Below are 70,730 nucleotides of genomic sequence, written 5' to 3'. Positions count from 1 at the left end.
ATACAATTAAAATGTTTATTAGTAGGAGAACGATGAATACATTATGGATCATGCAATCAATGGAATACTGTGCAATTCTTAGAATTAATGATAAAAATATACAGTAGCAATTCGGAAACTGCCAACACATGGTAAGGACTCTGGGGAGCAGCTGCCCTAGAAGCGACCGCTCAGCTAAAGAAGCCTCGGGGCCACAGGAGTAGAGCAGGGTGGGAGCCCACGTCCCTGGGAGACTCTCAGGGTGATCCTGCCATGCCTCCCAGCCCTCTGGGCCTTCTGTCTTCCTCCAGACTTTCACTTAGGCCTATAGTCCCTGTACAACCCCTCAGCTGGCCCAATCCTGTCCATCTCCCTCTTCTCCTCCCCTCCCTGCCCTGCCCTCTCTCTCTTCCACAACACACTCCCGCGTCCACTCACACACACTCATACCCTCTCTCGCGCATGTCCACACTCACGTGTACCCGCCCACATTCACACACTTAACACTCCCAGAAACTCACACCCCCCCCACATATAGGAACACTCAGCCACCATATATTCATATGCACTCACACACTAACATGCACACACCCTTTCACACCCGCACTCCCACTCAAGACATCCTTACACCACCGCTACACACTTACATACACATCACTCCCACCCACACATCCGCACACTCACCCACATATTTGCACATGCTCACGCTGACACCTGGTCTCATATTCTTCTGCACTTGCACTCACAGGCCCACTCCTGCAGCCCCCCACCCCCTTTCTCTCTGAGATCAGCAGCTGCTGCTCTGAGCAGTCCCCTCCTCTCCTACCTGGGCTGCCCCTGAGGACGGGCTCCCTCTAGGTATTTGAGGCAGAAGATGCATCCAAACTCATGCTGGGTGCCGGGGGGCCGAGGATGGCTCTGCAGATTCCCAGCTCCCTCTCCTTGAGATTCTATCATCTGGCCACACCGTCCTCCCTTCTGCCTCATGGCTGCCATCTGCCACCCCACTGGACGCCCCCCCAAATCACAGAAGACTGGAGCTCACTTGGGGGGACCTGGATGCTCACAGGAGTGGCCCATCCAAATGCTGAACTTCATGCCCTCCCACCTCCAGTGACCTTCTCTTCCCCAGCCCCTCAGCCCCCTGGCCCCACTGCACACCAGTGACCTGTCATCCTCAGAAACTATTACCCTGCAATCCCCCTGTGGCTCTCCAGGTTTCCTGTCCCACTCTGAGAACACAGCTTCCCCCCGGCTGTCTTTTCTCAAGCCCCCTCCTTCTCCCTTACTCACAGCTGATGATCTCAACTTATTCTTCATGGAGTAATAGAGGTCTCCAGGGGCAAAGCTCACATTCCGCACCACCAAACCTACCACCTTCCCACGTGGCGGACACCTCCTCTCTCCTGCCACACAGCAGGTGTCCTTCTCCCCACCACAGCCACCTCGCCTTTTGGGCTCTGGGTCTCCTTGGGCTTTCTCAGGAGCCTTGCTTATTTGATTTTCCCTCCCTTCCACATTACTGATGTCTTCTTTTTTAGCTGATCTCCCTACAGCATCGTCCACATGCTCACAGGAGTGGCCCTGTGAGCCCGTGGGCCACATCTGGCCTGCAAAAAGGGCACAAGGGCTCAGCAGGTAATTGATGCTCTAGGACCAGTCTGGGTCACCGTATGGATGGAATTGAGGATCAGCTCCTGAGTTCTACGTCCACTCCCCATCAACATCTTGGCTTGATACAAGCCCCTGGAACTTGGCCATGACCTTGGGGAAAAGGGAGGGAAACCCAGTGGAATGGGGTCTCAAAGTAGAAATGAAGCTGTGAGGAAAATAAGCTCATTTCATGCATGCCTGGGTTTATGGATTGAGAGTCATACCAATTGTACACATGCTTCCCTCTCTGCCCCCACTCCAAGTGCATACCCTCACACACATTTTACCAGGGTCAAATGATCTGTGGGCCACATCTGGCCTGCTAACCCCCTGAGTGCAGACCACCTCCATCTTTGTCCCGGACCACTGCGGTGGCCCAGCACATCTGTCTGGCCTCTCCCAGCCCCCGGTCATTGTCCACAGCTTCTCCAGAGCTTGATTGAGCACCTACCTTGTGCCAGATGCTGGGGGTAAAAAGTGAGTAAGATAGACTTGTCTCTGCTTCCATCCAGCTTCTGATAGGGTGAGAGAGAAAGTAAACCGACAGAATGTGATAAATGCAATGAAGAGGGACACCTGGGTGGTTCGGTCAGTTAAGCAGCTGCCTTCGGCTCAGGTCATGATCCCAGGGTCCTGGGATAAAGCCTCACATCAGGCTCCCTGCTCAGCGGAGAGCCTGCTTCTCCCTCTCCCTCTGCCTGCCATTCTCCCTCCTTGTGCTCTCTCTCCCTGACAAATGGATAAATAAAATCTTTTTTTTAAATGCTATGAAGAAAACGGGGTGCAGGAACACACATCTGCATAGTGTGGTCAGGAAGGGTATTTCTGAGTACGTGACATTTAAGCTGAAACTTTAACATGGCAAGACCTTGCAGGCCCTAATGTGGAGCTTTGGGCTGGATGACATAATCTTTGAAGGATTTTAAGCAGAGGAATGATGTAATTTGGTTTACGTTTTGAGAAACTCTCTGCAGCCGCTGTGTGGCCATCGGATAAGGTGGGGTGAGATCAGGAGGAGGTGGGAAGCCTGGACCAGCCAGGCCATGTGCACAGCCCTCTTTCGGGGGAATGACACCAGCTGACAGCATCCACCCGCATGGGAGTGGGGTGGGATTTGTCTCCTGGCGAAAATTGAGGTGCTGTTTCCCAAAGGAGGGGAATGAAGGCTGGGCAGGAAAAAACAGCTGTCCACGTCAGGGACCAGAATGGAAGGTATCAAAAGGAATATTATGGAGGTGAAGAGCATAAGGAAGGAAAGGGCTGTCTCCACCTGGGATGTGTGGAGGCTCAATGAAAGAAGAGCTAACATAAGTAGCAAATATGGAGGGCTGTGCACTCCGGGAGGAGAGATCTCTCTTCCCTGCTGCTGATTCAGGCGGAGATGGAAGAAGAGTTAGTGACGTTCTATGGTGGTTTCTCAAGGGTGTTCAAGCTTAAAAAGCTGTGATCCACATTTTCTGGTCTGAGAGACAGGCCAATTTCAGCAGCTATCAGAAATATCTCCCTCTTGGACACCTTCACCCGCTGTCTTCCTCACCTACCGGGTAGTCATTTGTTCAAGTGGAGAGCCATCTGGGGGTGCCTACTAAGAGGTGGGCACTGCTCTGAGCACCAGAGATCCAAAAGTGAACTAGATCTTATCCCTCCTCTTGAGGACAAAAGGTTTACCGAAGGAGACAGAGAAGTAAGCAAGTTAGTACAGATTAACCCAGCCCGGTGGTACAGGGGTGAAGGGTGGCGTCTGCCAGGGAAGGCTTTCTGGAAGAGGTCATGTGGAAACTGTGAGGTTTGAATGGAGAGCAGGTGAGTAGGAGTGACCCTGGTAAAATGTGTGTGAGTGTATGCACTTGGAGTGGGGACAGAGAGGGAAGCATGTGTACAATTGGTATGACTCTCAATCCATAAACCCAGGCATGCATGAAATGAGCTTATTTTCCTCACAGCTTCATTTCTACTTTGAGACCCCATTCCACTGGGTTTCCCTCCCTTTTCCCCAAGGTCATGGCCAAGTTCCAGGGGCTTGTATCAAGCCAAGATGTTGATGGGGAGTGGACGTAGAACTCAGGAGCTGATCCTCAATTCCATCCATACGGTGACCCAGACTGGTCCTAGAGCATCAGTTACCTGCTGAGCCCTTGTGCCCTTTTTGCTTTCTGCCCTGTGGAGAAGAGAGATCCTAGGTAAGGGAGGAGAGGAGAGACCCCAGGTAAGGGAGGGAAGTGCCAGGGGTCAAGGAGACTCAGTTAATATTTAAAAGCTAAGAGCCTCCCACTTTCATAAAATTGGCTTACTCTGGGGGCGCCTGGGTGGCTCAGTTGGTTAAGCGACTGCCTTCGGCTCAGGTCATGATCCTGGAGTCCCTGGATCGAGTCCCGCATCGGGCTCCCTGCTTGGCAGGGAGTCTGCTTCGTCCTCTGACCCTATCCCCTCTCATGTGCTCTCTCTCTCTCATTCTCTCTGTCTCAAATAAATAAATAAAATCTTAAAAAAAAAATTGGCTTACTCTGGCTAGGGCATAACAAAGTGCAGGGTCAGGGTGATGGGGTGTAGGAACTGTAGGGGAGCAAGAGAGGGCAAGAGTTGGAGTGGACCCCACCCATCCTCGCTCTTTTATCCATGAAGGAGGGGGTGGCCTGAGCCTGACAGGGTCACTGTTCTCTCCATCAGCAATGGGTGGGCTCTTAAAGGCCATCTGGGGTCTCACAATTTCACTCTTCCCAGATCCTGCAGTGAGAGGTCTTGTAGGTAGTTTGGGGCTACCACCTACCTCTTGTGTTACTGTAGAAACCAAGGGTAACAAACAAGTGCCAGTCACTTTGCTGGGGCCATGGAGCTGACAGAGCCCACTTCTCAGCCCCTACCCAGGGCACAACGCTGGTTTCCCTTGCAAACAAATGGGGAATGATAAACAGCCCTTGGACACTCATTGTCCTGATTTAATCTGATTTAACTGCTTAGCATTAGCTGGGCAATTTTGCAATTTATCAGGAAAACCACAGCTCTGGGGAGAGGCTTAAAAGGTGAACCAGGGCTTAAGTGTTTTCTATTTTATGTGAAGGAGGAAGGGAAAATAGCAAGGACTATTTACAAAGAAATATTCAAAAGCTATCATCAAGGTACAGTATACATCCTCTCCAAACCATCTCCTTATACTTTTGTTGTTGTTGTTGTAATTGGCCTGATAAATCACCCAGACTGGAATGAAGCTGCCTTGGGACTTTTGCACCCACTGTTCCATCTACCTAAAAAAACCTTTCTTCCTTTTCTCCACCTGGAGACCATCTGCTCCCCCTTCAAGATGCTCCTCGGGAGGTGCCTCCTTCCAGAAGTCTCCCTTGACCCTCTCAGGGTAGATCAGGGCTCTGACATCCTCTGGGTTTAGCCTGGTCGCTCTGCTGTGACATCTGCATCCGTTTCTGTCCCGCCCCCTGGTGGCGAGTTTGGTGAGGTCGAGGGTGTACTGTTCGATTAACCTGCTCCCTGGGCTGGGCTCCCCTGGGCCAGCTCTCTAGATGGCTGCCTCGCTTTGTCAGATCTCTTTTCCAACTGTCCAGACCCTTCTTGCATTAAACAATGATAATGACATTTCCAGGATGCATATGCTGAAACCCTGATCCGTCAGCGCGACTGCCTTTGCAGATGGGACCTTTGGGGAGGTCAGGAGGGTTAAATGAGGTCGGAAGGGTGGGCTTGTCCAGTAGGACTGGGGTCCTCATAAGGAGAGGAAGAGATGCCAGAGCACTCTTGCTGTACATGCGTGCAGAGGAAAGGCCAGGCCGGGCCGTGATGACAGGAAGAGAGTCACCAACACACCACCCTGCCAGCACCCTAACCTTGGACTTCCAGCCTCCAGAACGTTTCTGTGGTTTAAACCACCCAGTCTGTGGTATCCTGTTATGGCGGCCCCGGCAAACTGGGACACGAGTGTAGGGGAGCCCCCCGCCCCCCCGCCATGGCCAGAGCAGCAGGTTTAGCAGCGCTGCCATCCTTCATCTATATTTGAAGAATTTTTTTCCTTTCCATTTTTTTCTTTCCAAAATTGTGGTGGGGTGCCTGGGTGGCTCAGATTGTTAAGCGTCTGCCTTCTGCTCAGGTCATGATCTCAGGGTGCTGGGATCGAGTCCCACTATGGACTCCACGCTCAGCAGGGAGTCTGCCTCTCCCTCTCCCTCTGCTTCTCCCCCTGCTTGTGCTCTCTGTCTCTCTGTCTCTCTGTCAAATAAATAAATAAAAGCTTAAAATAAATAAATAAATAAATAAATAAATAAATAAATAAATAAATAGTGGCAAAATACACATAACATAAAATTTATCATCTTAACCATTTAAAAATATTTTATTTATTTGAAAGAGAGAGCAAGAGTGAGCTGGGGGAGGTGCAGGGGGAGAAGGGAGAGAGAGAATCTCAAGTAGACTGCACGCTGAGCACAGAACCCGACGAGGGGCTTGATCCCACAACCCTGAGATCATGACCTGAGTTGAAATCAAGAGTTGGCCGCTTAACTGACTGAGCCCCCCAGGCGCCCCCCATCTTAACCATTTGTAAGCATACAGCTCAGTGACATTAAGCACATCTTTATTGTTCAGCCATCACTATCATCCTTCTCCAGAACATTTTTCATCTTCCCAGACAGAAACTCTGTGCCAGTTAAATACTAACTCCACACCCCGCTTTCCCCAGTCCATGGTAGCCTCTCTTCAGCCTTCTGTCTCTATGAATTTGACTACTCTAGAGACTGCATGTAAATGGAATCATACAGTATTTGTCTCTTTGTGACTGGCTTGTCTCACTCAGCATCATGTCTTGAAGTTTTCTTTTTATTGCATTTCCCACTTGTTTAATTTTAATGTGCCTGACACAGGGTTGTATGTGTGGGTTAGACTGAGCCAGTCAGATCAGTGGCCTGAGGTGGGGACCAGAGTTAGGGGCCAGGTAGCATCCTCCTAGTATTGCAGGGTCTGGGGAAGAAACCTGTCCTGGTCCTAGCCCCAGTCCTTCCCCAACAAAGCTGCAGCCCAACCCAGACTTTGATGTAACCTCAGCCCGGCCCCAGTGTCACCCTAACTTGTCCTCCTCAAGCTTCCCTGGACCCACAAGGCCATTTACAGGAGCCGGGATTCCAGGTCATCTGGTGACATCTCCAGGATCTGCTAGGAGTGGGGTGGGGGCAGTGGATTCATCCAGCCCCTGGACCTTGACTGCCTGTCCAGCAGTTTCTTTCTGCTCGAGTCTTTGCTCACTCTCTCAAGACCACGAGAGGGCGACCGTGCTCCATCTTCTGCAAAGAAACAGCCGCTCCCAAGGAGGAGCCAGGAAAACCCTCTTCTCTGGACCCCAGGACTTCCAGGTTCACGGCCTGGAAGGTGAGAATAAGGAAGAGCTCGTTGTTCCAAGGGGATGGGGCCCTACTCCATTGCCCTGAGCCCTAGCAGGAGCCTTCTTATCCAGAGCTTGGGAAGCCTGACCTGTGGGAGGAAACCTGCCTAGGAGCCAACTAGCCAGCAGAGTCCTGGGATCCTCTTGGAGGAAGAGAGGCTGGTTGTAGCAGAAGGAAAAGTCTCCTGGGGACCTCTGTCTGGGCCCTGGTCTGTTCTTCCAGCAGGCTGCCCTGCGTCCTCTGTGCTGGGGCAGCTCCCTTCTGTAGAGCATGCTTGGGCCAGTCGCTGCTGGACGTCTGCTGTCCACCCTCCAAGGCCCAGCTCTTGTGTGACTTGCTCAGGGAAACCTCGACCCGTACCCAGGCCTCTGTTAAGAACACCATCAGCTGAAACCCCCCTCCCCATCCTTTCTCCCGAAAGGGTGGAAAGACAGGAAAACTGGCCCAGGAAGGAAGGTCCTGTCTGGACAGCTCTAGAACTACCTGGAACTACCTCTCAGAGGGGGCAGAGGCTGAAGGGAGACTAGAATTCCTCAGAATAACGGAGAGTGTTCTGGTTTTTTTAAGGTGCGGGGTGGTAGCAGAAAGGGAGAAGAACACTAGCTAGCAAGGAGACTAGATGGGGAAGGCCAGAGACATCTCACTGGGAAATTTCTTTCACTTCTGTCCTGTGCTGGCAATGGGCATCTTCTATCTCCGCCCCTACCCCCCTCCCCGCTCCATCCGTCCTTGGTGGGGCAGATCTCCCTGGGGGACGTGGAGGTAGGCATGGCCAGTGCTGAAGCTGTGAGCAAGGCCAGGCTGTAGGCAGCTCCCTGCTCAGTTGAGCTGGGGGAAGGCCTGGCCCTTCCCACGCCCCTCCTGGAATGTAGGGCTGCTCCTGGGAGTTGAGCAAAAGTGTGACTTTCCCTCTGGAGTCTGAGGTCAATCAGCCTCCCAGGCCTGGTCCAGCATTCTTGATGGGGAGCCAAAACAAGCAAGGGGCGAGGGGCCGGGGCAGACTCAGAGGCCTGGCAAGCCCCCGCCATTTGATTGCCCCTTGCTTTCATTCCTTGTGGGGAGGAGGTGTGTTAATGCCAGAAATTCCACCCTGGGGGGAGGGGATGTAAATACCAAGGCTCTCCTATTTGGTAGACCGTGCTGGTCACCTGTAGATGCTGCTAACAGTGTCACAGGGCCAACTCCTGAGACAGTACAGAGCCTGAAGGAAGGCCCAGGGGACCGTGGAAGACAGGCCCAGCTGGGATGGGGGGGTGGGTAGTGGGACAAGGGAGGGAAGTGATATAGCACAGCCTATAATACTGGTAAAAAGAATAACCACCGTTACTGAGCACCTCCTGAATGCCAGCCACTGCCTGACTCAGTTGGTTCATCTTGACACAAAAGGGGGCTGAGGCCTCAAAGATCCAGAAACTGAGGCTTAAAGAGGGTCAGTAACTTGTCTTAAGATCCCACAGCAGAGGCAGGCCTGGCCCCCAGGCTCATCCGTCTTCTCTGCTATGCTCTCATCACCCCCTCACCTCTGCCACCCACCTCCCCACTAGGCACCAACATGCTGGGCACAGCTGCTCCAAGCTGCGAAGCCAGGATGCAGACTCCCCTGGGCGAAGGTCCCCAGGAGACATTTTCGTTCTGCTACAATCGGCCTCCCCTCCTCCCCCTGCAGGCTTGAGGGGATGGTCCTACAGGCCCTACCTAGAAGCAGGGTAGTGAGGCATAGAGAAGGGGGCTTCCCATTGTACAACTCCAGAGGCCATATCCATGCAAGCTTCAGGATGAACAGCACCCCCGGGGGCCACTTGGGGAGGCCAAGTGCCCCTGCTTGTTGGGGAAGAGTGTGGATGCGAACTCAGGTCAGTTCTGCGGACTCCTAAGCAGGCCCTTTGGACTCCTGGGAGGATGGCTCAAGCCTTTCCTGGGCAGCTGGGGGGAGGCAGGTGAGGGCAGTCTGAGGAGCTCTACTCAGGGAGAAAGGTTACACCTGGGCAGGCCAAGCCAGGAGGGGAGGGGGCTGAGGAAAGCTGACTGGCTGCCCCAGGCACTTTGTGTTGATGCAGCTGCCCCTGGGCTTCTGGAAGCTTCCCCTGGGTGCATTTAACAACCAAGGCGGGGGCTCTGTTCCCACTGTGGATGCCTGGAATATTCGTGTTTTCCACATCCCTGTGTGGGAGCCAAAACCAGCTTCCAGGAGCCAGGAGAATTGAGCCTGAAGGGAGAGGGGAAGATTCTCTGGCCCTGGAACTGGCCTTTGTGTAAGTAAGGGACCCAGCTAGGCAGATTTCTCTTTGTCCTTCTATGTGCACAGCCTGGTTCCCTCCCCTCCTTGCCCCACATTTCTTCTCTTTTCTCCTCCCCCTCCTCTTGCTCATTCCCCCCAACCCCCTTCTGATAATTTACCCACAGACAAACTGTGATGCTGTGGAAAGAGTCAGACCTGGTTCAAATTCCGGCTCCACAGCTCACAGCTGTGTGATTTGGGGCAGGTCATTGCCCTCTCTGAGCCTCTCTTCCCTTGTCTGTAAAATGGGACTATAATATCTATCTGACAGACTCTTGGTGGGGTCAGTGAAATCACAAGTACGTATGTTCCGGGACCATTTGCCCTTGAAAACCACTGGGTCTAGATCCTGGGAAGTACTTTGGTCTTTGAGAGGCCATATGGAATGGCATAAAGTTACTTAATCTGAGTCTTGGTTTTCCCTCATATAAAATGGAAGTAATGATGGGACCTACTTCAAAGAGCTACAGTGGGGAGTCAGAGATGTCATGGGTGTCCTTAGCACATGGTAAGTGTTCAGTAGGTGATTTGTTATTATCTTTGCGGAGGATTGTTGTCCTGCAGGAACCCGGGGAATGAGGGAAAGAGAAGTCTCCATATAGAACTCCTCTGAGGCTAGCTGCGCTTCCAGCAGTGGGGTGGTGAGGGTCGGGGCACAGGCTTTGTACATTGAAGCCCTAGAATAGAAATATGATGTACCAGGAAGCATGACCCAGGCATTAGTGAAAGCCTGAACAGCCCGGAGAAAGAAAGATGTTTAAATTATATCACCAAATGATCTATAGTCTTTATGCCTTGAATCCAATCTGTCCTAGCAGCCTCAAGACCACACTGGTCTGAACGTGTCTGTTTATGAGTCTGCCTTCCCCTCTAGATTGGTTGGTCCTTGAGGGCAAGGGCCATGTCATCCTTGGTTTCGTGTCAAGTGTGGGTATGTGACAGAAATTGATTTAGAGATTGGGCTTTTGATCCAAGGGGTCAAAAGACAGATGCCCTGGGACTTTTCCTGAAAGGTTTCTAAAGGGTCACTAAGCTGGTATGATATGAGTGAGGAGCCACTGGGGACCATCTTGGTTACCACAAAGGGAGAGCCTGCCTGAGAGTGATGTCAACCCAGAGGAAAGCAGAACTGAGACAGAGGCAGACGCCTGATGACATCGTGTGAGCACCTGGATCCAGCCATTCCTGAAGCAAGGGTTGACCAGTTTAGTTGTGTGAGTTGTTTCGTAAGTTGTTTTTCTTGAGTTGGGTTTCAGTCTCTTAAAACCCAAGGAGTCTAGATTAGTATGGTCTTTCCCCACCTTTATTTAAAAAAGAAAAAGTCTTGATTATCAGAAGATAGCTATGAAAATGTCCCCTGGCCTAGTAGAGATAAGTGATATCTTTCAGAGGCACATTTTGCCTTAGCTCTGAAACAGGTACATCTAGGGTCCAATCCTTCTTCTACCTTGAAGGGACCCTGGCTCCCTTACCTGTAAAATAAGACCAACATTATTGTGAAGAATCATCAAGAGAAGTAGGAAAATCATGGTTTCTTTAGCTTCATAAATGCAACTTCATTTCTCTTACCCCATTGCTCCCCAAACTCAGTGTCACCAAACCAGGCTATTTCAGCAAGCCAGGAAAAACAGGCCTGAGCAGCTCCACCTTCTCCCTTCGCCTGCTACTCCTGATACCATGCAAGGCTCCACCCCCAGAAATCTGGGTCCTAAAGCCTGGTCTGGAGGAAGCCCAACCAAACTGGTCAGCCTGGCCTGGTCTCCACTGGAAGCTTGCAGGCCTTTATCTCCACCGTGACTAAATTTGGATCTCAAACTCAGACAATCAGCCTGGGAATTCCTGACGAATTCCAGCAAGCGTTAGCTGTTTTCATTGGTTTTTACAGAGACGGGAGATATTTTTTCCAAGTAACAAGTTTAAAAGCAGTAATTTGTCATTAGAGAAAATTTAGAAAACGGGGAAAAGTCCAATAATACCATTATCCTGACACAGCCCCCATGGAGATTTTTGCTTCTTTCCTGTTGGTTATTCCAACACAGTCTTGTTTGGAGGCTGTTGTTTATTCGTTTGCTTGCTTGCTTGTTTTTACATCCACGAGATCAGAGTGTCTGTGCAGTTTTATATCTTAATTTTCCCACCATGTTTTGACATAAACATGTTCCCGGGTTACAAACTCTTTGCTGAGTGCCAGACGCGGTGCCTAGCACGTCACCAGCATGATCTCGATAATGCTCACACCCATCCTAAAATCAAGAAACCTTACGATTCTTGCTTTGCAGATGAGCAAACTGAGGCACAAAGAGGTTAAGTGTCTCTCCCAGTCATGGTGAGGACCGGGCTGTCCTAGGTATACTAGGACATACATCTAGGTATACATCTGTTATACAGATGTATAACTAGGTATACATCTGTATCACAGTTCGTTCAACCTTTCTTAGAGAGCTAGAGATGCCCATTGCTCCTGCCTGCCCAGCACTAGTTCCCTGGAGACTGCGATTTCCTACTCTCAGTTCTAGGAGAGCAGCTATTGGGTGGAGTTGAGCGCCTATGCTGGGTCTGGCCAATCAGAGGCCCGTATCTCCCTGGTCTCTGCGATTGGCTCAGGAAGGGACACGTGATCCAGGTGGGCCCACACAGGGAGGCTGTTGGCTGCGCCTGCGTTGTGCTGTGGCCAATCTGCCTGGGAATGGGTCGCTGCAAAGGAGGACAGAGCGAGAAGCGGGGGAGACCAAGTCCTGTTGCCGCATTTCAGATTCTGAATCCAGTTGCACCTGAAGTGGGTTCTTGGGTTCATGATACTGGACTTTGCAGTTAGCTGAGCTTTTAAATTCCCTTAAACCAGTTTGAGTTTGGTTTCTGTCACTTGCAACCGAGAGTTCTGTCAAGTTCACCATTGCTGTTGGACGTTAGGGTGGCTTATACAATTTTTCTTTACCATTATAAATAATGCTGCAATGCACATCTTTACATATAGAGCTTATCCTTGATTAGAACTATTTCCTTGTGATATTTTTACAAAAGTTACTTGGCAAAAGGATCAAACATTATCAGGATTCTATGGACATTTTGCAAATCGTTCCCTCAAGGTCGGCAATGTTTTGTATCCCTTACCTTCACTCCCCAACAGTATGTGCAACTGCGATTTTTAAAATTGAGTTCTGAAGAAGCTTTCTTTTTTAACAAGCCAAAGTTGTATTTGTTTTTTAAACAGAAAAATTATGTTAATATAAAACAGATAAAAATAGACAAAAACCAAAACACACAACACACAAAAGCACAACACACAGGACCAGTGCAAACCCTTTCCAACCCACTCCCCCCAAGTTTTAAAACCTTTATTACAGATCCCCAAAGATTAGATTGTATTGGAGAAGTCACAGTATTGAATCAGAAAAATAAGAAAAGAGACATTTTTAAAAAGGTCTGTATACAGGTAGTGGGGGGATGGGATGAGAGAGTACACCTCATCACTCCTACATCAAAAACATAATGCAGAAGGGTTTCAGTGATGAGCACATATTTCTAGAATACTACTATGTATGCTAGTCCCCTGCCCACTTTTTGAAGTTGCTTTTAAAAAGGATAAAAAGTGCACAGACACTTTCATAAGGCACAGACAGATTGGTGTACAAGTCATTTCATTAGGGGCTTGGGGAAGACAATTAAATACCAAGAAATGCCACATGTTCCTGAGCAGGCATCCCTCTGCCAGAACTGGGGCAGGGATGGGATTGGGCAGGGAGAGGTTACTGCCTCTCGTTCTCCAAGACTTTGCACAAGCCCATTCTCAACTGGAACTGATGGGGCTCTCTGGGCACCCAGGTATTGATTCCAGCAACCACTCCCAAGCCTGAAAGTAGCAGGTAGCCGTCTCCCCACGGGTCTCCCTGGTGGGACCTGAGGGTAATCATCCAGCGGTGGGGCCCTTGAGGGTTCTGCCCAAGGCCATTTTGGCAGCAGCTCACTGACTACAAAATATCTGGCATTTCTAACGCAGAGGAGGCTTCTCAAAGCAGGCAGGAGGTTCTGGGTCAGGAAAGCAGTCATGGGCACTCACCAGAATAGATCCCCAAAGGCAACAGAATGGCCAAGAAAGCCCAAAGGATTCTGTCCCTAGCATCTCATTATCCTCTAATGTCTCTACCTCTGAAGGCAGAGCTAGGGTGCTGTCCTCTCTGCTCCGCATTCCCAGCACCCCATACCTAGTAGGCACGCAGCAGATGCTTGTTGAATGACTTTGTGTGCATGTATATGTGTTTTACCAAACCCCTGAGCCCTTGTAACTTGATTTCGGATTTCTCCCGTAAACCTTTAATGAGTGCCTACTATGTGCTAGCACAGGACCCAACGCTGGAGGGAGCAAATAAAAGTTTACAAATCCGTCCAGCTCCGGACTGTCTGCTCCCTGCGGCTCTGTCTTTAGGCCCAGTTCCCAACACTGTGTGCAGAACCCAGGCCATGCTGATGAGCGGGTGTTCAGCAAAATGTTACCGCACATAGAGGAGCAGCTGCCCTGGGCAGCTAAACCCCAGCAGCCTCCCAGTTCTGGGAATGGACTAGGAAAAGGGGCTTGTGTTGACTTGGAAACAGCCTAATTTCTCTGGTGGTTCAAAATAAGCAGGCACAAGACCACAACAAGGGAGTATCTTCTGGTCACCCCCTTCTTAGCCCTAGCGTCCCTGCCTGAGCGAGTGGCAGTGTTGAGGCCCAGGAAGGTGGTGGGACAACGCCCTCAGCCCCTCCACGAAGTTGCCCCGTATGTGCACCCCTGTGTCACCAAAGGAGGCCTTCAGGTTGGACTCAGGATCTCACATAGCTCAGCTCTGCCAGGAGAAGGCAGGCAGCGGGAAGGTGAGCCTGAAAGGAAGGACACTTGTCCTTCTAGGGTATGGGTGGCAGAGGGACCACAGCCTGGGGCTGGAAGCCTCCATACAGGCGCCGGTGCCCAGGCTCTCTCCAGGGGCTGCCTAGAGAAGTTTCAAGAAAGAAAACTCAAGGCAGTCTCAAGCTTTCTGGAGCTTGGGGCCAGGCAGCGGAGAGAGTGGGATTCAGCACCAGACACTCCTGGGTTTGAATCCCAGCCCTACCACCTGCTGCATGTGATCCTATCACTTCACTCACAGGACCTCAGTTCTCTTACCTGTCAAACGGGAATAATACCGTGTTTTGTCAATTCTAAATAGCACAGCTTTTTTTTTTTTTTTTTCACATTTCAAGTCTCTGATTAGAATGAATCATATAGCTGTGGTATCTCACAGTTAAAATTCGCATTTTTTCCCTTAGCGGTACATAAAATGGTGTATTTTACAATCAGTGGTGTTTTAGATGTGACTCAGTGGGGTAAGACCTGCCTCACAGGATTAATGCGTGGAGACGCCTCTCCAGCCCAGCGCCGAGGCACATAATGACATGAAGTGAAAGAGAGGGGTTCCCTTTCCTCTTTCTCCCGCCACGTGAGGGCCATGTGAGCAGCTCCTCTATAGCACTGAATAAATCAGTTTAGAGCATCAGGAAATGTCTGGTTTTTAGAAGACAAACACCCCCTTAATTCCTCTTGGAAACAGGGAGGCTATTTATAGCAGCTGCGGAGCAAGTTAAACAGGCCACCAGCTCCTTTTGATCCAGGTAACAGGTCACCAGGAGCATGGCCCAGTCCACGTCGGGTCCAGGCCCTCAGTCACTGGTTTCCTGGTGGTGGCTGTACATGACCCTGGCTGGAACCCAGGGGTGGGGGCAGTTAGGAAGAGCAAGAGGCAGGGGAGACCAGCTGCCTCCTGCTGGCTTCGAGGACCACCAGAGCTTGTGACTGGCTCAATCCGGTCAGTGGGCACTGCTGCCTGGAGAACCAGCTCTGGTGGGGAGGAGGTCACGAGTCCTTTCCCACATGGTCTGGGCCCATACATGGGGAAATTGGAAGGCTCCTGCTGGCCAAATGCAGCTGGGCACTGAGTGCTACCCAGCGTCTCCGGCTCTCGTCCTCCCCAAAAACTTCCGTCACAAGATTTAAAGGTGGGCATGTTTCCCAGATTCACTAGGGGGACAATAACCAATCAGGGGTTCTTGCAGGGGCAAGAGTGGGGGTTCTGAAGTTGAGATCAGGTCAGAACACTATGACCACTCCAGGCAGAGAAGAAGCAGTTGGTCCAAGACCTAGAACATTACAAAGACCACCTGGTCTTACAGGCTTTGATTTGATGAGGGCCCAGCTGAGCTGGGCTCTGGGCCCCCAGACACCCAGCACACATGTGTTCTATGAATGCAGAAACTCTCTGAATGTTCTCCTTTCTCTGCCATCATCTGTGCAGCAGAGGAACAGATTAGGAATTGTAGTAAAAGTGTTACCTGTTCTTTGTAGGGTGTCTTGGGCTTTTTAGATGTTATGCTGGTTCCCTCGTGGGTTCTGGAGTAGGAAGGACAGATTGAGAACTGAGAATCAGAGAGGCCCAGGGGCTTCCTTAAAAGTACAGCACGGATAGGGCAGAGGTTAGGCCCTGAACTGGGGGCAGAGCGGGCCTGGGCCAGCCTATCAGCCCAGGGGTGGTCTGGGAGTCTGCAGACATGGGCCTCCGCAGGGGTGCGGAAGTCGGGGACAGGGCCAGGTCCCAGGAAATGCCTGTAAATGGCCCTGGGAAGGGGGAGAGTCCCAAGGTCAGCATTTTAATGTCTCAGCTCTTAACATCTTAATGATCATTTAACATCTTAGTAATCAGCAGCGTAAGGGAAGCTGAGAATCAGAACCAGTTGCAAAGTCTTTTCCTCCTACCGCTTCCCCAGCAGGCTGTCCTGGTGATGCCCACCGCTGCTGGTGAATGCCAGGCCCGGGCTGACAACACGAAATGTGAAGAGCCGTCTGCGTGATGGGGTGGCCTTTCCAACTGCAGGTGAGTCACCTGCCTCCAGGATTCTTTCTCTCCTCCAGGAAAAGAGAACCTGCTGCTTGCCTTCTTCTTGGGGACAGCAAGGGATGGGACAGACAAAAAGCATCTAGAGGGACCGAGTCAAGGTGCACTATGCTTATTATTAGGCTATCTGGGTTGAAGGGGTGAAAAGGCTTCTGGGGATGACACCACCCAGAGCTCTCGGTGGGCCGCGGCACCCATCAAAACTCCTCTCTAGGACTGAGGAAGAAACTAAAAAAGCAAATTGTTCTTTTCTGTTCTCCACCCACCTTCCCCCCAAGGCGTTGCTGCTTTGGAGCTGTAAACAATGAGCTATTTTTTCCTTCCCTTACAAAATCTGAGTGTCCCTTTTCTATACCATCCAAGGGAGTTCTGTTTAGGTGCAGGCTTCATACATTCAAAACCAGCTGACGTTACAGCCCCAGAGAGTGAACAATTTCTAGTCACACTACCGTCTGGGCTCTGGATTGCACATTCCTTAGTGTTAAATAACCTCCCAGAGCCAGGATCCCTGGATAAATACCTATGCGTTCTCTCTCACTCGTTCTCTCACACACATTCTCTCTCTCTTCTCTGGCCACTCCCTCCCCTCACCCTCTCTCACACACACTCAACCCAACTCCAGCAAAAAGCATTGCACAGGGAATGCTGTTTCCCAGCCGAGAGGTCACCGAGGGACAGGGTGGTCTGCTAGGCAGTTCCTGAGCTTGCTTTTGGGACGGCCTTTTGGGGGCAAAGCACTTTTGAGCCAGAAGCAGCCCTTGCCTGGGCTCAGACCCCCAGGGCCTCATCTCCATGACTGTCATGCCTTGCCCACCATTGGAGAGTGGCAGATGGGATGGCCACTGCCCTTGGACTCCCTGGTGGCCATAGCAGTTGCCTGGCTCAGGGGGCCTTCAGAAAGGTGACCTTGCTCTGGCCAAGGCCCATTGGTGGGCCAGGCTACGGCCTGTAGATCTTAATGACATCCTTGATGGGTCGCCGGCAGATGGGGCAGCAGGCGCGGGCCTGCCTCTTGAGCCGTAGGCCACAGCTGTGGCACAGACACATATGTCCACACGTGTAGATGACTGTGTCCACTTCCCCGTCAAAGCACACCGTGCACTCGCCATTCTTGCTGCCTGCCGGCTCCGGTGGGGAGAACACAGGGGACACTGGGGGGCTCAGCGGGGAGCTGGGTGCGGTCACTGCAGAAAGGGAGAACAAGACAGACCTTAATAATGTGGTTTTCACGTGGGTTCTGCTGGGGCAACCCCAAGAAGGCAGAGCTTCTATGGCCAAACTTGTGGGGAAACAATTCTTAGAGACACCAATTTGGGGTTTTTCTCCTGGGCTTTGCCCCCTTCCCTACTCTCCCTCCCCCAAGCATCAAGCACCATGATCACCCTTTGGGATACGACATGGAGATTTCTCCTCCCTCTAGATGACTGTACAGCCGAGGAAGGAGAAGATGCAGGCGGAAAAGGTGGCCATCCTTGCTTAGCCTCAGGAAGGCTCTGGCGCAGCTGAAGGAGCCAGGCCAGCCACCAGCCCCTACCCCCTCTAGGGTTTATACCTCCTTACCCAGGGATGACTCAGATGCTGAGGAGGACTGGTTGACACTGAAGGCCATATCAGAATCGCTATCATCCTGGGAGCCGCTGAGGGACCCTGATGGGGACGTGGTCGCAGGGCTGGACTGCAAGGTGCCTGAAACCAGAGAGACTCCATCAGGGGTGGTAGAAGGTGAGTCCTGTTCTGCTAGTCCCTGGCTCTTCGCTCTTTTGCACCTTAGCTTCCCCATCTGTCTAATGGGGGGATAAGAGTTACCTCCCAGGTTTCTGCTAAGGATTGATGGAATTGTACATGTGTGGTGGACACCTATTCTTTGCCTGCTCGGCCTCCAGTCTTGTTTATTTCAGAAACAGTACCAGGATTTTTTGTTGGGGCACTTACTTCACCCTCACTCACATGATCTAGGCCAGGCCAGAAGAACTTCTACCCCTTGGTCTCAATGATGGTTTAGGTAAGGCTACATAACCCAGTGAAGGTCAAAGAGGTCTTCATGAGAACACTACAACTGTTGGGAAAGAAGGGGCGCATCCATTGGGAGGTAGGTCTGGCACTGTAGAGCCTGCCTGAGAGTGAAGCCAACATAGGGGAAAGTGAGCTTTGGGATGGGATCCTGAGGACATGCTTTTAAAACCTCGATCCGTCTGTTCCTGAATCCATCCAATATACTCCCAGACTTTTGAGGTATGTGTACCCATACATTTCCCTTTCAGTTTAGGTCACTTTGGGGTTTTGTCACTTGCAACTACAAGATTCCTGACTAGTAGTAGTCAACACGAATGAGTTTTCTCCCTTATGTTCACTGCTGGTTCAGATAATAATGGGTTATTTCTTAGGTGAGAGAGATGTTCCTTCCCTTACCCTACTTGAGGATGGATGGACAGATAATGCAGTGCTAGGGTTGCTGACAGGTAGAAGTCAGGAGGGCAAGTCCCTGGCCTCCAAAAGAAGTCACTTCTATTCTACCTTCTCTTCCTGACCACTCAAGGACTCATCCTGGTTCCTCTGGAGGTGCTGGGGAGGAGGGTAAGGAAGACTGATTCTAGGCTTAGTTCTTGCCAAAGCCCCAGTGGGGAACTTAGGCAACTCATCTCAGGGTAAATGGTGACTATGTCTGGTCGTTCCTTAAAAACAAAAACAAAAACAAAACAACAAACGATACCACCGCTTCCTTGTTCCTCCTCTGCCTGCAAACAGCAGTCATTGTTGTTACTACGTATTAAACATGCTGAAGGTGGCAGGCACCTGCTGAAAGCATTATATGCACCTCATCATTTCATCCTCATGACAATGCCAGGATGCAGGTAATTGCTCCCTCTGTACACAAAAGGAATCCAAGGCTCAGAGAAGGTCTGTGATTTGCCCAACATCTTCATGGCTGACCAGCTATGTGACTGGGACAGTCAGTTAATCTCTATGTACTTCAATTTTCTTATCTGTGGATGGATTAATGATTTCGGTTTCATAGAGGCATCAGGAGTATAAAATTGAATGAGATAACAGGAAATGTTCATTCTTTCTGTTACCATTTGGACTGACTTCTTGAATCATGAAAATGGAGCTGTGCTCTCTGGGAACCTTCCCTGACCACCACCTCCATTCTACCAAATGGGAGAGAAGCCCCTCTGCAGTGGCCCCCATCACATGGTGCAGCTCTCCATTCAGGTGTATAAGTTCCTGCTGGGCATGGCCTATGTCCTGTCCTCTACCATGCTCCATCCTGGAGCCCAGGGCCTGGCCCACAGCTGGTGGGTGCTCCGCGTCTATTGGTGGCATGAATGAAGGCAAAATCATGTCCAAATCAGATGGTTCAAGCCTCCATCCCATTTGCTGTGGATGCTGTTATTCTGATGTCCTCTTTTAAGTGTAGCTGTGTTTACTTCTTCTCCTACAACTTAATATGCCTCATGTATATAAGAAATGAATGTGATATAAGTCTTAACAGGAATAAAAATTGCACTGACCATTTACCGACTGCATAAAGCCTTCCAGGCCCTGACCCCAGTGGGAACTTAGGTCCTCGTTGGCCAAGTGTGGGCTTGGGAGCAGCAACATGGACATCCCTGGGACACTTGTTAGTACTGTATTTCGGGGCCGCCCCTACTAAATCAGAAACTCTAGGCGGAGGCGGAAGGGCGCTAATAGCGCTCAAGCCTGGGAAGCGGGCCTGGGCTTCAGCGGTGCGGCTCGAGCCACCCAGCGGCGGCCCGGCGCACGCGCGGTCGGTCGGGGAACTCACCGAGGAGGCGCAGCTGGCCGGCGGCGCCACCGCGCACGGCGAAGAAGGCCCAGAGCGCCTGCGTGGTGTCGACGCACAGCAGGCGGCCGCGCGGGCGCCCGTTGACGCCCAGGAGCACGTCGCCGCCGGGCCGCAGCGTGAAGCTGAGCGCGTCGCCGCCGCTCGGCACGGGCCCGGCACGCGCAACCACCCAGTACTCCTTGCGGTCGAGCAGCGCGTCGGGGTCGGCCGGCAGCTCCGCGGGTCGGAGCCCGCCCGGGTCGCACGACGTGATGCCGAAGGCCAGCGCGCTGGGCGCCGCCAGCCCCGGGCGGCCCACCTCCACGAAGAGGCTTTCGCCGGGTCGCAGCGGGCGTTCGGAGAAGACAAGCGTGCGGCCGCCGTCGGGCCGCGGCGCGCAGGCCACTTTGCGGTCGGCGGACAGGCTCACGTCGGGTCCGCGCGTCGCGTGGAAGCGCAGGTCAGCCTCGAGCAGCGCCGGCGACGATGCGGGCCGCGGGCGCTCGCGAGGCCCGCACGGGATGGCGGCGGCCGAGGCGTCGGCGGGCAGCGGGCCCGGGGCGCGGCTCAGCGCCAGGTGACCCAGCTTGGCCACCACCTGGTTGTTCTCGAGCTCGTTGTTGTCGAAGTTGGCGGCGTCGTGGCTGCTGGGCGGCAGGCAGGCGCTGAAGCGGGCCTGGCTGAGGCGCGCGGGCGTCAGCGTGTCGGCGAATGCGCTCTCTGCGCCAGGGCAGAAGGGGGGCCGTGAGGGTGCGGGCCGCCGGCGGGGAGACCCCGGCACCCGCGGCCTCGGTCCCCCCGCTCCTCCCCGCCCCCTCCCCACAGCCCCTCACTTTTTCTAGTTCACGTGTGTATTGATTCAAGAACCACAGGTGCACAGAATCTGAATAAGCACAATCCTGCTGGGCATGGCCTATGTCCTGTCCTCTACCATGCTCCATCCTGGAGCCACTTCTCTTTGGGATGGGCGGATAAGGCCCTTCCTCCGTTTTTCCTTCCTTCTTCCCTCCCTCCCTCCCTCCTTCTTCCCTCCCTCCCTCCCTCCTTCTTCCCTCCCTCCCTCCCTCCTTCTTCCCTCCCTCCCTCCCTCCTTCCTTCTTCCCTCCCTCCCTCCTTCCTTCTTCCCTCCCTCCCTCCTTCCTTCTTCCCTCCCTCCCTCCTTCCTTCTTCCACCCTCCCTCCCTTCCTTCACCCTTCCTCCCTCCTTCTTCCTTACCCCACTCCAGAGGTTTTCTCATACTTTGGAAGATTTGAAAACCCTTTATTGTTGGCCTCCCCAACTAGAACATAAGCTCCAATAAGTGAATCCTTCTGCTCTTTATTTGTGGCCTTATATGACAGGCGCTATTTTAAGCTCCCTTCGCGTGTTATCTGAGTCCTCACACAACCTGTGAGGTGTGTTCTGTTATCACCAGCCATTTAACAAAGAAGGGAGGTGAGGCACAGAGGGGTTAAAGAATTCGACCAAGGTCACACAGAAACTGGCAAAGCCACAACAAGAACCCAGGCTCTTCAACATGTGCTGAATCTGAAAGAACAGAGCCCAGTGCTGCACAAACATTGAATATGTTAGCTTTCTGCAAGAGATGGCCTCATTTTATAGGACAGAAAACTAAGTTTTAAGTCACCGTCATGAAAATATTTTTGAATAATTTTTAGTGGGATGGAAACATGTTCTTGATACTACATATTATATAGTTAAGTAAAAAAACAAAATAGTGTTTCATTTAGGTAATACAGGTCTTCATACTTTGGTAGATTACTTGTCGATTGTCTCCCCAACTAGAATGTGAGTCCTTGCCTGTCTGTTCACCACCACCTTCTCAGGGCTTAGCAGGGTTCTGGGCAAAGAACCTTCATTCTTTATTGTATGAATAAATGAATGAATGAGGTTTCTAGAAGACTGCCACTCTGAGTAACAAATCAGGGAAAGAAAGAAACAGTCACTAAAGTATTGTGAAGTTCCTTTAGTGATAAAAATATTCTCATTAACCATAATAAGTAAAGCAAGAAAAAGTGTTTTTCAAACTTCTCTAACTAGACTCCTCTAGCTAAGATTTGTCATTCTGTAATTTATATCATGGAAAAAACTATTTCTTCCTCTTTAGTTTTCCAAATATGAAATGAAGTCATAATAGTGAATATGCTTTTTCAAAAAGCATGCCCTAGCCCCTAGTGAGAGTCTGACAAGTTACTCCCTACCCCACCTGCAGAAATCCACAGGGCAGATTTTGTAAACTGGCCATCCACGTTCTGACCTGGCTCACAGAACTGTTTGTTTGGCCTACTGGTGTATTATCCAGTATTTCTACAATAAATACCTATATTACAAGTCTTATCAGAAAACCCCAATATTTTAAAAAATCTTTTTCAATTACTAGTTAATAATGTGGGAAAACACCAATGATATAAATTAAGTGAGCAAAAGAAAATACAAAACAATATATTATTTGGTTCCAATGGTGCGGGAAATGTATGTATAGGATGCATAGGAAAAATACAGGAAGGATATACATAACAATGTGAGGGTGGTTATCTCTGGATGGAAATTTGCTTTACAGTTTTTAGATTTTCTCACTTTAGTGAACATGTATTGGTTTTGTAATCAGAAAAAAAAAGGCACATATAAAAGATTAAAATAAGGTTTTCTGTTTGTTTTTTTAAGACATTTTAGATAAGTGGATGTTTCTGGTGGAGCCTCCTGGTGTGATGCACTCTCCCAGGGCTCTCTGTCCTACACATCCTGCTAGGCCAAGCCTAAAGGCACTGGCCGTGACTCACCCTGGGTCTCTGCCCTTGCCAACGTCTGCTTCTGTCCCCCACCCCAGTGCTCCTCCTCCTTGCCCAAACAGCTCTACATAGGAGTCCATCCTTCAGTGCAGCATTCTAATTAAGAGCATGGCCTGTGGAGATGGTTCAAGTCCTAGGTTCAGCGCTTCCTGGCTATGTGACTTTAGGTAAGTCACTTAATCTTTCAGAGCCTCAGCTTCCTCAGCTTAAAATGGAATAATCCTGGTCCCCCTCCTTCATGTTGTTACAGAGATGAAATGAGATGTTTTTATGAATAGTGTAGCACAGAACATGGGACAAAATAAGTGCTCAAATCATGTTATCGTTATTCCTTCAATGTTTTTTGAACAAAATGTATAGAGCACTTGCCATGTGCCAAATGCTGTGCTGGGTGCTGGATGAAGAGAGATGAACAAGCAGGCACAGCTCCTGTGTCCATGGAACTCCCATTCCAGTGGGAAAGACAGACTTTAATGAAGCATCGGACATAAAACTGTGTAAGTAGAAACTGTGGTGAGTGCTACTAAGGGCCACTGTCCTGCACGGCTCTTTAAAATGAGCATGTTTCAGTGGGGGAACTCAGACTCTGAAAGGCATGGTGAGTTACTCCACGTCACGCAACCAGAGAGTGACAGAACTGGAGTTCTCTGAATGTGAAAGGGAAACTTGGTCAGAAGTGAGGCCACAACGGGTCTTTGTGACAGTGAAGATGGAGTGAAGACCTGAAGGCCAAGGGAGTAGAGTGGTGCCTGGAAGTGGGGTATAACCATTCCAGGCAGAAGGAATAGACTGTGTGAAGGAACAGCATTTCTGAAGTGAAAGCTTAATCTGCGAGCCTGGTGTAACAACATATGTGACAGCATTTAGCCTGATACCTGGCACACAGCAGCCCCTCAGAAAAGGTTGATTCTCCTCACTTATCTCTATGCAAGGAGCTTTGTCCCCATCAGGCATTGTCCCTGAGTGAGACAGGCCCAAGACAGCACAGTGCTGGCCTAGGCCTGACACTTCAGAATCCACCTCTCAAAAGATTCTCTGTGGAGAACCAGAAATCCCACAATAATACCAAGAGGCCCCCAAGGGAGCTTATCAAGATTTCCTAACTTCTAACCTGTGATTTGCCTCCAAACTCTCTAGACCTGATGAAAGTATATACAGATATTTTTTTGAGACCCTACCTACCAGATGCAGTTCCGCACATTATCCCTATCAGTCCTCACCACTATCTCATGTAGCTCTGTAAAGTGGGCACTTTTCATAGCGGGAGAACACCAAGGCTCTGAGAAGTGGAGCGAGTTATTTAGGTTGCACAGCCAGGGGTGACAGTAATGGGATTCCTTCTCAGGCTATATGACTCCAAAACCAGATCCCCTGACCACTAGCAGTACTGCCTCCAAAGTTCACCTTTGTTCTACTCTTAGAGCTGCCAGCACGTGGACTCAGCCTCCAGCAAATGGCTCTTGGGGTTGCAGTCCCCACGAGTCTAATATGACCCCTGAGAGAATGAGTCTGACAATTCTGCCCCCACCCCAAACATCTGAATAGCAGTCCCAGGCCAGGCACAGGGGAGACTGGGGTGGCTAGGATTGGCTCCACAACCTCCCACTCTCGCTGGGCCATGTCCAGAGCCTGGCTCTGGATCTGGGAGAAAGCTGGATTTTTTCCTTTCTTTCCTTTCCCTAGCGCTCTCAGGTCAAATATGTCTGGGACTGGAAGTAGAACAGAATTTATGTCTCAAGAGAAACCGTATTTGTGTGAAGACAAAAGAAGCCTAGAAGAATTAGAGACAGAAAGGGCCATCCATCAGTCACTTCATTGTCTCCAAAGGTGATTCAGGATATGCACTAGAGGCAGAAGGGGCAGGGCATGCTGGCAGAATGGATGTAAGGCAAGGAAAAGAGGAATCAGGAATGACTCCTGAGGTTTTGGACCAGTCAACTAAGTGGGTGGTGCCCTTCAGTGACAGTGGGGATGGCTGCCTGAATGTTCAGTGTGGAATACTTTTTGGATGGTAGGAGGAGATGTGAGTAGGTAGAGGGAAGTCTGGACTTCAAGGGAGCCATCAGGGCTAGGAATATGGACTTGGGAGCCAACATCCTAAAGATGGGATTCAAGACCTGGTGACAGGCTTGGATCATCATCTGGAGAAAGGGTAGATGGAGAAATGGTCTTCCTCTATGATGGCTTGTTAAACTCCACAGATGTTTTGTACACTTTTCTACATGCATATTGTATTACATGATAGAGAAGAAAGCTGACAATAGAACCCTGGGGTTCTCAGCATATGGAGACAGGCAGGGAAGGAGCCAAAAAAGAAGCCAAGGAGGAGCAGCCAGGGAGGCTAGAGGAAAACCAGAAGCTTGTGAAGCCAGGATGCATGAGCAGGTCAGAGAGGCAGGGAGAGACCACCTGTGCCAAAAGTGAGAGGCCAGGTAAGAAGAAGAGGCTGAACTCTGGATCTGGCAGCCTGAAGTCTGGTGAGATAATGAGGACAGCTTGGGAGCAGCCAGATTTCAGTGCATGAGGCAGGAATTGGATAAAATCATTGTGAGGAGGTACATGAGCTCCAGCTACCCCATGTGTCACTGCTGCAGCTAGGAACAATTTTCTTCAAAGTACCTGGTGGTGAACTTAACCCAGGAGAAGATGAAGGACTAAAATGCTGACAGAGCTACTAGTCATCGAGATCAAGTCCTGCCAGACAGGGTCATTGCTAATTGTATTGGTAACTGGTAGAGACCAAATTTTGAACCTCCTCAGTATCCATTTTTTCCTGTACATATTACAAAGCCCTAAGGAACTAAGCTGTTTTTGGTTCAACTTCGAGAGGAAGCCTTGTTTATAGTCCCTAAAAATTACAAGCTGGTAGTTATATCATTGTTTGAATTGTATGACAATGCACCAGGCTATGGATCCATCATTTCTTGTCTCCAGCTTCTGAACAGGTTCAGTTTTATATACAGCTGAATTCTGTGCAGTGGTGAAACAAGCACACAGCCATACACAGTGTAGAATAAACATGGTAGAAAAGTCTTTGGGGGTTTCTTTCCCACTCCCTAAATTGCTATCCACTTTTACTGTTTGAATAGTAGAGTTAATGGGGAGAACAAAGTGTTTGACAAAGACTTGGAACTTACGGATCCAGATGCAGGGCCTGGAGGTCAAATGCACCGCCAATTATACATGGCCGCATATCCATATATATAAATGGTATAAACATATGTGATATGTAATTTATTACTGTTTCTACTCATACTTCTTTGTACATTAAAGAAAGTGGACTTCATTTTAAATTTCACATTAAGCTTTTAAAAATAAATACATATTACTGGGATGAGCTAAAGAGGATTGGGATGAGGGAGGTGGAGAGGGTGGCAAAGATATTTTTGAGAAACTTTTGCTCTGAAGAAAGCAGGGAAATGAGAAAGTAGCTGGTGGAGGAGATTGCCAATGGCATTTTAAAAATATATATATTATTTGAGAAAGAGCACGAGCCAGAGGGATGGAGGGAGAATCTCAAGCAGACTCCATGCTGAGCACAGAGCCCAACATGGGGCTCAGTCACATGACCCTGAGATCATGATTTGAGCAGAGATCAAAAGTCAGAAGCTTGACCAGATGAGCCATGCAGGCGCCCTAAGGGTATTTTTTTTTTTTTAATGGAAACCAGACCTCTTGTGTGTGCTCATAGGAATGATTTTGTGGGGAGGGAGAAAGTGAGGGTGGAGAAAGGGACAAATGATAGGAGCAATGTCTCCAAAGAGGCAGGAGGGTACAGGAGCAGAGCTCCTTCAGCCCTGGCCACAGGAGGGCTTGCAGCAGGGCAGGGGTATTGGGGCTTAAGAAGGAAAGATGCAGATGCCAGGTCTGTGGGCCACTGAGCCCATGCTTTTCCAACCAAAGAAGGCTGGACCAGGGGAGACAGACCTCCATTGGACCCTGTCTGGTCCTGGATGTGACCTCCGTTTCCTTCTGCAATGTGAGGACCTTCACCCCTGTCTCATAGGTCTGTGGGAAAAGTTAATGGCAGATCTGTGAAATAACAATGTACTTGGCACTGTGCCTGGCACAGAGTAGGCTCTCAGGAGCCTGGGAAACCACATTCCTTCAGGCCACCCTGCCAGGCAAATGCCTTACTATCAGGCAGGGAGCCCCTTCATTAATTTAGTTACCTACTATGCAGCAGGAACTATGCCAGGAACTTTACCTGGGTGATGTTTTCCAGTCCTCACTAGAACACTGTGAGGCAGGAAATAGCTGGCCTAGACTGGAGAGAATACATTAACTGCAAAAGCCAGTTCCCTGTGCTGCTGCCCGCTGAGGCTCTGGATGAAGCCACCTGCAGCCATTCCTCCTGTGTGATGTGGGGTGCTCACAGGTCCCATGCTGAGGCACCCCCACCCCAGGATCCTGGGCCCAACCCCCTCCCTTATCATGACCACTTATCAGCTGGGTGACCTTGGGCAAGTCCCTGCCTCTCTCTAGGCCTCAGTTTCCTCACTTGAAGCATGGGGTGGTACATTTGACCTCTAGGCCCTGCATCTGGATCATAAGTTCAAGTCTTTGTCAAACACTTTGTTCATAACGCTAATAAAAAACAAACATGGGGCGCCTGGGTGGCTCAGTTGGTTAAGCGATTGCCTTCGGCTCAGGTCATGATCCTGGAGTCCCAGGATCGAGTCCCGCATTGGGCTCCCTGCTCGGCAGGGAGTCTGCTTCTCCCTCTGACCCTCCTCCCTCTCATGCTCTCTGTCTCTCATTCTCTCTCTCAAATAAATAAATAAAGTCTTTAAAAAAAAAAAAAACAAAAAAAACATGAACTCTAGCACCACCAACTGATAGGTAACCTTGGCCAAATTATCCATCCATGCAGGATCTGCAAATGGGGATGATGCTATTTCCTGCCTCACAGTGTTCTAGTGAGGACTGGAAAACATCACCCAGGTAAAGTTCCTGGCATAGTTCCTGCTGCATAGTAGGTAACTAAATTAATGAAGGGGCTCAAGGCTTTGAAAAATGGCAAATGACTCCCTTACAAGGCCTATATAGAGCTACTGTTTCTGGGTGTATGACATCCTCTCCCCCTTCTTCAGGTCCCAGCACCCGGCTTTTCTTCTAAGAGAACTGCCCCCACACCCACCTCCCAGTTCCACTGATTACCTTGAGGAGGAGGCCTTAACTTGGCCAGTCACTGTATCGCATCCTCCTGGCAATGGAGAGCAATGAGGCTAAACCTTGAACTTTAGCTAGACCTTGTAGGAAAGCAGCTGTCCTGCTAGATTTGTTAATCTGGTGGGATGAGAGACATGGGAATGGAGCTGCTGGTGCCCCCCCTCCCCCCACCTCCAAAAGGGAGCCCAGCTGAGGATGATGCTAATAAAGATGACAGCAGGGCAAGAAATAAAGGCAGGCCAATATTTCAGGTGCTGTTCATTGGACCCCTGCATCAAGCCAGCCTTACAGGCAGTCGTTCCCCTGAATTTTCAGTCACATGAGACATTAATTTTTTTTTCCTTGCTTAAGCAAGATTGAACTGGTTTTTGACACTTAAAACCAAAGATTTCTGACAACATAGCCCGCAATGCCATGGCCTTGGACTGGTGTTGCTTATTTGGTCTGACCAGCCTTCTACCACTGGGCAAAGGAAGGACAAAGGGGCTATATGACAGTGACCACTACTGCGTTGTCTGTAAGAGGGACAGAGGTGCCTCAGGACATGGGGCCTGAACTCCAGAGCTCCAAGAAAGAGCTTCTCAGAGGAGCCAGGGAGAGGAGGGGGAAACTTGGCCATACCTGCCTCTCTAACTACTAATTCAACAGAATGTCATTTGCCTGGGCTCAGCCCCTTCTCTTTGGCCCAGAGGAGCATCTAGAGAAATCACAGGTTCTCAAGATGGCCCACTCCGGGATCCAGCAAGGCCATCCTGGTCTGTGCCCCAGAGAATGGTAAACCTCAGAAGCCACAGTACAGCCTTGTGGGAGAGTGTGCCCTGCAATGTAGTTTGCTTGGGTGGGGGGGCTGGTGGCGCCCGAGTCCGTCAGTGCAGGAGCTGCTAGGGAACAAGAAACCAGACAGATCTAAAAATGGGGCAAGTGAAAAAAGAACAATGGAGTGATTCTTTGCCCAGTCCCATGCATGTAAAACTCTTTTTTTTTTTTTAAATACTAAACACCAGAGTGGTGCCTATCTGGGCAGGGGAAGGGGTGAATGGGAATTTAGAGTAGGGGCTGGGGGTGAAGTAGAAGAGTCAAACGAGAGAAGGGGCTTTAGTGGTCCAGGGATGACTCCCATGCCTTGATCTGACATGTCTGAAGAACTCAGCTCAGCACCCAGCAGGGAGGAGAAACAGGCGCCCATGCAAAGGTGACTGTTGTGGTCACAAGCCTGGCTATGCCCTGGGATCACCTGAAGAGCCTTGAGAGATCTAGATGCCTGGGGGCCACTCCCTGAAGTTCTGATTGAATTGGTCTGGATACAGCCACAGCTGAGAACCACTGAACTAATGACAGATGACAGACGGATGCATCTGGGTTCTAATCCTGGCTCTGCCACTCACAAACTTGGTGGTTTTAGGCAAGTCACTTCCCTTCCCTGAGTCCTGAAGTCTTGGGGCTAAATTCCCTGTCTTGAGGAGAGAATGAGCAGGTCACAAGAGAAGGCACACCAGACATGGGGGTCTGCAGCTGGACCCCCCTGCAGGAGGATGCTGGGCTAGGAACACAATTCCAACAAGTGAAAGAAATACCCATTAGGCCTATGAACCTTTTTCTTTTTGAGACTTAACTTTAGCTCAAGTTCCAGGACAAATAAAGGGTCCCCCTGTCCCACAAGACAGGGGGATGTTTCTCAGATGAGGGGTGCCAGATAAAATCCGGGATGCCCAGTGACATTCGAATTTCAGAAAAACAAATGCTTTTGTAAGTATGGCCCAAATATTATATGGGACATACTTGTACTAAAAAATTATTTTTCTGAACTTCACATGTAACGAGGTGTCCTGTATTTTTATTTGTTCAATTTGACAAGCTTACTTAGATGATACTTGAGCTTGTTGGTTTTCAGTCTTTATCTACTGGTCTGAGAGAAGTGAGGGAGGGGTGAGGGGTCTCTATTCTGGAGTTTTCCATTCTGGAGTTTCACAGCTGACAATCTCTAAAGGAACTATGTCACCTCCTTGTTCCTTGTGAGGAAAAGGAGATCAGAGGGCCCTGGATTGCACAAACACTGGCTGCCTTGTATTTATCCACTTGGTACCTTAGACACCATCATTAGAAAGCCCAGTTCTAAGAATTGGGAGAGGGAGATCCCACTTAGGATGGGATTTCTGTGGTTCTCATGTTGCCTCACCCCTGTTGCCAGCAACAATAGGGTATCTGTTGCCTGAACTCAAGCCAGAAAAATCATAAAAGCTTAGCTTTCTTATTTTTATTATAACTTTTTTTTTTCCTGATCATGAATCATTAGTAACTTTGGTGGTAGTGGTGGGGATCACCCATAATCCCTTTACCCAGATGTCCCCAATGTCAATTTACTCTTCCCCTGGGAAGGAAACATTAAGCTTTGATCACATGCCAGAAACTTCCCCATTATCTCATGTAACCTTCAGAAAGAAAAATAACTTTATTGCCCTTTCTCATTGTAAAAGCACTATAAGCTCTTCACACATTTTTTTTTTTTTTTTTTTTGGTAAAGTAACTCATAGATGTATAAAGAAATGAAATTCACCTAGAATCCTATCACTCAGAAATGGAATTCCTTTGAATCTCACTTGTAAACCTAGTCCTGTAGCACAGGGCTTCCTATCAACCAGCACATCTCCGGCACTGCCTGAAGATAAGGAAACTGAGGATCATGTCTACCACGTTACACCAGTATTCCAGGGGGTTCTCTCCCTTTCCTCCAAGGGGCTTGGGGCATTAAAGGGGGCTCAGTAAAAGTTTGCTAAGTGAACAAATGAACGGGGGAAGAGTCCATGACTCCTCAGATTAAGTCATCAAAGGTTCCTTCCAGTTTGTATTTTCAAAAAACCCTAACCCACTTGTGCAAGATTACAGGGTGGATATGATTTCTTGGCGGTTACCCCAACACATGGGCTATATGAGGGAGCAGGTGAATGAGGTGTGATTGTTTCCCTGCTCTGAATAGAGAGCTCCAAAACAGAGTGACAGGAGATCTAGGAGGCTTTAGAAACCTACATCTCTTGGAGGTGAAATGCAAAACCTTCTATGGAAAACTCGAGTGTGGGGCAATGTGGTTAAAATGCCCAAGTAAGGCCCCAGCATAACAGGGTGGGTAGCTATTCGTAGTCTGGTCTGCCTAAGCCTGGAATTCAGACATGTGCTTAGCCCCACATGCAAATGGGCAGAGATTCTGATTTTTTAGCTGTTATTTCTTGAGCACCTTCTATGTGCCAGGTACTGTGCTGTGTCCCTTTCATATACCCTCATGTCCCCCAACAATGCCAGGAGGTAATGCTACTGTGAACCCATTTTACAGATGAAGAAACTGAGACGCATAGAGGTTTAGTCACCTGGCCAATCCCACACAGCTGGCAAGTCGAGAACCAGGTGTGAAACAGAGGTCTGTGTGACTCCCAACCTTCTACTCTTAACCACTCAGAAGTTCTGCCTTCCTTCTTCTGGGGAAGGAGGGCACAACTGGCATGCGTGTCTTTTCCCTCCTTGCCCATTGGTGGTGTGGGTGGTAGTGGAGAGCAAGGAGCCTGGGCCAGAGTTTTCCCTCAAGGTGCAAGGCAGAAAAACCAGAAACAGCCCAGACATTCAGATCCACCAGCTATGGTACATCTATATCTTGGAATACTACTCAGCAATTAAAAAGGAACAAACCACTGATTCACACAGCAACAACATGGATGAATCTCAAAAATAATGTGCTGCGATAAAGCAGCCAGACAGAAATGCATATATACTGTATGATTCCATTTACATGAAGTTCAAGAATAGGTGCAACTAGTCTATGGCGAAAAATCAGAACATGGGCTGCCTCCAAGAAAGAGGGGAACTTTCTTGGGTTATGGCTGGTGTATAAATCCGTCCAAACTCAAACTTAAAAAACAAAAACTTTAAATCTGTGTATTTACTGAAGGTAAGTGACAGGTAGGGCTGTGTCCAGATCCCCTGAGAAACCTGATCTCCCTTCACTTCCTCAGAAATCAAGGTTGGGCTGGCTCACATGTAACCTGTGAGTTCAAGAGCTAAGGCCACAAATACAAAGGACAGTGGTTGCCAGGGGCTGGAGGTAGGGGAGAATGGGGAGTGACGGCTTAATGGGTATGGGTTTCCCCTTTGGGGTGATGAAAATGTTTTGGAACTAGAGGTGATTGTTTCCAACTGAATGCCACTGAATTGTACACTTTAAAATGGTTGCTTTGAAGTTATGTGAATTTTAAATCATTTTAAAAAGTAATAAAAGAGGGAAAAAAGGTCTCAAGGGCTTCTTCCCCAAGGGTTCTCGCCACCAGGATTTTAACATTAGCGGCTGCCTCCTCTGTTAGAGCCAGGGCTAGCCTGGCTTATCTGCCTGCCTCCCCAGTGGACCTTGAGCCCCTTAACGGTGGCCACTGTAGATAACTCGAGGACTGGGGCATAAATTTGATTGTTGAGTAAGTGGATGTGTGAGTGACTGAATGAATGAGCAAATGAATATACCTGTGTGAATGACTGAATACACGAATGAGTGAGCAAACACATGCATAAGTGAGTGAATGAGCAAATGAACAAGAGAGTGAAGGAATTAGCAAAGGAATGGACAAAAGCCTGAGTGAGTGAATGAGCACAAGTACCTGATGTATGAGCGAACCTGAGCCAGGGCCTGGACTCTGGACCCAACCCTTGTGGGTTCCAGTCCTGGCTTTGCAACACAAGTTATTTAACCTCTCCATGCCTCAGTTTTCTCACCTGCAAAATGAGTATGGCGGGTTGTGGTAAAATAATAATTAATAATAATAATAATAATGAGTTAAAATGTGTAAACTGCTTAGAACAAGGCTTGGCAAAGTAAGCCCTTCGTGTTTGCGAATATTAAAAAAAATACACATCCATGCGCACAGAGACCCGGTGCCTGGACGGCGCGCGACCTACCGAGGAGCTGCACCTCGTCGGTGATGCCGTAGACGTCGATGAGCGCCCAGAGCGGGCCGCCCACGGCCACGCCGCAGTGGAAGAGCACGGGCTCGCCGTCGTTGACGCTGTAGAACACGCGGCCGTGGCGGTCCGCCCAGTAGGCCAGCACGGTGTCGCGCAGCGCCAGGTTCTCGGGCAGCGCCTTGGCCCAGTAGCCAGGCCGCGTGACAAGGTCGGGGCAGGCGTACTTGGGGATGTCCTGGGCGCTCATGAGCGATGGGTCGTGCGCCGTGAAGCCGAAGCGCAGCGCGCCGCTCCAGCCCGGGCGCACGGCCACCAGGCGCAGCCGCACCTGCTCGTACAGCCGGATGGGCCGCTGCGTGAACGTGACGCCGTTGCAGAAGCTGTTGCGCCGAGTGGCCCGGCGCGAGTGGCCGTCCAGCCGCACGTTCTTGCCTTTGGCCTGTGCGTGGAAGCGCGGCGCTTCGCCCAGGACTGGGCGCCGCTCGGGGCCGGGGCCGCAGCACGGCCGGGTGGCCAGGAGGCGAGCCGGCGGGCTCGGGTCTGCGGGAAGAGACAGGCAGGAGGGTTAGAGCCCCTCAGAACTCCGCGAACAGGTTCGTCTTTTCATAGTCATTTGCATTTTAAATTCCATCTTAATAGACCCGTAATAAACTTTGAGAAGTTTCCAGCTACCGCCAGCCTGCCCAAGGCTGTCACAACAAAGTCACTATGATCTGTGGCTTCCCCTCCCATTTACCCATAGAAAATGAAGGCATTCTTTATAAGCAAGGTTGGCTTTTCTAGAACATGCACCTTGGAGGGTTCGTTTCTAAGGGAATTTTGCACCAAAGGACCTGGAGAATCTTGGGAGGGTCTCTTTTCAAAGGAGCTGGCTGCTGGCCACAAACTCAGGTGGCTGAGTGTTGAGGTGGGGGCTTCATCATTACCACCTTTCCTCCTCCATCCCAGGGGCAGTTCTGGCTCTGGCAGCCTGGGAGGTGGCAGGGTGGGTCATTACTGCATGAGTCTTTGCTGCTCATTCACAACAGCAGCTGAGTACAATTTTCATGGCAAGTGCTTATAAATCGCAGGCAACCCCTGGCACACAGGGCTCTGTAATCGTGGCAGAAGAATAGCCACCTCAGGGAATGAGAGGCCACTGCTGGGACCACTCCTCCCACACCCAGCCATGGGGTTCACTGTGCTCTGGGCACGTTGCTGGGCTTCCATTAATACTGAGACTAATGGGAGCGAGGGCAGGGGAAAATGAGAGATGTGATGACGAGGCAGGCAAGCCATGGCTCCCCTCCCCAAGCCCGTGGGGGAGGATGCCCCAGTTAGGAGGTAGAAAGCCATGCTGGGAAGCTGGAGGCCCCTCTCTAAACAGAAGCCAGTGATCCACAGAAGACAAAATACAAGGACTGAAGCCAAGGTCCTGCATAAGAAAAACAAACAAACTTAAGGGACTTTAATCATTCGTTCATTTAACAATGTCTAGTGAGCACCTAGTGTGTGCCAGGCACCATGCTAGGCACTGGAAATACAGCAGTCACCAAGAGGGATAAGGTTCCCACTCTGAAGGAGTGGGCATTCTGGGGTGGGGGGCAAAGTCAGACAAGAAGTAAAACATACTCTACCTGGTGGGAGGCACCACAGAGAAAAATGCAGTCAGGAAGTGGGAGGGAGAGAAGTATTAGGATTTTCACAGAGGGCCTCTTTAAGCGGTGACTTTTGAGCAGAGGTGAAGGGAGTGAGCCATGAGGGTAGCTGGAGGAAGAGCTTTCCAGGCACGGGAACAACACGTGCAAAGACCCTGAGGCGGGAATGAGCTGGTGTGGCTGAGAAACAGCAAGGCGGCCAGCTGGGGTGGTGTGAGCAGGTGGGGGAGGTGGAGGCAAATGAGAGCAGGGCCCAAGCAGTGAGGGGTGGCAGGGAGGGAGGGGGTGCTGTGGTCGCTGCTTGTTTTTTCTTGAGCCAGTTTATCCTACATGAGAGGGACATTATTGGGGGTTTCGGACTGAGAAGTAGTGAGACCGCTCAGGGTGCTGTGTGGAGAGGGGACTATTGGCAGGGGGGTGGCCGAGGAAGCTGGGGGCTAGGGCAAGGCCACTGGATTATCCCAGGCACAGATGAGGAAGGCTGAGATTGGCAGGTGGGACGGTACCTGTAAAGGTGGTGAGAAGGGGTCAGATCCTGGATATGTTTCGAAGGCAGTAGAGATTTGGAGTTTTAAGGTTTTAATGAGAGCTGAAACATTCCGTGTACTTGCTTTGGATGGTTAAAATATAGTCAATAAATAAGACTAGTAACGGATACTTGACGGGGAGGCAGAGAGGTGGTGAGGAGGGATAGGGAGATACTAGGGTTGGATCCTGGAGGGCAGGGGCTTTTCCATTTCATCTTTGATTCTCCCATGCTCAGCAAAGGCCAGTCACACACCAGGCACTTGATAAAAGCCACCTGCCGCCTCTGTTATGTTAGAGCTAGAGCAGACCTCAGAAATCATCTCTGACAAGCCCATTTTACAGGTGGGGAAATGGGCCCAAAGAGGGATGGGGGCCTGCCAAGTTCAAGGTCAGTGGGCGTCTGGGCAGGCCACCTCTGAGGCAGGAGGCAGAAGGGCAGAGGTTACTTTCACCCAAGGAGGATAAGGAGAGCACTCTTTGGCTTATAAGCCAGCTTGAGCTAGGTTTCTGATCTTTGCAGCCCAAACTGCCTTGATTGGTAGGAACCTTGTACGGGACAGCGGGGAGAGGGGACCACAAAGGGCTTTCGCAGAGCAGGCCCAGCACTGCCTGCTAGGGAGGGGCCCCCCAGGCAGCGCAGAGGGTGGACCCAGAGCCACACTGCGGGTCATCTCCAGAAGCACAAGGATAAGAGCAAGGGCCCACTGGAGAGCTATTTTGGAGGACAAAAATCAAACAAGGGGAAATACGACCCGGTGTAAACCATCAGGAGAGGCCGCCCAGGGACCACAGAGCCCACGTTCTCCATGCACGCTGTAGTCTTGTGCAAGCCACTCAGCTTCTCTGGGGCTGCAGCTTCCTCCCGTGTCCACAGGCCAAATCCTCCCCAAGGTCCCCACAGCTGACACACTCTCCAGGGAACATTAAATATGACCACAGATCAAAAGCCCTTCTGAGCACCAAAGCCCACAAGCCACGGTTATGTGATTACTTTCCTCTCCCCCTGACATCTCTGCTGTTTCCCCATCCTTCTCTCTCAACTGGAGAATTTCTTTACCAAACAGCTTGGGAATCCTAAGTAGATATCCTTTCAGAGCGACCTGGCGGTTGAAATGAACACTGGCTGGGGAGACACACTGCTTTGTTCCTACAAGGGGAAGCTTCCTATAAAACCAGCTATATGTTAGGACAAAACACAGCCAAGTGACCTGCGAAGTTTACATACTTGCTGAATCTTGATTGTATGATCCAACTTCCTTCAGGGAGTGAGGGATAAGCACTCTTTCTACCCCCTCAGAGGCCAGTGTCCTGACATGAGGTAGAAAGACCAGAGTGAAAGTGTCTAAGAGGATGTGTTATTTATACAAATTGAAAATGCTTAAGATGAAAGAACAGTAATAAGCAATCTCCAAATTGTACACCACCAACTGCTTTTAGCTCGGCTCAGGGAAAGTGGCTTCCACAAGAAACAGAGAAATGTGAATGCGGGCCCCAGGGGCCCCACGGAACATCCTAGTTCAGAGATGTTAGCGGAAAACCCGACGTTTAAACACCACAGCCACGTGAGAGACAGTTTGGTGAGGAGGAGGAAAATCCCTCCTTTTTACCTACCTTCACAGCCTAACTCACATGGCATTTTCCATGGTCTCTGCGCAGCCCTTATCCATGGAAGAGCCCCTGGCTGTGCCCTCCCTGTGTGCTATGCCTCATGCCAGAGGTCTTCTGGGACATGGGATTGTAGCTACTTCTCAAAATCCTTCACCTGCAGGATTTTCTAGGCGAGAAACAAAACTCCAGGCAGCAGAGACACTTCCCCTCAGCTGCGAGAAGCAGTGTAGAGATGTCAGCCCAGCAATGTCTGATCCCAAACCAGCGTCCTTTCCTCCAGTCCCAGCCTTTTTCCACAAGCGGTGTGGAAGTACTGAGTACTAAGTAGTCCTCAGCACCTTTTCCAACTTCACTGCAGTCAGAGCCCGCATCCAGTTTTGCTTCCTGCCTTTTTGTTTTCTAACTCAACATTACATAAAAAGCATTTTCCCCACATGGCTCCTGAACACTCACAGTGCTTAGGTTTCTTGGCTGCAGAATATTCCATCAAGGGCCACAGTGTCCCCCACCGTTCCCCTCCTGGGGATCACTTCAGCTGTTCCCCCAAATGGCCAAGTCTGTGGGCACAGAGGTTCCTAGCTTCTGGCAGCAGCACCAGATTCAAACGGGCACGCTGTCACTGGTGAGGAAACCTTCTGCCAGGAAGAGGCCCCCACACCAGGCCAGGGAACAGGCCCCAGGCCCCTTTCTTCCACCGAAGGCTGAGCACCCGCTGGCCTTGTGAGGGTGCCGCCTATGGCCAGGGAGCCCCCTCCTCTTCTGGCTGGGAGTCAGACCTGGGGACTCTAAGGACAAGGCAGGGCAGAGGGGCTGTTGTCCGGTGGGAGCCCAGGAGACCTCTGCAGTAGCCTAGGAGGGAGCAGGAGACATTCCTGGCCCAACGTCACAGCTGACCAAAGGCTGCTCCAGCCCTGCCAAGACCAGAGGGGAGGGTCTTTCCAGTGTTTCGTCAAGGAAGCAATGCCTGGACTCTAAATGTAGGGGCAGAGATTGAGGGGGGTGGCACTGAGTGGCTGTGGACAGTTAGGGAGGACGGGACTCTATTCTGACTAAATAAATGTTGTCACTGCCCAGCCTTGGACAAGTCCTTCGGTTAGACAGGTGGACATGAGAGCAGCTCGGGTGGTGGCTAATGTGTTTTTCCCTCATCTTTGCTTTAGAACACACCTCATGGGCTCTGGGTTCAAGCCTGTGCTTTGCTGCTCATTTGCCTGGGGGCCCTGGGCAGCCACGTCACTTCCCAGCACCGCAGTTTTTCATCTGGAATGGCACGTGACCTTAGACCCCTGTCTCGGGCTGCTGAGAGGCTGGGAGAGCGTAGAGAGATCGGGCAGAAATCCTGGCACATAGTAGATGATCACCAAACGTTCATTTCCTTCCCCGTGGGAACAGCAGATCCAACTCCTGGGTGAGCCCTTCACCTCCATCCCTCCCAGAGTTTCATTTCCTAAAGGAGGCAGTTAAAGAGAACATAGGCTTGGAGTCAGACAGATCTGGGTTTAAATTCTGTTTTGTCATCTCATAGCGGTGTGATTAAGGTCCATGCTTAACTTCTCTGGGTCTCCCCATCCAGCGCTACAAAACTGGCAGGAGTCCTCACTACCCTGCAGGACCGCTGTGAGGAGTTTTGAATTTGCGAGGTAAATCCGTCAGACACGATGCGTGGCACGTAGTAGGTGTTCACTAAACACGTGGTCTCTCCCATTAGTCACCTTACTTCGTTCCTTTGACAAGAAGGTTTCTGATGTCCTTTGACATCAGAGACGTCTACTTGTAGGTCTGGGGAAATACATCTGGACATGTTTCTCCATAGAGGGCTGGTGACCTTGGCCAGGAAAGTCCTCTCGAAAACCCTGGGGTGGCCTTCCCTTAGTGTCTGAGGACAGAAGCCCATTTTTATGACGTCGCAGCAGTGTCCCAAGTGTGCCTCGCTCATTGCCCCAGCCCGGGCTCTCCACTGATATAAAAAGAGCCTGAGCAAATGGCATTCACGGCCAAGAGGATGGCAGGAAGCAGCGCTCCAGCTTCTCTGGCCGCCGAGATGACAGCCTCCAGCGTGCCGGCATTCAGCAGATGGCATCCTGGCTGAAATTTGCAGCAGGTTCCGCTCCACGGGGAAAGGGACTCGCCAGCCGGGAGAACGGTCTATTCTGTACCCTCCTTTCACACGCAGCCTATTACTGAGCCCCTTTATGGGCCGGTGAGTGCCTCTGTTTATTCGATTTAGTCTTCGGTCCCAAAGACTAAAGGGTAGGTTTTACCACCTTCGTTTTCCAGAGGGGGAAACCAAGGTCGCAAAGCTGGGCGGTGGCAGCAGAGGGCCAGGCCTGGGCCCTTCCTCCCACACCCCACCCCTTCTCCAAGGCAGCCCCCTGTAACCATTGGGAGCAGGGGTTGTGGCCCTTGTTAAGGGCTATAAAAGCTGTATAAGCCTTTCTCCCCTGAAAAATACCCACACTCCGTGCACACAGTTTGGCATACAATTTCAGGGGCTTCCTGGACTCACACACCCTCTAACCTCAGACAGTGCACCTCTGGTGAGAAGTCGCTGGTTCCAGTGACATTTGCCCAGGTCCACAATTCAAATCAATGCTGTTGGCAGTAGGAAGCAACATGGTGTGTGCGTGTGTGTGTGTGTGTGTGCGCGCGCACGTGTGAGCCTGTCCTTTAGAGAGGAAAACGCAAGGCTGGTATTGGCAAGGCTTCCCTCCACCCAAAGCAGGACAAGAATATCAGTCTTCTCTGGCAACAGGAAGTACCTTTGCCATTGGTGGGTTTGGAAGTGGGCTAGAAAAAAACTAACCAGGCTTCCCTCACCTCTGCCAAATGGGGCAGTGACGGGTACCCAGGAGACAGACGCCAGGGGACTGGGACTTTGTTCTCTGCTTCAGAGGCCTGGTAGGCCAGCACCCAGGATGGAAAGGGGCCAGCCCACACTGGAAACCGCCACCCTGCTCCTCCCCGCCCCTTTTCTTTGCAAACAAAACCCGGTCACCCCAGTGCAGCCGGGAAGGCCCCGCGCTCCTGTCAACAGTTACGAGGAGGCTGGGGAGGGAGGCCGGAGGTCACGCGACACTGCTTGTTGGGAGCAGGGCCCACTCCTTCCAGGCCTAAGTGGCAGCCCTCTTGGCTCAAGTGGGCTCAGATGCGCCGAGTTCCCAGGGGGTGAGGTCATGCCAACGCCCCCTCGAAGTGTGCTTAGTGGAGTCAAGATTTCCTAGCCCTTTCTGACCCTCTGCTAGGCCCCTTCACTGAGGTCTCTTCCTGATAAACTGCCCCAGGAAATTCCCAGGTGCCAGTTCCCACAGTTAGGGCCCCACTGCCATAGTGGGGCGGGGGGGGGGGGGAATGTGCCCTCATTCTTAAGCACATCACTTCCTCCTTCATCTGACATTTAGGGGGCATGCACTCCATGTCAGGGCCTGCATTGCTACAGGGACCCATACGCTGACCAGCCACACACGGTCCCTGCCCTGTGAGCTGAGACCGGCAGAGGGACAGACACCGACACCAGGACTGCGCAGGGTGGGTGGTGGGGAGGGCCCGGGCCATGGGGACACGTCTCAGAGCAGCCCCTCTACAGGACTGAGGCAGAAGTGGCTGGGAGGATGATAGGGATGGAGAAGTGTGTTTGATGTGGAGGGAATAGCACTTAAGGAACTAGAAGGAGTGTAGGGCAGAAGGGAGAGGGGAAGCTGGAGCCAGAGTCCGGGGCTGCATCACAAAGGGTCTTAAATGCCATGCAAAGGGGTTAAGTTCCTCAAGAAGGCACCGGGGACCACTGAAGTGTTTGGAGCAGGGAGGAACCCCTGCGGATCCACCTCTCCAAAGAATGAGAGTCAAGCCCAGTTTCTTCCCATAGAAACTGTCCCTCTCTCTCTTCTCGGCCTATCAGAATGACCCAGCATAGCGGGAGTAAGAAAAACAGTTCAGGTTGTTTTGTTTTTTTAAAGATTTTATTCATTTATTTGACAGAGAGAGACACAGCGAGAGAGGGGACACAAGCAGGGGGAGTGGGAGAGGGAGAAGCAGGCTTCCCGCCGAGCAGGGAGCCCGATGTGGGATTCGATCCCAGGACCCCGGGACCATGACCTGAGCTGAAGGCAGACGCTTAACAACTGAGCCACCCAGGCACTCAACAGTTCAGGTTTTGAATGTTGCTTCCAACTGCTGGTCCAGTCCTGCCCCTTGGCACCTGCTTCTCCTCCAGGCAGCCCCTGGCAGCCGCCTGGTGATAAGCTGGCTGAGCCTGACCCCTTTCTCCTTCTCTTCGCCTTCAGTGTAGCCTCTCCCCTGTCCTGGTGGGGCCCAGCAGCCTGACTGCTCACTAACCTGCAGGGCTCCATCCCGACTCTTTGGGACAGCAGATCCACTGGTCCTTCTCAGGGCCAAAGCAACACTGGACAAGGAAGCTCTCCTTGAACTCCACTGTTCTGGCTCCTGGAGCCAAGGCAGTGTTCTTTGCAAGCCCCACTGCCGGGGAACGTTTGCTGACTTGAGAGGCGGGGAGCCCGCGTCTGCGGGACACCACATGTGCGCCATGTGCCTGCCGTGCGGCCCGTTCGCCCCTCACCACTCGCTGCCGGCTGGCTTCCAGATGGCGACACCGAGGCCCCTCTCTGCACACCCTTACAGAGGCCCCCCGGCGTGTGAGGGCAGTGTCTGCATTCACATCTGGTCCTGTCGGACTCCAGAGGCTGCACCTCTCCTGTTTTATGCCTCACTCCACCCCAAGGTCTCTTGGGGTGCCTCCTGACCTGCAAGAAAAAAGCTAGACTGTGTCCAAGTAGCTTAAGCCACCTTCTGGTAGAAGAGGTGGAGGGATGCCCTGGCTTATCTCGGGGAGGGGTGGGGGGGTGGATGTCATCAGTCAGCTTGTTTTGAGCTGCTCAAAGGCCACAGTTTGGCGGAACTCAAGATGAACAATAAGCAGCATCTAAAAAAGGAAAGTGGGTGACTGATTACAGCAGGGCAGGGATGGAGCCCCTGTGCCTCACGTCCCTAAGGCCCAGAAAAGGAATTGGGGGTGGGGCTCAGTCAGAGAGACAGACTTTCCGGGGGGCAGTGCAGAGACTACAACTGGCCCTGCGCTCACCAGACCTCCTGTGGTCCTCCTGGGGGAGGTGACTGCCACCAGACCCGTTGCCAGTGAGACAGGGAGGCTCCGAGAGGTTGGGAGAGCTGCCGAAGGCCACACGGCCAGGACACGGTGGAGTTAGCGTTTGAACCCAGACCAGCCTGGTTCACAAGACTAGGCAGAAGAATGCTCTGGCTGCTTCGGGCAAAGTGTAGAGTCATCCCTGCACGGAAGGATCAGAGCACAGTGCCCGGCACACAGTAGGTCCTCAGCTAATGTTTCCTTCCCTGCCATGTCTGGTTCTGAGGCCTGCAAAGAAGTGACTCTGAAGGATGCCTCTCCCACTCCGCTTCCTTCTCTGAAGACCTAGCTTTCTCGTTTCCCTCCGCCTCCTCCATCATGCTGACCATCCGCTAAGAGAGTGAGGATTGAGGGTGCTGCAGGAAGCCTGTGTGGTTCAGGTAAACAGCTGGGTCAGGATTGGACTCTGATGTGAATCCGAAATCCATGCATGCTCTTGAGCATTCTTCAGAATTGCTTCTCTAGCCAACCAGCGGGTACTTTAGATCTCTCACAGGGACTTGAGAGGAACAGGACTATTGGTCCTATTGTTCCTCCCACCTCCACCCCAGTCCCCCCATTGCAGGAAGACAGATTCCTTGCCTTCAAGGGGACTTCTGGAGTCCTCATCTTGTGTTGGGCTCAGACTTCTCATGGAGTTCCCTATTTATACCTCACTGCCTCCCTGTAAAGGAGGTACCATCATTATCCCCATTTTAAAGATGAGGAAGTAGAGGCTCAGAGAAGGGCATGCCTTGCCCAGGGTGACCCAGGTTAGATATAGTAGAACTACTTGAACTGAAGCCTGCCTCCAAAACCAGTGCTCTTTCCATCACCTCTTGGGATTCCAGCCAAAGACCTCATCTATAATTATTCTGGGAACCGGCACAAAGTTCTGGTCCCCAGTGTCCCATCTGCCAGATAGGAGGTAGGTTCTGAGCACTCTCTGGTCCTAGGAACAGAGCCCCTGGGGGACTTGTCTGCAGGGATGAAGGCCTCGGCCATCCTCAGAGTGAGGGAAATTCCGCTGTCCCGTCTCCTGACCTTGAATTGCCCCGAACCTTGAGGGGAAGGGAAGTTCTTCTGTGGAGTGGAAAGTTACCAAGCAGACCCGGCTTGGGAGATGCAGGGTATGCGTGTGCCCACCCATCTCTTAAATCCATCATCCTTGGGGGGAAAAGGAAAGAAAACACGTGCCCAAGGGATAGAATTGTAATATAAACAATGCGTATTGTTGAGGATATAAACAGAATACACTTGTGAAGAGCTGTGGGCACCCTGCTGAGTGCCAGTAATAAGAATAAAGAGAGAGGGGCGCCTGGGTGCCTCAGTCTGTTAAGCGGCTGCCTTCGGCTCAGGTCATGATCCCAGGGTCCTGGGATCGAGCCCCACGGTGGGCTCCCTGCTCAGCGGGAAGCCTGCTTCTCCCTCTCCCACTCCCCCTGCTTGTGTTCCCTCTCTCACTGTGTCTCTCTCTGTCAAATAAATAAAATCTTAAAAAAAAAAGAAGAGAGAAAAAGGGACAAGGGTGAGCTGGGACTGATGTCCAAGGATAACTGTCCTGGACCCTGGTGAGGGCAGGTGGCTGCATCTTTCTGTGCCTCAGTGCCTGAGCTCTAAAATGGGCCGAAGAGCTTCCAACTTGAAGAACTGGCAGGAGGATGTTATAAATGAAAGACTGTGAAGGGGCCTGTAGGTGTTCAGCAGATGAACACCGGAGAGCATTCCCTTAAGACCCCAGGGTCAAAAAGCACTTTAATGAACAATTCATCCCGGACCCATCTGATCCTCAGTTGCCGCTATGATGTCCATATCAAGTCCCAGTCGGGCTAAACACCAGTGCCACTCCAGCTAAGGGCACTTCCTCCTCACGCCCTCGTTCCACCTGCAGACTGCTTCAACAGTTAGAAAGTTCTTCCTTTGAGCTGAAATCTGCCTCCACGTGATGGCCCTGCACTGGTCATGTCTGTGTTTGGTCCACGGTGCCCTTCCCCATCAGGTCTGCTCTCTGACCGTCGGGATCTGCAGAGAGCTCTCAGGCCATATTGCTAGGGATTCTCTGCTCCCCTGGGGATGACATGGGCCTCGCTTTGCTGTCTAGAAAGCCCTCAAGACATCAGCTATCCCCTGAGCTGCTTTGAAAGGGGGTTGGAGATCTACACATCAGGCTTCGGGGACTATCAGCTGGGGTCCCCTCAGTGAGCCCCTAGACCACTTGGAGACCGTCCCCACCCTGCCATGCCCAGACACAGGATGTGAGACAGACACCTAAAGAAGTAGGTAAACAACCAAAACCGAATCTGCCAGGACACTTACAGATTTCTGCTTAATACCACGAAGGCTTCCAGTGCCAATGTGAACAGTGCCCACCTGACCTCCCACCCTGACTCGGCAGGCATCCTCCCCAGACTGACATCCTCTCCTTCTAGCAGCAATGGTGTTGCTACCAGAGCTGTGTGCCCTTGGGCAAGTTATTTTCCCTCTCTGTGCCTCTCTGTTCTCTCAGCAGTCAAAAGGGAGTAACAACAGTAGCTGTCTCCTGAGGCTTGTCCTGAGGGTCAAATGCGGGGACCTGCTCAGAATAGTGGCTGGCACAGACCGGCTGCGGGACACAAGTTAGTGGTTCTTCTCTGGGTCTGTCTCCCTCAGGAGCACAGGGCTCAGCGCAGAGCAGGGGCTGCTTCCCCAGTAAATTCATAATCATAACAGGCACCCCGTGTGAGCCCTTACTATCTGTCAGACGCTCCGCATGCCTGCGAAGTAACATCATCATCCTCTGTCTGCAGAAGGGAGAACTGAGCACAGACAGGTCGAGTTGCTTGTCCGGCTACTAAGGGGCAGGACCAAGACGCAGCCATGAAGGGCCACAGCCTGTGCTGTTCCCAGCTCTGCCAACAATGAGAGCACGGCAGGGGGCCAGGACGCTCCTCACCTGCGGGAAAGCCTGGGTGTGGACAACAAAGGGCTCTCACCCGAGCCCCGTGCCCTCGCTGACAGATGGTGGCCACTGGCTGGCCCTCTGGGCGCCCAGGGCCCTGTGAGTAGCTGGCCAGTGTTCACCAGGCAGAAACATCAGGAGCCTGAGCCCGAGAGACGCAGGAGGAAGGGGTACAGAGTTCAAGTTCACCCTTCTCCAGGGCAGGATTCCCAGAGGCCACCTCTACCTTTTGAGTTTCAAAGTCTACAGGCCTGGGGTGAGGTCGGGAGGGGTGAGGGATGAACCTTTCCTATGGGCAGCTTCATTCTGGCTGCTGTGGCAGAAGTGATTCATCTTCCCAGGACAGAGAAGGTGGGAAGATGCACCTGCAGGCAGGACATGTTGAGAGCTGGGGCTCAGGATGAGGACAAGGGGCAGTAGCCCCAAGAGGCCACAGGGCGCCGTGCCCTTTGGCGATGGAGGAGAAGGAGCTTTGAAGCTGGCTAGGCCTGGGGTCAGATTCCACTCTGCCATTTCCTGGCTGCCTGTCTCAGGGCACGTCTCCTTTCCCCTGTGAGCTCAGTTTCCTTATCTGTGGAATGGGAGACTACTGGAAGGCTGATCCTGACGGTTTAAAGAGGACGAACGAGACAAAGGGCCTGGTATGCGGCAAGCATGCAGAAGCTCTGAGCGCTCTACTGTAGGCCAGGTGAGCGCCTACTACCTACAGGGCTGTACCCAGGTCTCCTTCCTTTTCCCTCCCCGCTTGAAGCGCACACCTGGCTTCTGGGCTTCTATTTTAAGCCCTCACAGAGCACCGCGAAGTACAGAAAGCCCTTTGGTCCAAAAGAGGGCAGAGCTGACTCTTCTTGTCAGTGGGGAAGATTAAACCGGGGAAGATTAGACCGTGCTTATGGCCAAGCCCGGTGAAAATGCTACGCCCCTGCTGGCAACCTCGGCCCATCAGCCCAGCAGGGAGCGCGGCAGCTAAGAAATCTAAGCCTCCTGACTGCAGGCTGGCCTGCAAGAAACCATCCCCTCCTCTGACTTGGCCTCTGCCCACCGCTCGAACCCCATGGATCACCTCCACTTGCACTGGGACCCCCAGAACGCCACAGCTCCCCACGTATGTGCCCTGTTCTCCCTCCACTCAGGCCTCTGCACATCTAGCCCCTCTGTCCTGAACAGCTTTTCTCTCTTGGCTAACTTATCTGCTTTCTGGTCTCACCAGACAGCACCTCCTCCAGGAAGCCTTCCTGCATCCTTTTCTGGGCTCTCAAGGGCCCCCACTTACGGTAACTGCCCTGTCCTTGTTGGTCTTTCCCACTAGACCTTGAGTCCCTAAGCCCAGGCTGTGACCCCAGGCTCAGCACAGAGCCCAGCCTGGAGGTCTGGTGAACAAATGGAAATGGCAAAATGCAACGTGCTAAGAAGAGTCTTCTCATCAGAAATCTGGTGTCCCAGACAAAGCTGGAGAAGCCTTGGGAATTGCAGCTGTTGGGACACATGAAAGGGATGCCTCCCAATCCAGTCCTGGGCTCAAGGCTCATGATCACCTGGGACTGGGCTTTCAAGGCAGGAAGTGAAAGGCACCTCTCATCCGTCCCCATCCAGGGACCCCGGGACCCCAGGGGTAGGTTCAAGTCCTCTCTTTCCACAGCGGCAACAATAACCATGACCATGAAAGCCCCAGCCATTGTGCTAAGTTTACCTGCCCTATTCCACTTAATTCTTGCCACCCCAACCACCAGGGAGCTCCCCCTATCATCCCCACTTCACAGTGAGGAAACTGAGGCACACAGAGGTAAGTACCTTGCCCAGAGTCACTCTATTGAGCAATGGCTGAGCTGAGATTTGAAGCCGGGCAACTGGACTCCAGGATCCATGTTCTAGACCCAAACACCAGACCTCCCGCTGCTGTGGACCAGCGAGTGGTCCCACCACAACTCTTCATCGCCGGGGCCCACGGAGTCCAACGCACACACATGCACACACAACCGACACAAAGTCTATGAAGCAAAAATTCTCCTTACGACCTCAGTGCACCGTATATTTTTTTATTCTATTCTATGTCATTAAGGATTTTTTTTAAAAGTTGGTCACGCATGACCCACAGTAGACAGACCAGTTGGTCTGGTGTCCAGGCCTTGTTTGGGGCCCTGGGCCCCTACCCCTCCCTCTCTGAGGCACAGGGCAGCCGCACTTAACCACCTAACCAGCTACCTGTCCTATTCTATTCCTGCACCCTATTCCTCTTCCACTAGGGGCCAGCTCCACGGGGGCCTCCGGTGGCTTCCATCCCATTCACAGCTGAACCCCCAGGGCCTGGCACACGACAGGTGCCCACAAGATGTCCGTTAAATGAATGAAGGTGCACACTCAGGAAAACGTAGGGCAGGACAGACCCCGGAGTCACTCCAGCCTGGGCACACGGCCCCTAAGGACAGATGTTGCCTGCCTGGAAAATGGGGCTAAATATAGCCCCTCTAAAGGGTTGTTACAAGGATTTAAAATAGATAACATGGGTAAAGCCCCTGACTCAGAGCTTGGCACAGACCAAGGTCAGCATACTTCCCTCACTCCAAGCTCCAGGATGCCTGACTATTGAACTAACACTAAAAAGGGCCATTGACTTGGTCAAGCATGGACCAACTTGATGATTAAACCCAACTGGCAGTTTGAATTGTCTCTTCTCCAACCAGAACTGTGGGTGAGCCCGAGAGGCGCGCTGAGGGAAGGGTGGCAATGTGCTGGTGAGAGAACGGGCAAGAGCCCCGCTGCCCTGGAATTCCAACCTCTCCCAGCCCCGCTTGTTTACACTTTTATTTTTTTCCTTACAAACCCCAGATTAAGGGAAACGGGGCCCAGAGAAAAGGACCATGTGGTATTAGGAATAAGACAGACCAGGGTCTTCTAAACCCAGCTTTGCTAGTGCCTACCTGTGTGAGTTGGGTCAAGTGTTTTAACCTCTCTGTGCCTCATTCTCCTCATCCATAAAATGGAGAAGAATGGCACCTTACTTTGCAGTATTGAACTGCAACTAGAAAGAGAATGGGTAACGCACACAGTAGGAGCGTGGCAAATGTGAGTTTCCTTGCTGGCTCCTGGACACTTCTCTTTATAGGGCATTCGTCTGAATTTGCTGATGCCCTTTGTGAAGACTGCCAAGGGACTTCCCACATCAATCATAAAGGACCCTCCCTTTCTTTGACATGTCATTATTGCACACAATAACATGACATATTTACTTTGGGGCACCCAACGCATGTTGTCTGAACCATGGATTGGGAGGATACTGCATGTCGGAGGAAGAATGTAGAACTTTGGAGCTAAATCAACCTGGATTCCAATCCTGGTTCTACCAACTGGATGAGCCATGTGAGCTGGAATGAGTCATTTTATCTCTCTGAGCCTTGGTTTCCTTATCTGTAAATGGAGATGATGATCCCTACCTTGCAGGGCTGTTGCAAAGCATTAAATTCATTCATTCATTCAACAAATATTTACTGAACATCTGTGTACTAGCCACTGCTTCGGGTGCAGAATATACAGCAGTGAATAAAAAGACAAAATCCTCCCTGGGGAGACAGGTGATTAAACAGCTAACTACACATATCGTGTGGCACATGGTGATCATGCTAAGGAGAAACACCAAGTGGGGGAGAGCAGGTGGGGCATGCCGGGGGCAGGGGTGATGGCAGGACCCGCACTGGAGCAGAGAGCTAAAGGAAGTGAGGGGGAAACCATGTGGAGGTCTGGGGGAAGAATGCTCCAGGCAGAAGGATCAGCAAGTGCGGGAGCCTTAAGGAGAAGCATGCTTGGCATGTAAATGAAGCCACATATGCAGGAAGCCTGGCATGGAATCCAGGTGCTCAGCAAATGCCAGCTCTCTATTTCAAGTCCCATAGAAGGAACCCCACGCATGTGTCCTTTTCCTGAGAATGAAAGCACAAGGATTTCTACAGGGCAAGACTGAGCCAAGTGTTCTTTCAGCCTAAGATGCAGGCAACATGTGAGCTCTACGACTGGTTTTTGAGCCCCTGCCAGCCACTAGGCTCTGGGTTGGGCAACCAGGGATACAAGATAATTGAGACACGGTTTCTGTCCTCAGGCAGCCCTGAGGCAAGTTCTGGACAGGGGTAACGACAATGCAATGTGGTCAGATGAACAAGCCGAGCCTTAAGAAGGTATCTAGGTAGCAGAGCAAAGGGTGGGATTGGTGTGGGTGGTCAAGGAAGGCTTCCTGGAGGAGGTGACAACTAAGCTGAATTTTAAGAAATGGACTAGACAAGGAAGGATATTTCAAGTGTGGGAAGCATCACGTACTGATCACAGAGTTGTAAGAAACGGCAGAGTGTGTGTGAGAAACTAATTACACACAGGTGGGAAAACAATAAACGGCCCTTCATATTCTCAGCACAGCAACCTGATGTGTCTCAGGAACTCCAGCTCTGTCCCCTTCCTCAAACTCAGGTCAAGCTTCAGCTCCAGTGGAGAATTTTAATTTTTCACACTTAGTTACTGCAGTGGGTAACAACCTTAACCCTCGGCTCCTAGCCCAGGTGGCCCAGTCCACAGAGGAAGAGCCCTGTGGGATGGACAATATAGAAATCTCCAGCTATTTTTAGCCTGCCTGGCTGTGTCTGTCCCTTCATCCACCCTACGGCCGACCCACAGGTGGCAGAATGGCTTTTTTACTAGAACAGCATAAATATTTTTAATTAAGAAATCCTACAAAGGGGCCCATGCTGCAGCCAGGTGTCTGTGGCTGGGAGAATATCTGCTGCCATATTTGCCAACAGCCCTGGACACCTCCAGACCGGGTGGGTGGGTCCTTCCATCCCCACCCAGTCAATATCTCTGCTCATAAGAGGTGGAGGCCACTGGCCCATAAGTGGACCTGGGTTCAGATCCCACCTCTCCCTCTGACTAGCTGATGACCCTCTCCTGGTGACTTTACCTGTCTGAGAATATGGGGGTTTTGAATGCAGTGGCCCTAAAGCTGCCCAGAAGCTTATAAACTAGGAGTTGCTCCTCTTGCATAGCCCAGCCTTGGGAATCCCGGGCACAGCATCATCCATTTTAAGACCCTCCAGAGGAAGAAACAATGATTTTTTGATATAAAGCCTAGAAGGGGGGACTATATGGGAGTGTTAGAGCACAGACCAGTGATAGGTCTCTCTCCTAAAACCTCACACTAAATCTGCACTGCAGCCGACTTGCTTCCCCACTGAGCTGGGCCTTGGTACTTTAAAAATACACACATCTCTCACTTTCTGCCTACAAGATGCTACCAATGCCCAGCCTTAAGCCAAGATAAAGACTTTTTCTAAAGACTTGGGGTGTGGGGGACGACTGCGCAGGCAGACAGGGGGTCCAACCCAGACTCACCTCCTATTAGCAGTATGACCTTGGGTGAGTCATTTCTTCTCCTCGGAGCCTCAATTTCTTTATTTGTAAAATTGGGATAAACATCTTTACCACGAAAAGCTGCTTTGCATGCCGCCCTGGCCCTGGGGTATGCAAAATGCCTGACACAGAGCCCCCAGTGCAGTGATCTGTCACCCAAATCACCAGGTATTCTCTAGTAAGTCCTCCTCTGCCCCCCACTCCCACCTTCCCACCTCACCCCCATCCCCTTACTCTAGCCCCGGAAATTCTAAGGTGATGTTAACTAGGGGGCGATGCGTTCTGCAGCAGTGACTCCGAGGGACTAGAAAGCCCCCAGTTGAGCGGACACCAGAGGGGGGCGCAGCCGGGGTGCGCGTGGGAACATGGCCAAACCAAGGCAGCATGTGCCGCGGAGGCGCTGGCGGCTGGAAATTGGGGTACCCCTGCAAGCGCCCCCCACTTTCAGCAGCTGCAGTCTCGGCACAACGGGTGGTTCTGGCCGTCGGAAGCCCTGGGGAGCCCGACTCCTGTCACTCCCCCAGGGCGCCCCGGGCTCCCTCCTCAGCGCCCTCGGGCTGAAACAAAGGCGAGGGGGCGAGCGGCAGCGCCCCAGCGGCCCCTTCGCGCATCTGGCCAAGCAGGGAGAACGAGGACTGGGGTCCCCAAGGTAACCAGGACGCGGTACCCGTCCTCCCGGAGCGCAAAGCCCAGCCCAGGGGCGCGCGCGGAGCCGGGGTCCAGGAGGCACCGAAGACTCCAGCCCGCTGCCGCCGAGGGCTCCAAGGGGGTGGGGTGGCTCTCCGGAAGTCACCCAGCGGGTCCCCTGGGGAGAGGAGAACCCCAGCGCCCGCCTCCCGGGCAGGGCTCCCCGGCGTACCTGGCAGGGTCCTGTGCACGGTGTTGCCCATCGCTGCGTCGGGGCGCGGCGTTGGCGGCGGCGCGCTCCGGCTGCACGGAGGCTAATAACGCGGTGGGCCGGGGACCCGGGCCAGGGTCGGGCCCCGGGGCATCGCGGCTGCACGGGCGAGCCGGCGGGCGGCAGCTGGGGCGGGCGCCTGGAGGGAGGCGGTGGCAGCCGGAGGAGGAGGCGGAGCCAACCGGCCCAAGCCCGCCGGCTCCGCCTCCGCCTCCGCCTCCCGCCGCCTCCAACCGCGCAGGGACAGGCGGGGCGGCGGCCGCCGCATCTTTTGAAAGTTTGGACCGGGCGGCGGGGGCAGAACCGCCGAGTCTCCCGCTCTCGCCGCTCCCGCGCCCGGGGCGGGAGGACGTGCCGCCGGTTGGGTGTCCTCGGCGTGCCAGGCCTTTCATTCATTCCTTCCAACGCTTCGCTAAGGCCTAGTGTGTGCCAGGCCCTCTTGCAGGCGCTGGGCCCCAGGGGGCCAAGCCCTCACCCTGACGGCGCACTAATGAGGGGTGCGGAGTGGGGGGGGGGGGGATGTACACGCAGGCAGAAGGTCGCCTACGGCAGTGTAAAGGGCGGGGTGACCGTGGTGGGGGTGTGCTCACGGACCTACAAATAGAAACCTAGGCAGTAGCCAAAGGTTGGGAGGAGGGAACATATTCGAATATTTATGAAGCGCATGCCAGCCACTGTGCTGGACACTGTAGGTAGAGACAAGGCATGTAAGTGGTGAAAACAAATAACAAGCACTTTATTTTTATTTTTTATTTTATTTTATTTTATTTTTAAAGATTTTATTTATTTGAAGAGAGAGACACAGCGAGAGAGGGAACACAAGCAGGGGGAGTGGCAGAGGGAGAAGCAGGCTTCCCACCGAGCAGGGAGCCCGATGCAGGGCTCGATCCCAGGACCCTGGGATCATGACCTGAGCCGAAGGCAGACGCTTACCGACTGAGCCACCCAGGCGCCCCTATTATTTTTATTTTTAATTTAATTTTATTTTTAGAGTTTTGTTTTTTTTTAAGGTTTATTATTTTGAGAGTGAGCAGGGAGAGGGCGAGCAGGGGGAGGGGCAGAGGGAGAGGGTGAGAATCTCAAGCGGAATCCCCGCTGAGCGGGAGCCCAAACGGGGGCTCCATCTCAGAACCCAGAGATCATGACCTGAGGCGAAATCAAGAGTCAGAAGCTCAAGAGACTGAGCCACCGAGGCGCCCCAAAATAACAAGCAATTTAGATCACACAATATAATGATCAAAGCCAACAAGAAAATAAGATAACTGTGTTATAGTAACTTTGGGGGGCTCAGGGAGAACCTGGGGCCATGCCAGCTCCATCTGAAGAAACAACAAGGAATCAGCCATGGGAAGAGCTGGGGAGCATATTCCTGGCAGAGGGAGTAACAGGTATTCCTCATTCACCCCACAGGTATTCTGAGCAGCTCTTTCCTGTACAAGAACCCAGACCAAACTCAATGGGAAGTGAAGCCTGCTAGTTCCTGCCTTCACAGGGCTCTGTTTTGCAGATTAGAACACTGAGGCTCAGAAGGTGCAATGACTTACCCGAGAAGACCCAGTTCTCAACCAGTTTTTTTTTTTTCCAACTCTACTTTCCATGCTCTTGTATCCTTTATGAAATATGTGTTATTACTCCCACTTCACAGATAGGGAAACTGAGGGTCAGGGAACGGAAAAGAGGTGCCCAAGATGTCCCAGCTGGTAAGGGGCAAAGCTGGCCTGGAGCTATGTGAATGAAAGAGGGATATCTAGGACAGAACCGCCAGCTCTGTTTCTCCAGTGCCTTCTGCCTAGGATTCCTGACGCATCTCAGAGGGTTCTCATTCTTCAAGGTTAGCTCAAAGCCTCCACCTCTGGGAAGGCTTCTCTATACCCCACCCACCCTGACTCATGTACATCTGCACATAAGGTTGCCTTGTATTTGAGTTACTGATTTCTCATTATTACAGGTGCTCTCTCAGTTACTTAATTTTTAAACACAAGTCCTGTTCGAGAAAGGTACATTGGTTCAAAACACCTTCAATCCATATGAGTTTGGGATGCATATACAGGTCAGAATTATCACCTAAGAAGCCAAGGAAATTTTCCTCATGCAAAGCAATGTGGTGCAAAGGGGACTTTGTGACTACAAGGGTCACAAAGAGAGGGTCACAAAGGGTGACTGCAAGGGAGGTTGGTACAAACAGACGGTTTAAAGATCACTTTCAGAGCATCCAAGTAAGTGGCTGTGCTGTGCAGACCACAATGCACATCTGCAGCAAATAAAGCCTCAACTGCCCCAGTGTTATGCAGATGGTGCCTGTGGAGGGGACACTGTTCGGTGGCCAACTGACACATATATCGAAAAGGGCCGTGTGTTAGCCTCTTGGTCCCTGTGAATAACATCCGCTGCGGAGGGGTGCCTGGGTGGCTCAGTCGGTTAAGCGTCTGCCTTCGGCTCAGGTCATGATCCCGGGGTCCTGGGCTGGAGCCCTACAAAGGGCTCCCTGCTCAGCGGGAAGCCTGCTTCTCCCTCTCCCTCTGCCCCTCCCCCCTGCTCATGCGCTCTCTCTCTGTCTCTCCCTCAAATAAATAAATAAAATCTTAAAAAGAAAAAAAAGATCTGCTGTGGAAACTGAAAAAGCACCCTCCAACACACACCAGATGATGGGGACACTGGCATCAAAGCCACACATGAAGAGTTTGAGCCAAACAGTTTCTTGAAATTTGAGCGTGGACAAAGGCAGTCTTTCCAAATTAATGTTTTATGTAAAAATTATTTAAAATCTGTATGTCTCGCTAAAGAAATAAATATTGTAAGTAGATGTCTATTTTATCTCCACCCTTTAAAGTTTATATTATTCAACTTTATTGTGCATCTTCTCATTGGAAGAAAAGGGATTGCTCTTAACCTTTCCTTGGGTTGCCTTATATTTGTGCATGTATGGTCATTGCTCACCCCTCTGAGGTACGTCTGCACTTTGTCCTGTCCCTCAGTTATACCCTCAGGGTAGGTGCCATAGCTGTTACCCTTCCATTCACTCCACTGGCAGATGCTAAGCCTCCTGTGGGCAGGACCCGGGTCGTATTCATTTATAAATCTCCAGTGCTCAGAGCAGGACTGGTGTACACAGATGGTCAGTACACCTTTGAATAAACTGATTGCAGAGATGCATTGCTCTGAACTGGAAAAAGAAATGGCAGAAGAGAAGGGCAGGAGGGAGGATGGGTAGGAAAGAGCTGTGAAGGAATGAGAATTAGTTGATAGTAGCCTTGGATTCTGGTGTGATCACTAGTGATATGGGTGGGGAGAAACAAACAAACAGAATAGGGGTCACCTTCCCAGAAGTATAGTCTCTAAAACAAAGCAGGGGCTTGCTGCTCCAGCCATTCGAGGAGACGATGCTTTGGGCACCGTACCTGAGAAGCGAGGCAAAGCTGGTCCACAGAGGTGGGGAAGGAGGCTTTGGGAGAGAGAGATCCCTGGCACAGGGGGTGTGCAAACAGAAACAGGGGACAGGGGAAGCATTCTCGGACCTGGGCAGCAGCCTCTGGTCATAACCTCTCTCGCCTTTGAATTCCACGCCCTCCCCACCCTTTCCCTTAACCACACCCAGAACCCCACAGACCGTGCTGCCCTCCTTTAGTACCAGGGCCCGTGCTTGGGTTGCAGGGGCCCCTGGGTGGGGCCGACTCTCTTGGTTGTGCAGTGTTGGCATGGCCTCCCAGGGCGGTGGGTATAGAGGGGAGGCCCTGGCCAGGTTTACTGGCATTACTCCCACAGGGCACGCCCTGGCACGTGCTGCCCCATGCAATAGCAGGCAGTCAGGTGCACCTCGTAAAAAGGGCATGCACTGAGCTCGGGGGCAGGATGTGTGAAAAGACCCCTTCTTCCAGGGAACCGAAGGGTATTTGCCTACACTCCTCCCCGCAATTCACTCAAGAACACAGAATCCAGGTTGCAATCAAACCACAAAGCTGGGTGTTTTAAATTGCTACAGGAAGGCTCTACCTTTCAGTAAACTCCGCCTATCAAACCCTCAATTCCCAGCCCCAGCAGGTCTTCACCCACAACAGCAACATTTTTTAGTTCCTGGTTACAAAGCGCCAACCGGGGAGCGGGCACCAGGCTGTGCCCTGGGAGTGAGCCTCCTCAAAATCTAACAGTGTGGTCATTGACACAGTTCCCACCTTGCAGGAGAGGAAACTGGAAGCAAGGAGAGAGGAAGGAACTGCCCAGTTCACACAACCAGGAGGAGGCAGAACTCAGAGGGTTCTCTGTCCTCTCTTTTTACGGAGGAGGAAACAGGCTCAGAGCGGTGAAGCCACTCGGTGAACCAATCATGCTTGTGTGGAACGGAATCGACTGCGCATTACCCGGCAGCCAAGGCAAAAAGGGAAAGAGGCTCATCCCATGCTTTAGTTGTCCTGTTCCCTTGCAGACACACACTTGGTGCTGGAGCAGGTGCCAAAGGGAAGCTCTTCCCGGGCGTGTGGGAAGGCTGATGGGCAGAACTTTCCTCCTGACTTTGCCTGAAGACACATCAGCAACGTTCTGATGGATGGCTCCCATGCTGGCCGTCAGAAAAGAGCAAGGGCTGGCCGTTTCCTGGAATCCGGCAGAGGCAGCTCTGTGAGAGGCAGGGGGCATAGGTGCCTGGAACTCAGCTTTCTCATGACACAGGGACAGAGCTCAGACGCTCCGAAACACATGATCATTCTGGGTAGGTCACACGAGCGAGGCAGTGGCTGAAGGGAAATTAAATTATGATTCCAATAGCTTGCACTTACCGTGCACTTACAGTGCTGATTATGACACAGACAGAGCTAACATTCAGAGTGCCAGATGCTGTCCTAGGTCCTTTAGATGTATTAAGCTCACAATAGCCCTAGGCAGTGGTACTATTAATGGGTCCATTTTACGCAGGGGGAAGCCGAAGCCCATAGAATGTACGTAGCTTAACCACCAGCACACAGGCATAGAGCAGTCTGACTGAACATACTAGGCTGATTTATGTAATCCTCACGACAACCCTATGAGCTAGGAAGGGAGATACGGGGTAAGGTGTTGCATCCCAGCATTCGTATGGGTCGCTTTTTAAAATCTTCATCTCCATTCTATGGGGCCTGCTGGGAAGCTCAGAGAGGTGAAGTGATTTGCCCAGGCCTCACACCCAGGATGGGGACCCAGCCCGCTCTGACCTCAGAGTCTATGGGCCCCTCCTTTTAGCCCCTCAGGTAGCCGAGAGTTTGCAGAGCCCAGCCCATCCTAAGAAGAGCAACCTGCAGGCTGGCCTGTGCTGACCCATTTTCAGAGTCCAGTGCCCAGCCCTGGTCTGACCCTGGGAGAGCTCACCGCTCCCTGCTGACTTCCTGGAGCTGTGGAGAACCCACCCAGGGGAATGTGGACTTTCAAAGAAAAACTGGAATAATGGATTGTAAAGGGCTTAAGAGTCTAGGTTCAGATCCTAGCTTGGCTACTTACTACCTGGGCAACCTTGGACAGGCTACATCTCCTCTCTGTGCCTCAGTTTCTGCATCTGTAAAATGGAGCTGCTAAGAGCCCACATTTCATAGGATATTTAGAAGAGTAGATGTGTCCATCAAAGTGGCCTGGCATATAGTTAATGGTCAGGATAGGTGAGCTTGGGAAGGGCTCGTCTGTTTCTCTGCTCTCCCACTCCTGGACTCACCCCTGCAGGCCCACAAGCTGGTTGCAGCCCTTCTCTGCCCCAAACCCTTTCCACTGCAGAGAGGGTCCAGATGGGGCCAGAGTGGGCTGGGTTCTAGTCCTGGTTCTGTTTCTTCCTGCCTGGGTAACTCTAGGCAGGTCATTTCATCCCTCTGAAGTTTTACCTCCTTCTCTGTAAAATGGAGAGATTATCTGCAAGCCGGCCAGACCTGTCCGGGCACATGAGGCCCACTGCCTCCTGGCCTATGCATCCTCTAGTTTCACTGATCCTCCCATCTTATTGGCTGTGTGTCTTTGTATTTTTTTTTTTTTAAGATTTTCTTTATATATTTTAGAGAGAGAGAGCACAAGCAGGGATGAGAGGCAGAGGGAGAAGCAGACTACCCGCCAAGCAGGGAGCCTGATGTGGGACTCAATCCCAGGACCCTGGGATCATGACCTGAGCCAAAGGCAGACACTTAACCAACTGAGCCACCCAGGTGCCTAGCTGTGTGTCTTTGTAGTTACTGAACCTCTCTGAACATCAGTTGCCTGATCTCTAAAGTGGGGATGGTAATAATGCCAACCTAATAGGTGATACAAGCTTTCGGTGAGATTGTCTTTGGAATGTCCTTAGCACAGAATAGGTGCTCAATAAATGTTTAACGAATGAATAGACGGACAATCCCAGGGGCAGGAACTGGGTCTCACTTACAGATCATGAGGTGTTGGCCAAGAGTTCAGGCCCTGGAATCAGGGTGCTGGGTTCATTGTCTGGCTTCCCTCTTATCTAGTTGTGTGACCTTGAGCATCTTATTCAACTTGTCTGTGCCTCACTTTACCGGTGCATAAAATGGGCTAATAGTACTAGCCTTATAAGATTGTTTTGAGGATTAAATCCTTACATATCAAAGCTTAGAACAGTGCCTGGCATGTGGTAAATACTCAAGAAAAGTAAGCCATCATTATTATTCATTACTGATTTTTGTTATTCCTGAGGTCAGTTGCTCAGCAAAGAGGCACATTTTCCTAGAGTAGGGGACTCAGGTGGGCCTAGTGGGGGAAGCTGCCCCTCTTGGCCCTGAACACTGCAGTGTCTCCATGTCTTGGGGCAGCTCCTCTGGGCCGGGCCGGGGCCGGGGGGTTGTGCCAACCTGGGGTTGATACGAGGAGCGGGTCTCACCTAGTGCACCGGGACGCTTGGATGCCTGTTGTCCTGTGGTCTTTCTGGCAGTCTCCATTGCCCTCAGCCAGCCCTGCTCTGGCCCAAAGCATCAAAGGAGTCACAGAGGCCCCAGGGCTGTGTGAGTGGCAGCAGGAACCTGAGCTGGGGAGCTCAGGTTGGCAAGGCTTTGAAGCAGAGTGGGGTCGTGGGACATATGTGTCCTCCTAAACCACACCTTAATGTGCTGGGTCCTGTCTGTTCAGAGGGCAGGGCACCCTGCACCACTGATGGGTTCAGGTGGGCTGTGGGAAGGTGGGGGTGGGTGGCGGGCAGACACAGGGCTTCCTCCAGCTCCGGCAGGGGATGCTGCAGAGGGGAGACTCCCGCTCTGGGCCCCAGCTTAGGTGCCTACCCAGCCTGCTACTGCCCAGCTAAGGGTCCCTCAGCATATCACGTGCCCACTCTGAGCCTCAGGTTCCTCCTCTTCCCAGCTGCCTGAGGGTAGAACAGGCTCATGTGTAGAATAAGATCCAGTGTAAAGCACACCTTTCCTCCCAAATGCTTGTGTGGCATAAAGCAAGATTCAGCGGCATTTCTCGGGACATTGCCAGGAGCTTGGTGACACCATTACAAGGCCCGAGAACAGAGGCAGACCTCAGTGGGACAAGATGAGTTGGGGGAAGAATGTAAGCCAGGGGGCCCCAGCAGGTGCAGCAGGCTATGGTTTTGGGCCCTGGGGCTAGATGGCTTGGGTTCAAAACCTCCTCTCTACCCTTCCTTGGCCATGTGGCCTCTGGCAAGAGACTTTCTTCACTGAGCTTCTGTTTCTTCCCCTGAAAAATGAGAAGAGTGGCAGGGTCTGTGTCCCTGGTTAATAGGAAAAGTAAATGAGGCCAAATGGCCCTTCTGTTGCCTCAGCGCCTGGCAGGGAGCCTGGCACAGAGTGGCTCTTTAGCTTCAGGAACCACCACTATTGCCCCAGGAGAAGGGCTGGGGCCTCTGTCTGCTTTCTGTGCTGAGGGACTATGCTTCTATTTAGGGATCCACAAACCACCCCTGCCCATGCTGGAACCTTCTCACTGTGGCCTGGCTTTTGCTTCGAGGTTTCTGTCCTGTGCAGCTCGAGGAGAGATGCCTGTGTTCTGTGCCCAGAGGAGCTCAGGCACTGACTGGGACTTGAAAAGCCCAGGATCAGCTCGGGGCCTCAGGGGCCTCAGGCAGGCCTCAGGCTCCTCATCTGTAAAATGGCCAAGAAAAATAAATCGGAGTTGCAGGCTTGTTGTGGGGATCAGGTGAGATTCGAGTGGGATCGTGATATCCAACCTATGTGTATCTCAACCCCACAGTCGGATGCACGGGGCCCGGCTGGCAGCCCAGGCTTTGGTCACATAGACCTGGGTTCAATTCCTGATTCTCCCTCCTACTTGCCCTGTGACTTATGTCTTACTTGCCTTTATGTCTCAGAGCAATGCGGACTCAGTGACAGGGCAAACTCTGGGGAAACAAGGACCCTGCATGAGCGAGGGCATCAGTGCCCACAGAGGTGTAGAAAGAGCAATGTCCTCTTCTCTCCCTCCTCTCCCCGACAGTTCCTAGTTCCTGCTTGCTCTGCCACCCCTGACATCTCGGGAGGGCTCTTGAAAATTCCATCCCGCGAGCATTGCAGGGCCACCTGTTCTGTGCCAGGCCTAGTGTCAGACACTGGGGGCCCCAGGATGAGCAGCCACTCCCGCTGAGCCACCAGCAAGGATTGCCCATTGCACCCCATCTGGTTCCAGAGAATTGGTCAGTCAAGGTGAGGTGGCAAGAGCTGGGTCCTGGGCCCGTGGGGGTAGTGACTGAGAGGGAGCCTCCTTTCTCCTCTAGCCCCCAGAGCTCATGCAGATGAACGCTCTGTGGATACCCAACACTGAGGGCACTTTCCAGGTCACAGAGCCATTTCCCTGTCATGGCCCTTTTGCCCATTTCACGATGAAGAAATGGAAGCTCAGAGGAGTGAAAGATTTGTGGAGGTCACATAGCTGGATATGAGGGACATGGGCCCATCCTGGGGACCTTACGGCTAGGTCCTCCATCGCACTGACCCCTCACTTGCAGAAAAAAGAGGCTCCTTCAATTAAAAGGAAGGAGCCAGTGAGAGGAGGCGTGAGTGTCTCCAAGAGCCAACAGTAACCCCCAGCTTGGGCACTCGCTGGCTGGGACCTTGGGCTGGTCACGTGACCTCTCTGTGCCTCAGGTTCTATATCTGTAAAATGAGGTAAATAATACAAACTCCCTAAGAGGGTTGTGAGGATAAATGAGCTAACAGGCCTGAGGCATTTACACCAGCTAATAAATGCCCAGAGATGTTCACTACACACTATGTATACAAGCATAAAGTCACAAATCTCTCCTACCATAGCGGAGTGTTTCGTAACTAGGCGTCACTAACAGAACCTTACCGAGCTCCTGGCTGTGATGTTTCCAAAGAGTTTATAGAGTCCCAGGAGAGCAGGCTGGTGTTTTAATGTTAAGTAAGGAAGGCTGATCACAGAATGGTAAACTCAGAATGATGTCAATCTTGTAAAAACAAAATAAGAAAATACAAAATGTGTATAGAAACAAGATGAAAGAAAATGCATCAAAATATGACCAGTGATTATCTTTGAGTAATAGGAATACGGGTGGTGCTTTTTCCTTTTGTCTACCTGCTGGCAATTTCTAAATGTTCTCTACTGAACATGTATAAAACTTCTTTCAGGGGAGAGAATTCAATAAATTACTTTTCAAGAACAGAGTTTTATCTGGGAGCTGAAACCCTGCCTGATCTGTTCTTGGCATGTTGGCATGGATTGGATTATCAATTTTCTAGCAATGAGTTGAACACTGTGGGATGGGAGTGTGACGGGTAGATTTCAGTCCAACCATATTCACAAGGCCTTGGTGTTGGGCCCGCTTCAGAGTGTGCATGGGCCGTGGGTATGGGGGCAGGGCCCAGAGACAGGCACAGCTCGAAGTACTTTGGATACCAAGCTGGCTGGGGGTACAAAGAAAACATTCTGGGAATGTTGCTGTCTTCATGATTTTGCCATATCCAAATGTTGTCTGCACTTCCACTCCCTTCCTAGTTTTTAAAAAATTGGTTCACCTAAAAATACTCAGAAAACTATAAAACATTATTGAGAGGAATCCAAGAAGGCCAAACTAAATGGAGGGACATATATTTATGGACGGGACTCAATATGTTACAGAATTCCATTCTCTGCAAACTGATTTATAGATTCAATGCATACAACCCAAATCACAATCTTCACAGGTGTGTGCCTATGTGTGTGTGTGTGTGTATGATTGAGTGATTGAGTATAACTTGGAAAACAGATTGTAAAATCTATGTGCAAACACAAAGGGTGAAGGATAGCCATTTTTTGAAAAAGGAGAGCAAAGTGGGAGGATTTGCTTTACTGGATAACAATACCTATTATAAAGCTAGGTAGGCAAGTCAGTGTGGTATTTTTTGCAAGGATAGATGAATAGATCAAGGGACTAGAAGAGAGATGCCAGACATATATGGACACACGTTTTATGACAAATGTGACATTGCCAAGCAGTGGGGGAAGGATGATCTTTTCAATGACTAATGCTGGGTCAATTGGAAATTTATATAGAGCAGAAATAAAACTTGATTCCTACCTCCCACCATTCACAGCATCAATTTTAGGGGGACTGTGGATCTAAATGTTAAAAGGCAAAATATTAAACTTCTGGAAAGTAACATAAGAGAATATCTTCACGACCTCAGAGTGGTAGAAAGATTCTTAAACAAGACACACAAAGTGCTGACCATACAAAAGGATTGATAAAATAACTACATTAAAAGTTTTTTGAAAGACAGTAAAGAGGACAATAAAAAAGGAAGGTACAAAGTGGGAAAAGCTATATTGCCCACATATACCTACAAAGGACTTACTTGTTTCCAGAATAAACACAACTACAAGTTGATATGAAAAAAGACTAACAACTCAATATAAAGATGGGGAAGAACAGGCACTTCCCAACAAGAATGTTCCAATGACTAGAGCACCTGGGTGGCTCAGTGGATTAAGCGTCTGCCTTCGGCTCAGGTCGTGATCCCAGGGTCCTGGGATCAACTCCCGAATTGGGCTCCCTGCTCAGCGGGGGGGCCTGCTTCTCGCTCTCCCTCTACGGCATCCCCTGCTCATGCTCTCTTTCTCTCTTTGTCAAATAAATAAATAAAATCTTAAAAAAAGAGAGAATGCTCCAATGACAATACATTTATAAAATGGTACTGAATCTCATCAACCAACAAAGAAATGAAAAATTAAAATCACAATGAGACAACAGGGCACCCCAGCCAGATTAGCTACCATTAAAAATTTTAACAATACCAAGAAATAGCAAGGATGTGGAGCAGACAATGCTGATTGGAATACGGTGTGCTACACCACTTTGGAAAAGGATTTGGCAGTATCTTCTATAGTTCAACATGTATCTATTCCCATGATCCAGCCAAACCTCTCCCAGATAAACATCCAAAGAAATGCATATTTACATAAACCTAGAGCCTGTGATGGCTCAGAGCAGTTTTCTTCAACATAGCACCAAACTGAGAACAACCCACATGTCCACCAACAGTAGGATGATCAGTAAACTGGGATATACTCATACAATGGAATACCATACAGTAATGAGAATGGACAAAGCAGAGCTGCACACGCCGACCTGGGTGACTCACCAGCATAATATTCTGTGAGAGTACCTACTACATGACTCCATTCATCTGATGTCCCAACACAGTGATAAAACTGTGGAGAAAGCAAGGAATGACCATCAGGAGAGCGGTCACCTTTGAACAGGTGGGAGGGGTACCGAGTAGGATGGGCCCAGGGCTTCTGAGGGGCTAGAAATGTTCTATTTCCTGACGTAGGTGTTTGCTTTTTGATAAATTATAGAACTGCACATTTTAGTTTTGATGTGAGCTTTAACCACACACCATGTGTTCTCTCCCCGTTTTATATTTCACAATAAAAAGGTTGGGGGAAAAAAGAGCCTTGCAGGGCACCGAAGGGAAGGCAGTTTGCAAGAGTCTAGCTCCTGAGGGAGCACCCTTAGGGCAGGGAAGCAAGGTAGTGGTAGTCGAACACAGAAGCCACAAAGCCTCTCTCCACCCAGGAGTCACCTGCCTTATCCGTCTCAGAATGGAAATAACATTTAGAAGAGAGGGTTCACATGTCCATTAGCACATTTCCTAATTGAAAAATAAACTCAGATAGTCTTCTGACTAGAAGTCAGGCCAACCTGGCTTCATGGTTTGGCCGAGAGGGTTGGCTTTGCCACTGGGTTTGCACGATGGAGTTTTCTGAAAGATGAAGAAGCTGAATCTACAGCTCCGAGGTTTTGATGAGATTTTATTTAGAGCCCTTGTTCAATGTACAGCGTGCTAGAAATTACATCCTTTGCAGCTGTTTACATTTGCAATAAAAACATTTAGATGCCAATTAAAAATGTTTGTGCGTTGTATGTAGTTTTCAAAATTCTTGTAAGAGCCACGTGAGCCCCAGATTTGAAGACCCCGTTTTCGTAGGTGTTCTGAGTGGCCTGTCACGTGGAGAGAGGCAGGAAGGGCCCTCTGGGGGAGGAAGAGCTCAGGCAAGGCCTGGAAGCCAATCTATGCTGGGAAGGCTAGCGGGGAGAGAGGAGAGTGGGTATCTGGCCTGCCAGGGAGCCCTGAAGAGTTTCTCTGGAGGACTGGAAAGGGGAGCAGGAACAGGAAGAGGCCCAGGGACTAGGGAAGCAGAGCCCAGTGGGGCTAGCAGGAAGAAAAGGCGAAGGGCTGGGGAGCCTTCGAGGAACAGGTGGTAGAGCAGGTGTAAAAGAAGAAAGCAAAGAAAAGGGGCATCCCCGGCCCCCCCTTGTGTGTGGCCACGGCTCCTGAAAAGACCCAACAAAGCAGGCCCCCTACTCTGGCAGCTGCCTTGAAAAGGCCTTGTGCCCACCCATCTGCCACCAGCTCTCATCCCCCACTATTGCCAGGCTCTCCTGGCAACATTGGCCCCGTCCTCGCCAGATGGGGGGCAGGGAGGGAGGTGGAAGGCCATCCTGCCCTCTGCCTGGGGACGGAGACTGCTGGGGGCCACCCTGTCCTTTACATCTCTCTTTGGGACCTTGTCAATACAAAAGATAGTCGCTATAATAAAGATAAAAGTTCAAACAGTGCCAAAATGGCAGAAAGATCAGAGTGAAACTGCGCTCTCTGTAAGTCTCCACCGTGGGCAGCTGGCCATGTATTCTGGTCATCTTGTTACCTCTTGTCAAATACTCCCCAAGAGAAAATAACCAGGGCTTCAGAGTCAGCCAGCTTGGGTGTGCATCCTAGATCCGTCACTGCCATGTGACCTCAGACAAGTTCTTTACTTCTCTGAGCCTTATTTCTTCGTCTGCTAAATAGGTCTAGGAATGGTACCAATCTCAGAATATTGATGCCAGGACTCAGGGTCTTCCACAGAGTGAATTTCCTTCCCCGACCCCTCCTCCACCAAAAGTGAAGGTAATGGGTAGGTTCCCAGCTCGGGGAGGAGAGTAGGACACTCTTAGCTCTGTCCCCCCGCCTCACCGCCCCCCCCAACACCCACATACACACTCAGAGGGAGCTGAGGGCACTGCCCTAAGGAAGGTCCAGTCTGGTGGGCAAGACAGATAAGAAACCAGATGTCTCATATAATGTCAGGGTGATGCATGGAATGAGGGAAAACAAATGAGCAGGGTGTGTGGGTGAGGGGGGAGGGTAGCCTCTCCAGCCAGGCGGTCAGGGAAGGCCTGTCTGAGGAGGGATCTGTGAGGGGGACAGGAAGGGAGCCAGGTGGCTGGTTACGGCAGGGTGCACCAGGCAAAGGGACCGCGCGGCTTGAGCTGAGAGGCAGCCCAGTGTCCTGCAGATGACAAAGGTCTTACCCGAGGAAAGGGCAGCTCAGAGGAACAAAACCAAGACACTCATTCAAGACTACCTAGTTAGTGAGTGGCGGAGCTGAGAGATTTTAACCCCTGTCTTTCTAACCCCAAAGCTCTTGACCCTGAGGTCTCCATAGCTGAATACGGCTGCCTGGGACTCCCCATGGTAATAAGGTAAGAGTGCTCCTCTCCTCCTTGGAAGACTGGGGACGCCGTGCGGGAAGTTAGTGCAGCAGGACCTTCTGCTCAGCCTGCCCTGGCAGGGCCCAGGGAGCCTCCCCCGCCTCCCGACGCCTGTCTGTCCAGTCTCTGGCTGCCCCTGAGCGGCACCCCAGAGGAGGGGCTCCGGGACCAGACACCCCTCTGTCCTATGCCAGCCACCCTGGGCCACTCCGTAAGAGAGTGAGGTTCCCACCCAGCCCAGCTGGGGTCCTTGCTCGTCCTAGGACTCAGACAGCTTTGGGGGCAGGTGGTGAAGCCCTCCCTGGCCTGGGCCTCCTGCCTGTGCAGGCCACTCTCTGGCCTCAGGCGCCACAGTTAAGGACTTGAACCACGGCCTGACATGGTCCAAGAGCAGTTGCTGAGTACTAATGAGTGGAGGACTGAATGAATGCATGCATGAATGAATGAATGAGTGAATGAATGAATGAGTGAAAGCGGGAGTGGCTTACTGAATGGAAGGGATGCCCAAGCAGACAGGTGGCATGGAGAGTGTGGGCTGCCAGGGCCTGGGAGGAGGTCAGAGGGGGATGCCGTGAAGGGCCGGCCTCAGGTGGGCCCCCTTTACCCCTGCCTCTCAGGCTGATGTGCCCTCTGTGAAATGGACCCGTTATGGACTCTGCGGTCCGTGGATGCCTCTCCCTCCCTGTGGTTCAGTTCTGGCCTCTGGCCAAAGGCAGTCAGGCTCAGGGAGCCCCCCTCACCTGAACCCCTGCACACACAAGAGGGGAGCCCCCAGATGAGCAGCTCCTGCTTACAGTACAGAGCCTGGCCCCATGGGCCTGCTTCACCAGGCTTTTACCAGCCCCTCAGTGGGCGTCACTGTCCCTGTCTTTTAGGGGCAGGCAGAAGCAGCCACTTGGACCTGGCTCCCAGCACGAGGTTACACAGGGGCCCGGAACCAGAGTCAAGTCCAGATTTTGGACTCCAGAGACCCTAGGCATGCAATTGTCCCCTGGGGCAGGGCCTCTGTGGCAGGAGTTCCTTTCCCAGGCAAAGTTCTGGCCAGGTCTCTGAGACTCTGCTCTGATCCTCAGCCTAAGGTGGGGTGGGAAAGGCAGTGGGGTAGGGACAATGTTTCAGGACCTATCATATGAAAACAGGCTGAGGATCCCCCTATTTTTAGCAACCAAGCCTCACGTACCTGTTTCCCCCCCACTGGGAATAAAATCTCGATAAACATCCTTTCACACCAGCCAAATAATTCCTTAAATAAAATAGCTACAGTTTGGCATCCTCTGAGCTTGAAATATATGCTCCTTGGATTTTTAATATCGCATGTGGTCTGCATAATTTTAACCCAAGTGCATCAGCTGTTGACTGCCTTAGTACATGAGTCACTGTTTGGGGTGTCAGGATAACAAGAGCAGATTGGCAAGCTCGGCGGGTGTGGGGGCTCCTGGTGCTCAATCCTGGTGGTCTGTGTGAGGAATCTGGGTTCTCCTGATCCTGCAGGGAAAGGCCAGTAATCATAGTGAGGTCTACCAGCTACTGAGCTGGGCTTCCTATATCCATTCTGCTCACAGCAGACAGAGTCCTCCTCTGTGACATGACCCTGGCTGAACCCCTCTAGTGGTGTCCCTTCCCAGTGTCCCCTTGGACATCGGGAAGTCCAAGCGCACTTCCCCATGCCCACAAAGCCTACCTTGATGTGGCTCTTATGGACCTTTCCCACCTACCTTCCCACCAGTCACCTGTGCTTACTATGGTTCCTGCCACGCTAGCCTTCTTCTATTTTTTAGGTACACTGAGCTTCATCTAGCCTCAGGGCCTTTGCACCTTCTGTTCACCCCATCTAGAATGTTTTTTCCTTTAGGTCTCCCAAGTGGCTCCATCCCATCACTCAGGTCTCAGTTCAAGTGTCATCTCCTCAAAGAGACCCCCTCGATTCTGCCCACCCTGACTGTTGGACTTAACTTTCCTGCTCCTCCTCCCTCAGGGATGGGTTATCTTAGCATTCTGTTTTATTTTCTTCAAAAACTTTATTTCTTTTTTTTTTTTTATGTATTTGACAGAGACACACAGCAAGAGAGGGAGCACAAGCAGGGGGAGTGGGAGAGGGAGAAGCAGGCTTCCCGCGGAGCAGGGAGCCCGATGCGGGTCTCAATCCCAGGACCCTGGGATCACGGCCTGAGCCGAAGGCAGACGCTTAACGACTGAGTCACCCAGGTGCCCCTCTTCAAAGGCTTTCTGAAAGTATCATGATAGGATTACTCATTTATTATCTTCCTTCCCGCTAGAAGGCCTGCAGCATGAGAGCAAGGATCTCATCTGCCTTGTTCACTGCTGTATCTTCAGAGTCTATGTGCACATAGTAGGTGCTCAAGAAATATCTGGTAAATGAATGAATGAATGACTTCTCACCACAACCCCCAGCAATGCTACTGCTATTTCTCCAATTTTCCAGGTGAGAAAACTGAGACCCAGAGCGGTTAAGTGACTTGCCCAAGGTCACACAACCTGTATGTGGGGAATCTTCCTAGTGGGTCTGGGGTTGGGAACCCAGCACTGAGCCCAAACTTTCCTTCACTCCTCAGGGGCATGTGGTGAAAGGCTGGGCAACGCCTGCCTAAATTAACCAGTGCCGGGCCACCATGCAGAGAGGACAGGCCTTTGATTGCAGCCCACGGGTGATGGGATAGGACCTGCACCCACAAGATGATTGTGTCACTCAGGCTAGCGCCTCTGACAAGCAGCTCCCCTGGGCTTGTCATCGAGTCAGGTCATTAAAGGACATTACTGTCGCCATAAAGGGCCTTGGGATGAAGGTGAGAGGCGAGGTACCTTTCTAGAAACTTCCATGCCAACTCCCCAAATCACCCATTCAGAGAGAAGGGAACTCACACTTACCAGGCTCCTAGTGTGTGTCAAACACACACTAGGTGCTTTCCTTACACTCTTGCCTCCAATCCCCCCAGTGACTGTGGGAGGTAGGGGCTTTGTTGCGTCTGTCAAACCTAGGATGCCAACCAACATAAAATGCATTCTGGTTTCAGACCCACCAAAACTTGAGCGAATATGCCTTGTAGAATTGATGAAACCTGGAGTTATCTTCATCTTATAAAGATACTCGAGCTCTAAGAGGAGTAACGGTGGTCCATGATGGTGGCCCTCCAAGCTGCCTTGTCAAACTGCCTTGGCCCTCCACCCTTTCCACGGGCCTTCGCGCCTCCCAGCTGTTCTGCGTGCTCTTTCTTCTGCCTGGAGTGACCTTCTAGTCACCTGCCTCATTTTAGCCTGCTGAGCTACCGCCCACCTTAACCCCGCCCAGCCTAGACGTGACTCCCTCTTTGGTGCTCCCTGGCCTCTGCGCTCTGTGGGCCAGCCTGGCTAGCAGCTTGGCCTGAAAAGGGGTTCATCAGTTCTTTGTGGGCCGTGTCTGAGTCCTGTTCCCTCCTGTCTGTCAGCAGCAACGTCAGGGACTCTCAGACCTCAACAGGCACCAGAAGCACAAAGGGCAGTGTGTTTGAAATGCAGAGTCCTGTGAAAGCCTGATTTGAGAGGTCTGGGCGAGACCCCGGAATCTGCGTTTCCACAACCCCAGCCCGTGATCCCGCTGTGGGAGACTTCGCAAACCACTGCTCCAAGCTTTAGTCTGAGGTCAGCTCGACTGGCAGAATGGTCCCGAGGGAGCCTCGGCCCCGCGAAATGCGTAATCCGTGTCCTCCCGCTTAGAAGGTGGGAAAGCAATACAATCATAAACACCCAACGTTTTATTATGATTCATTCGTTTTATTTTATTATACAGTTTTATTATTATTTAGTATCTCCCCCAAAGTTGATTACTGTGTTGTACAGTCGCATTCAGGCCGGCCTAACTCTTTATTTCCATTTGAGTCCAAACTTAACCCTCCTATTCCTTCATCCCTTAGAGTTGTGCGTGTCGCTGGCTGGGAGCCGGCTCCCTGATGCCCCAGCCGTCTCTGGGTGCCCGTGCCGAGCTGGATGGTGTAGGTGTGGGTGTAGGTGTCCGCTGCACGTTCGTGAAGGCCTTCAGGAGGTAACACTTTCGTGCAAGGCGGTGGCTCTGTGGCAGAACTCCAGGCGCTGCCGTGAGCGCTGGTGGGAGGCACAGGGGCTTACATGTTCGTTCCTGCCACTGAGGACGTGGTCTACCAATAGTGTATAGAAAAACCAAAGAGGCCTGGACCTCACTCCTGAGCTCTTCTAGTTACAGCCTTGCTCGATGTTCTGACAGCTTCTCAAATATCACTTCCCCAACACTCAAGGCTGGAGTGGGGAGTGGGAGCCTGCCTGATGAGAGCCCTAGGTCTGGAGGTTAAGCCAGTAGTCTGAGGATAATGGGGAGCTATGGAGGGCTTTTGAACAAATAGCAAATGGGTTGGAGGACCGAGAGGGTGGAGACATGTACCCCTGTGAGGAGGCTGTTGCAATATTTCATCCATCTAGCCAGCATTGTGGAGGGCCTCCCGGTGAATGAGGGAGGTCCCCGCCCTCACGGAGCCCACAGCCCAGCCACTTATGGATGGATGGATGGATGGATGTGCAGTTCCTTCTTGTCCTTCCAGGAGACACTAGGTTATTTTAAAACTGATGGCAAGTCTGAAAGAATCTGCCCACTGGAACTCCCTCTACTCTTGCTCCCCTCCTTAGAAGCCAATGACCTTGGGCAATTTGATTCTCTGCTTCAAACCTCAATTCCTACCTCTATAAAATGGGCATCAACATGAAATCTGCCTCACAGTCATATTGGAAGATTCCAGGAAGGAAAGAGCTATGTGGCCATGCCTGGAATTTAAGTGTCCTGTATGGATTAGGGGTGGGGCCTATGTCAGAGGGCACGCTGGTAGAAAGAATGAGAGGGGCAGACGTTTCTACCAAGTCTGTCAATGAGTAGGAGGTACAGACAGAGCAGATGGACATTTGAGAGGGAGGTTGATTTTCCTCAAGACTGTACTATGTGGTTGTTGCCCCAGTGTCTTCTGCTTTCTCAGCCAGCCTGATCGAGGCTGTACCTTCAAACTTAGAGATAGCCCTATACACACTAAAGCTTTCATACGCAATAACCTTTTCTTCCCATAGCACCTAGAGTCTCTTCTACACAAATCTGATCATGTCCTATTTAAAACACTGAAGTGGTTTCCTATTCTCTTGGGATCAACCCCTGTTCCTCTCTGTGGTCCACTGAGCTTTGCGTGGCCTGACCTCTGCTATTTTCTGACTTTATCTCACTCTTCTTGGCTCCACCCATGGGACCTGCTCCCTCCAGGCACCTGCTCTTTGTCCATGCTGCTTTCTTTGCCTGGAATGATTTCCACCACTGACCTTCCCCTAAGTGCCTCCCTCAGACATCAGGGAAGCCTAGTCTTTACCCTTCTCCTCTCACCTTGCTCTGAGTTCCCGGATCGCCTCATTTTTCCTCTGTGGCACCTCTCATGGGCACACCTAAGCATTTGCTCATGAGATGATTTAGTTATTGCCTTTTCTCCTAGTCTGGGGCTCACAGAGGCGGGAGCTGTAGCCATCTGCTTGCTGCTGCGTTCCTGCCTCCCGGCACAGGCCAGCACATAGTAGGTGCTCAGTCAGTGCTGGCTGACTGGACAGGGGGAAGGATGGGCAAAGCACAGAAGTCATTAGGAAAGAAGGGCCTACTATGTGTACAGAGCTGAGTCAAGCAGGGGGATCTGGACGGGTGTGGTGAGGTGGGCTTCCTGTAACCCCTGAGGAGGGGACTCTTTCCCATGTCTGAGTCAGAGGGGTCTGGACCCACTTGCTTGGCCCAC

The 70,730-nt window shown here is 51.4% G+C and overlaps 1 protein-coding gene and 1 pseudogene across 1 annotated transcript; one reads left to right on the top strand and one right to left on the bottom strand.

Annotated features, from left to right (window-relative positions):
• Positions 1–12,251: 12,251 nt before the first annotated feature.
• NEURL1B (neuralized E3 ubiquitin protein ligase 1B) lies at positions 12,252–51,138 on the bottom strand. Its single transcript, XM_035014356.1, has 5 exons — positions 50,970–51,138; positions 32,869–33,414; positions 19,978–20,697; positions 17,751–17,876; positions 12,252–17,374 (listed from the first exon to the last, which is right to left on the bottom strand). The coding sequence occupies exons 1-5, from the start codon at positions 50,998–51,000 to the stop codon at positions 17,130–17,132; spliced, it is 1,668 nt and encodes a 555-aa protein (XP_034870247.1). The 5' UTR covers positions 51,001–51,138; the 3' UTR covers positions 12,252–17,129.
• Positions 25,141–25,734, top strand: LOC118015343 (annotated as a pseudogene).
• Positions 51,139–70,730: the final 19,592 nt, after the last annotated feature.

The sequence above is a fragment of the Mirounga leonina genome, unplaced genomic scaffold (assembly GCF_011800145.1).
Source record: "Mirounga leonina isolate KUSES-001 unplaced genomic scaffold, KU_Mleo_1.0 Mir_104, whole genome shotgun sequence".
NCBI lineage: Eukaryota > Metazoa > Chordata > Mammalia > Carnivora > Phocidae > Mirounga > Mirounga leonina.
Note: the sequence above shows the minus strand (reverse complement) of the source record. Positions and strands in the feature narration are given on the sequence as shown.

Coding starts and splice junctions, on each gene's coding strand:
- NEURL1B (XM_035014356.1), bottom strand. CDS start 51,000: ATGGGCAACACCGTGCACAGGACCCTGCCAG. Junction 33,415..50,969: donor CGTGCACAGGACCCTGCCAG/GTACGCCGGGGA, acceptor CTCTTCCCGCAG/ACCCGAGCCCGCCGGCTCGC. Junction 17,877..19,977: donor CGGCCAGCTGCGCCTCCTCG/GTGAGTTCCCCG, acceptor CTCTGGTTTCAG/GCACCTTGCAGTCCAGCCCT.